Genomic DNA, 72089 nt, shown 5'->3' with positions numbered 1-72089 from the left:
TTCCTTTATGCGTCAGCTATGGGAATCTCATGTATGCACAGGTTTGTACGCGTCCGAATATAGCGTGTATAGTGGAGATGTTAGGTAGGTATTTAAATAACTCATGATCGTCGCACTAGAAAACTATGAAGATAGTGATATAATATCTACAAATGACTAAAAATCACATGCTCACGTTTTGGAGATCTAGTTACCTAGAGGTGATTGGATATTTAGACTCCAATTTTGCTAGATGCTTGAATAACAAAATATCCACTCCGATATAAGATTTTATGCTTGATGGAAGGGTTACATCGTAAAAACATCAAGCAGACACTAGTAGCAATCTCTACTATGGAGGCAAAGCTTATATCTTGTTACAAAACATCCAATCATGGGATTTGACTATAAAATTTCATCACGGCATTGCAAATCATTAATGACATTAATAAGTTATTAAGGATCAATTGCGATAATAAAACAACAAAACTTTATGCCAAGAACAATTACAGTTCATCGAAGTTAAAGCACATTGATATCAAGTTTCTAATGGTTAAAAAAAAGTTTAGAGTCGTTCGGTGATGATAGAGTACATTATTACAGATTCGATGTTAACAGATTCACATACCAAGAACTAGGTGCCTAAGGTGTTTCATGCACATGTTATAAATATGAAAATTCTTCTTATAAAAGAAGTACTCATCTAGTGAGAATCTATATTTATTATGATCCTCTATATTTGTTTCTGAACCCATGCACTTTATTTTGTTTTATTATACACATTTAAATTCAAAAACATTCATATGTATTTTATTTTGACATTCTAAAATAAAAATATTATGATTTACTATTGCTATTTAGCATATAATGTTTGTAAATGTGATATAAATTTTTTTAGAATCACAAAGTTTAGATCATGATTTACTATTGCAGTTTAGTATAAAGTATTTACAAATATGATCAAACCTTTTTGATCACTATTCGGATAATTTGGAAATTGACATGCACATATCACATTTCATATAATTTACATATCTACATCTTTATTTATATCATTAATGACATCAATTTATGATTATTGTTAAGGATTGCTACAATTATATTATAGTAACTATGATTTATTTAGTAGATCAATGAAATTCATGGACTAGATTATTTATAGAGGTATTCTGTACCTTTTGTACCTATAAAACTCGACATTGATATTGACATCAACTAAGATTTAATTGTATGTCATATACGGATCACATATAGTTCAAGTGGGAAATTGTTAGATTTTATCCGGTTTGGAGAGCTCACGTGTGATTTATGACACACAGATCTATGCCATATAGAATCAAACTCATTATGTGATCTAACTTATGTCTATTAAGGATTTGAGTTAATGAATGTAACGTTTATATGTGTAGAACCCGTAATCTTACTGTTATCATGTATGATTATTGTTATCATGTATGGGTTTTGATAACAGATGCGGGGGTCCACCATATATATATGTAGGTTTGTCTTCGTTGGATTATGTATTTTTACTGATCTCTTTAATCTCATTGATAAAGAGACTAAGCATCAACCTAATTCTTTCGAAAGACCAGTACCTTTTCTCTCCTTTTTCTGTAGGATCACTAGATTCGTTGAGACAGTTCATACAAAGATGATAGATCTTCCGTTGCATTCAGGTCCACCGTTGTATTCATTTTTCCTGTTGTATTTTCGATGTTATTAGATCCTTGCTTAGATTAGTTTTCCTCATTAGAGTTGCTGAATTCATGTGGACTAGGAAAACTTATTACCTAACAATACCTTGCATTCTACTTAATTACTGCACACATCTACTTGATCAAGTTGCCTAATATGGGTAGCCATTATTGGACATCGAAGCTGATCCATCATTATATTCATTAGAATGTATCGATTATTAGCTTCAATTTGATATTGATCTGTCAATCTCTCACTCCTGTAGAACTGTAAGTGCCTGTTTCATCAGCAGCGTATACGTAGGTCTCCTTCAAGCCATAGATTGATATATATTATGACATCTACTGGGTCAGCAATACTGGCAACTTCTAGTCTACCTCATTTGTCCCCACTGATCCATTGTGAATGAATTAAGTTTTCTCATTGATGGGAACGAACCATGCCTTATATATCTGATACAAAATATTACTTAATTATTGGGAGTTGCTTTTGTACTCTTGAGCAATTGTTTCTTCAAAATTTTTAAAGGGATTTTTTTTTTTTTTTTTTTTTTTTTTGCGGGTAGTGTTGTGCACTGTAAAGGTAGGTTGTTGCGATATCCTTTTCTGAATAATTTATTTTAGCTTTTCTTCGGCATCACATGAGGCTATTCCATCTGCTAGATTTAGTTCAAGATTCTCATCCCTTGATTTCTCATTTCTTATTGTCCGTGGAGTTAGTGGAAAGGTGTCCTTCGAGGCCGTGGGATGATTGAAACAGGGGGTACTACCATATGATATTTTGAGGTTGAAACTCAACGTATGCATGTCTTCTCTTATACCTCGATCACTTACACTAATGATTAGTAGTTATCCGTGACTTACATCCTCCGTGTTAGTCTAGGGACAGATTGATAGGAACGTTGGACGAGCGAATCACCTTTTACCACGTGGAGTCAGTGGGAAGGCCCCTCGGGATAGATTGTTGACTATTATACAATGGTATTAATTACCATCGTAAGATCTGAGAGTTACATCCTGACTAATAGTCCATCTTTCCCCATATACTATTTAATTGTCTAACATTAATAGGCACTCATGATTTATTGATTTATTTCTATGGTGATTTGGATACGGTCTGATAGAAGCGCCGGGACTAATGAATTATCTTTTATCGCGATGAACTGGGAAGTACTACTACTCACATATATGAATAAAATAACCAGCAAACAGAGTAACCCCATAGACTGATTAAGTTGGATCCAATTGAAAAGTTTGGCATAAGGTAGAGATGCATATATATAAAATTTGACTAGGCGATCTAGGGCCGCATGGATGATTTTCTATAATACTTGAGCAGTCTAACGTGCTTTTCGGTGAAAATTATCTATCTCCTCTTGCAGGTGACTTATTATATGTGTATCATGTATCCATGTTTTACCGGAATCATTTCTCACTTTTTTTATTTAACTTGCGCATACTTAATTAAAGGTGGTCAAAACTTTTCTATGATAATTTTAAGTCTTTTGTTCATTTTAAAAAATCTATTTAGTTTTTCATTCAAATTCAAATTTTAAAATCTAAACAAAAACAAACCAGCCTAAATGATTATTTAACCATAACAAGGTAAAGTACCTTGAAGTTTGAGACCAGAACTAACAGAATGAATTGGAATAAACAAGACCAATAATGAAAATCAATTTGTGACTAATAGGTAGGCCATTCACAGACATTTTTGTGGAGCCAAATTAGGTGTGCAATCATGTTGTCGTCAAAATTATGTAATTTGTAGGGTTATAAGTTCGTTTGGATTCACTTAGACATCCATGTTCACATTATCATGTATCCTGCTCTTTAAGGTTTGGCAGTTTTCGACCAAAAGAAAAAGAGGAAATTGAGCTATCTCTTTCTCATACTCCCAATTCCCATTTGAACATGCAAGGGAAAGTAAATATAGAGGGAAAATAAAAACTATAACAAACCATTTCTCCGTTTAATATATAGCTTGAATTGGGATATATCCCCTCAGCCATTCTGCTGAAGGAAAGTAGTCATTGAAGCTTCCATTACCCTTTAACCAACTTCACTTGGATATTCTTGTTATTCAGTTCAATTTACTATGTAACTGCAACTACCAGCCATTATTGAATCTTCATAGGGAAGATGGCACAAGTTGCCGTATAAATACCAAGAGTACCGCTCATATCATATGCCATTGCCTATTTACTTCTCCATGGCTCTTCTAATTCAATGCCTTGTCCTTCTCATGCTGCAGCAATCCCTTAATGCCCAGCCTTCTCCAGGCTTCTATCCAAGTTCTAGGATAAGGCCATTGCGATTCTCTAGAGCCTACAATAATCTCTGGGGTCCTCAGCATCAAGCAGTCTCCCCGGACCAATCCTCTGCCACAATCTGGCTTGATAGAAGTTCAGGTCTGATGCTTCTGTTCTCTTCTCAATAAAAAAGAAAAACGAAATCAAAACAAGCATGTACAATTTGCTCCTTTCGATTTTAGAAGATAACAGGAATCCAGCTATGGAATTTGTCTCGTCACATTCAATCTATTGACTGAAAGAAACGCAATTATAGGAAGTGGATTCAAGTCGAAGCGACCGTATCGAAACGGCTACTTCGAAGCTTCCATCAAACTGCAATCTGGCTACACTGCCGGCGTCAACACAGCTTTCTACGTAAGTTGTCGCAACAATTAATCAGTACCATTCGCCAAAACAGAGTTGATCCACCATTATTATCTGTACATTTTTCAGCTATCGAACAATGAAGCCCATCCCGGTTTCCATGATGAGGTTGACATAGAGTTTCTCGGCACAACTCCAGGTAAGCCATACACTATGCAGACAAATGTTTACGTTAGAGGCAGTGGTGATGGCCGGATTATTGGGCGTGAAATGAGATTCCACCTCTGGTTCGACCCCACCGCCGACTTCCACCACTATGCCATTCTGTGGAACCCCGATGAGATCATGTAAGTATTCTACTTTCCATTTGAATAATTGCTAGTCACTGTAATCATTATACAGCCGAATCCTACAATTATCATCCTCAATTAGTAACTACATCGACGTCTGCAGATTTTTCGTCGATGATGTCCCGATAAGAAGATATGGAAGGAAGACGGAATCAACGTTTCCGGGAAGGCCAATGTGGATTTATGGCTCCATTTGGGATGCCTCGTCGTGGGCTACAGAGAATGGCAGGTACAAGGCAGATTACAGGTACCAACCCTTTGTTTCGAGGTTCAGCAACTTTAAGATTGCTGGATGCTCCGCTTTTGCGCCGTGGAGTTGCCATCCGACGTCCTCTTCCCCGTCTGGCGACGGCCTCAGCCCTCAGCAGTATGCTGCAATGCAATGGGTTCAGAGGAACCACATGGTTTACTACTACTGTCAGGATTACAGCAGAGATCGTTCCTTGACGCCTGAGTGCTGAATTAAAAAAGCTCATGAGATCGATGGCTATCTTTAGTGTCTGAATGATCCACTGCCACGTTTCATCTTCAATTACTTTCCTGTCAGGAAGCGCTGCCCTGCTACTCTTTTAGTGGTTGAGGCGTTGTGGTCCTAGTGCATTTCATGAACTTGTAGTGTTGTTGGTCCATGTGAAAGTACTGTGTTTGGCATTCAAGACATCTGCAAGTATATATAAAATTTAAAATAAATCGAATATAGTTTGCTCCCAGATTGTTTAATTGCATTCCACCTGACAAACGGATTGCCACATCAAAGAGAAGAGAATATTGATTGACTATGTTAACATAAGCTCTCGACAATCTTTGCTGTCTTTGAAGTGATTGTCTAGCTGCTTCAATTCCATTGTTATACTTGAATTTGGAATGGTCTGTTTGTCTGATCTTGCGTCGGTAGACGTTGCAGATTAGTGAATACGTCTTAACGGGTAAGTGGAGATATGGCTCGACAGAAGGCAATCTTGTGTCTCATTACTTCTTCATATACCCGTTAGACAAATCTTCCACAATGAAGATTACTTGCCGGATATTACATGGATAGTTGTTGAATAAAAATTTATTTCAAAAATCAATTTTAGACTTGTTGCGATAATCTGAGCTAATAATCTCAGGTTGCCATGTCAAGAAGAAAGAGTTGCTTAGGATGACTTGGACCATCTCCAATTCATCACCAAAACATCAAATTTGATGTCAAATTAGCACCAAAAGACTCCAACCCATACACCAAATTCTACACCAAATATGGTATGGTGAATAGTGCAACACCATGTTTGGTGATGCACTATTCACATCACCATATTTGGTGTAGGAGAGAGTTTTTATTTTTTTTAATTTTATTATATAATTAATAAAATTAAATGTAATTAATTTGTAATTATTATTTTCTTTGTCTTTATTTATAGGATATTTAAATGTAATTATTATTTATTATAAATTTAAATTAAGTATATATAAATTTTATTATGTATAATTGCAAATATTTAATTTATTAAAATTATTATTTTAAATTTATTTAATATATTTTAATTATAATTATATTTACAAATTATCACTAATTTCAAAAAAACAATACAATAAAATATTAAAAAAATTTATATGCATAAATATAAAATATATTACCCATTACATTGACATACAAAATAAAGATAGTAATGACATTAAATTAAAATATTACTAATACAAACTTAAAAACATGAATAACTAAGCTTAACAAACAAGTACATGGTAAAAACAATACTAATAAAGCACACATAAATTTAAAATTACTTTTAATAACATTATAATACTAATATTCAGGAAGATCACTCCTTATGCCGCTAAAATAATTATGAAATTATCTGAAAATATTCGTAGGATTATGAGATTCTTAATCTTCACCTTGATATTGATTGAGTTGTGATCCTTCTCCCTGTATTAGAGATGTTTGAGATCCTTTTCCTTAATGTACAACTGATTGAGATCCTTGTACTTGCATTCTCTTTTGCATAATTCTAATTTGCTCATTGTGAATATATTCACGCATCATCGGGTTAGATCGAGTTCAAATCTTTAAATAAAATTTTAGTTTCTTCCTTGTAAAACATAGTATCTGTCGTTTTTGTAATAGCAGCACTACTTGCATTCATTGCCTCAACAAGTTGAGCATTAATATTAATTACCTTTGCAATTTGTTCATCATTCTTTTTCTTCATTTTTACTTTTTTCACCCCTGGAGGTCGTTTATTAGAAGTAGCACCGCTATCTGAATCAGTGATATTAAGATCAAAAGCAGACACGTAAGGAGATGAAGGTGTATGAAATACTTCCTCGGATAATTGTTGTTCAGATGAACCATCATTAGCATTTTGTTGTCGTGATTTCATGCATGCAGTATTCATGGTATCAGTGCCAAATTTTTCAATGTCTTTGAGAATATTCCAAACATGGTCAAATTTAAAACCTTTTGTGTATTTTGGGTCTTCTGCAAATAACATTCTGGCACGAGTTAACTGCAAGAAAATAATTGAACATCAATTATGAAGACAATGATATATATATATATATATTAATAAATTTAGACTTTGATTTTAAAATTTTGATAGTCAGAAATAAATATGAGTATAGTAACTTACAATATCTTATTCGAATGCTCCACTAGGATTCAGATGTTCGATTTGTCGAATGCAACCTTTCATTTTGGATACTACACTTAGCATAAGAAGCATTCTTTTTTGCAAAGATCTTGGCGGTCGGCTATGATGCACAAAATTCGGATATGCATGAAACTCTTTCTCAACTCTTGCCCAGAATTGATCCTTCATTGGTTGATCCCAATGATTTGATTTTGTGAAATATGAAGGTACACATGACATAAGTGTTTATCTTCTTCAAATAAGTATGAAACTTGTCGGGGGGTTGCACTCATTTTAGTAGAAGAGAAACTCTCATAAAAATTGTTGACATAAAATGTATTATAGCAATACTTGGTAAGCCATTATATAGTGAAAAAATGTGAATATAAAATTATGCAAATTTTGATTCAGTGTTAGGTCACGTCGCCTGCTCAACTTGTCCTGATGTTGTCATTATTGTGTCACGTCATCTGTGGATATTTGTCCAAATGTGTTCATTGTTAGGTCATGTCATCTGGACACACAAAAATGTGTGTTCAATGCCCGGTCACGTCGCCAGCTAAACTTGTCCCGATGTTGTCATTGTTGTATCACGTCATCTGTACATATTTGTCCAAATGTGTTCATTGTTAGGTCACGTCATTTGGACACACAAAAATGTGTGTTCAATGCCCAGTCACGTTGCCTGCTCAACTTGTCTCGATGTTGTCATTGTTGTGTCATGTTATTAGTGCAATTTTGTCCAAATGTATTCATTGTTAGGTCATGTCATCTAGACACACAAAAATGTGTGTTCAGTGCTCGGTCATGTCACCTGTTAAACTTGTCCCGATATTGTCATTGTTGTGTTACGTCATCTGTGCAAATTTTTCCAAATGTGTTCATTGTTAGGTCACGTCATCTGGACAAACAAAAATGTGTGTTCAGTGTCTGGTCACGCCGCCTGCTCAATTTGTCTCGATGTTGTCATTGTTGTGTCACGTTATATGTACAATTGTGTCTAAATGTGTTTATAACATACATTATAAATACATACCCCATAAGCAATATGTGCCTCATTCATTCAATTATCTCAGAAAATGGATAACAACATTGAAGGTTCATCAAATTTATCATCTTCAAGCTCTGATGATGATAACTATGCGGAAAGTTTTGGTGCAAGGCAACAACTGATCGCTTGGGTGATTTCTACCAACAATCAAATTATCTTGAATTATCTTAATGAAGAAAGCAACAAAAGCATGCATCGAGGCTCAATTCCTAGTCATAACATGATCAATCGTAATCGTTAAGCTGTTGATCGTAATCTATTCAATGATTATTTCACTGAAATGCATTGTATAACGATGCAATGTTTCGAAGAAGATTCTGAATGAGAAGACATTTATTTATGTGTATCCGTGATGCTGTTAGTAATCATGAAAACTATTTTATACAGAGAAGAGATGAGCTTGGAAGACTTGGTTTGTCAAACTTGCAAAAAATAACAGCTGCATTTCGAATATTAGCGTACGGTATACTAGCAGATGCTACTGATGAGTACATTAAAATAGGGGAATCAACTGCTATTGAAAGTGTGAAACAATTTTGTCATGTTGTTGTTAAAGTTTTTGGAGGGTAGTACCTACGATCTCCAAACGCTCACGATGTTGCTAGGCTACTTCATATTGGTGAGCAACGAGGTTTTCCAGGTATGTTAGGTAGCCTAGATTGCATGCATTGGAGATGAAAAAATTGTCCAACAGCATGCGCAGGACAATATTCTGGTTGTAGTGGAAAGCCAACAATTATTCTAGAAGTTGTAGACGATTATGATCTGTGGATTTGGCATGCGAATTTTGGGTTGCCAGGATCGAACAATGATATTAATATACTTGAGTCTTCTCATCTTTTTGCTAATCTTGCTGCAGGTATTATTGTTCCTGCTCGTTATGTCATTCAAGGAAAAGAGTACAATATGGGTTACTATTTAGCTGATGGTATATATCCAAAATGGTCAACACTTGTTTAAACGATTCATGCTCCACAAGGTCGAAAGAATAAATTATTTGCAATGAAGCAAGAAGCGTGTAGAAAGGATGTTGATCGAGCATTTGGCGTGCTCTAATCATGCTTTGGAATTATTGTAGGACCTTCACATTTTTGGCAAAAAAAAATATTTACATGATATACTGACATCATGTATTATTATGCATAATATGATAATTGAAGATGAACGTGATTTAAATGCACCAATCGTGGAACACTTTGAGGTGTCGACTCCAGATGTTAAGCTCGCAGTAGATGATAGTACTCAATTTGAAGAGTTTCTAGCTCGATACAGACAAATCAAAGACAAAGAAGCTCATATTGCCCTTCGAAATGCATTAATTGAGCATTTATGGGAATAATATAGCAATTCTGAAGGTTAAAGTCTTGTAATATTTTATTTTCAATTAAGTATCATTGTTTGTTTTAAATAAAAAATAGTAAACTATTTTATCCTAATTGTGTGTGATTTTATAATATTTTTAAAATATATTTATGGCTGAGTAATTATATAATAAAATTGAAAATAAAAATTATATATATAGAGAGAGAGAGTTGGATACTAAATTAAAAAAAATTAAAATATCAAATATTAATGAAGTATTAATTTTAAATATAATAATTATCATATAAACAAATTAATAAGAATAATAGAATATTCTAAAGAATATTCCTTTTGGTGTGATATGGTGTGGATGGGTTGGAGTTGAAATAGTATTTGGTGATGGAATTGCACCATTTTAGTGTGAAAATTACACCAAATTTAGTGTTATGGGTTGGAGATTGTCACGCCCCGGAGGAGTCCCTGTCCGAAGAAATTTCGGCAGCATCTCCCCTGTATGGCGGACAATCTGAAACTTTCTACATATCCACATACCTCAGCCACAGGCGGCTGGAATAATAGCAGAAATAAAATACAATACACAGACATTCCACGCAGTTTATATAACAAGTAAACGGAATGAATAATACTCTGACAAGAAATCAACCCTACTCCACTATACTCGTAAAGCTCAAATCCGATTTACTCACCTCTTCTGCCGTCCAGGCAAGCATGTAGTAAAACATATCGAAATAAAATCCATCGACACATAAAATTCACACCAGATCCATATAGTATCAAAAATCCATAGTATCAAAAACAAAATAAGTCTGAACATAGACTAATAAAGAAGAAAACCAAAAGATTACTAAGCCCTCGTGGTCAGCAGGGGACTAGCGACTGGAACTCTCTCCTGACAGCATCAACCTAAAAAATAACAACAATGGAGGCGGGGTGAGTCCAACACTCAGCAGGTACAACTGATATACAAAGTAAGGAAATAACACCTAGCACTAATCATGCGTACAGTCTCCTGATATAAGAAAGATAGAAAATGCATCTGAAGTAAACAGGAGTGAAACTGTACTAACCAGAACCTGGGTATAAGGACAAACAGTCCGAGTGGTATAGAAATCCTTTATGCATATCAAACATAGGTATCCAAACAATATGCAGCATATAAATGCAGCAAACACAAACACAAGCAATAAATGCATCATGCATTTGATGCCAATGATGCGTCCTGGTCACCCCTGACGCCAGTCGATCATCTCACACAATAGTGAGGCCGAGTGGGTAGGGCTGTGACAACCGTGCACTCTGTCGTCACTACTCCTGATGAGTGATCGAGTGAACGGGTTACTGTCGGAGTACATCTATCCTCCTACTCCCAAATCATAAATGGGGGAGCGCAATGCTCTCATCTCCCGGTACACGATGACGGGGAGGAATCCCTGCCGGATAACACGTTGTGTCACACTACCCATGAGCGGACCAACGGTGCCTAACAGAGTCCCTGCTGCAACACACTCTGCCTGAATCGACCACTAACCCATGAGTGGTGGTGTGTGCAGATCCATGTAACCGGCGATGTGCTCAACAATAATGGAGTGAACTATCGCACGACATGCAATCATGCAAATTGTGCATGGCACTAACCACAAAATATCCTGACCTAATCCACATATATATAAACGTGCATCATAGGTCAACGAATCAAATCAAATCAAAGGTTCACAGAAGGTATAAAACCTAGGTCCTGAACATGGTGAAGCATGGTATATCACTACCCCTATAAGCATGTATCAACAGGTAAGGAATACATGAGATGCAAAACAAACAATCAATCAAATATATAACAATTATCAGGTAGTGATTAACCGGAACAAATAAGAACATAATTAATGCAACTTGTTATATTCACTACTATGTATATCAAATGACATAAGTCAAAAGTACCCGCCTCCAATAGGAATGTCCAAATCCGACATCGAGATGCTCGTCTCGCGTCAAAGTCCTGTATCCAATAGATATACGATTATTTAGCTAAATTCCTTTAAATAGATAAATAAATTCCTTAACCTAAATTAGGGCAAAAACCCTAATTTCAAAACACATAAACCTAATTCATCAACATGCATAACCATCTAGAAATCAAATCAAACCATGACCTACGACTAAAAATCAATTTCCCTAATCGAAATATGATCACTAACTAACCAAGTACACAGATTCCAACCTTTAAAGAAACCTGTTACACATCCATATTAACTCAACATCTAGATTAAACTAACCTTAACAGCTTCCTCCTTTAACCCCTCAACTAAACCAAGATTAGCCGCAGCAGATTGAAAACCCTATTCTGCCATATAAACCAAATCCAAACACTTATCAATTCCACCACAACAAAATCTGAGAACAGAACCACAACCTAATTCCAATCAAAGCTAGGGTACAAAGCCTACAATCTGTGATGGATCGAACCTGTGGTCGACGACAGTGCATGGGCACGGCTTCGGCAGGGCTCGGCTAGGGCATAGCGTCGGTAGGGCTCAGCTAGGGCACGACGTCGACACTGGAAAGACGGCCGGCTGTTGGCTGTGGTAGCGGCGGCGCGTCGCTCAGCGAGGAGGAAGAGCACCCGACGATGCTGTCGGGTGGAGAAGGCCGGCGTCGCGAGAGATGAGGGAAGAAGGGTTCGACTCGGGCAGAGGAGAAGAAGAAGAAGTGGAAGGGAGGAAGAAAAACCGTCGTGGCCGCGTGCGGTTAGGGCAAGGAGAGAGGGCGTCGGGCGCGCAGGCGGGGGTGTTGGCACGCAGGTTCGGCAGAGAAAGGGAAAAGAAGAGAAAATAAAGAAAATAAAAGAAAATAAAAGGAAAGGAAATGTAAATATAAACATTTCCTCGCTTAAACGGGGTAGCCTAAACAGGCTTTCCCGGGCCCCGTTTTTATCCCCGTTAACTCGTCCGTACGAGCTCCGAAAAATTTCCGAAAAATTCCCAAAAATTCCGAAAAATTCCCTTATTAATATTCGTCTATTTTCGATATTTTACATTCTCCCCCACTAATAAAAAATTTGGTCCTCAAATTTCGTTATCTACCATCAGCAGTACTAACAACAAATATAAAGTATAAATGCTGAAGGGTAAATTAAATCACATACCTCAAGTGAAAAGATGGGAATATCGAGCTCGGATAGTATCCTCGAGCTCCCATGTAGCCTCCTCATCCGAATAATGCTGCCATCCGACTTTAACCAGCCGGATAGTCTTGTTCCGCAACTGACGCTCTTTCCGGTCGAGAATCCGTACCGGAACCTCCTCATAAGTAATGTCAGGCTGAACTGGAACTGGGACATCTGTCAACACATGCGTCGGGTCATGTACGTTTCTCCTCAGCATCGATACGTGGAATACATCGTGAACGTCTGACAGGGACGGTGGTAGTGCCAGTCGGTAAGCTACCGCTCCGATCCTCTCCAAGATCTCGAAAGGGCCAATGTACCGCGGAGCTAGCTTACCCCTGAGGCCAAATCTCTTCACCCCTTTCGTGGGTGAAACTCGCAGAAATACATGGTCGCCAATAGAGAACTCTAGTGGTCTGCGTCTCCGATCAGCATAACTCTTCTGGCGGTCCTGCGCCTTTGACATCCTCCGTCTGATAGTACGGACCAACTCTGCATCCTGCTGAACTCTATGAGGTCCCAACAATTGGGCCTCTCCAACCTCCTCCTAGAGGGTAGGTGTCCGACAAGGTCTACCATACAACGCCTCAAACGGTGCCATCTGGATAGTCGAATGAAAGCTGTTGTTGTAAGCAAACTCTACTAACGGCAGATGGTCCTCCCAACTGCCTCCAAAATCCATAACACATGACCTCAGCAGATCCTCTAAAGTCTGAATGGTCCGCTCTGACTGTCCATCTGTCTGTGGATGGAAAGCTGTACTGAAATGGAGCTGTGTGCCCAAGGCCTGCTGCAGACTCTGCCAGAAACGAGACGTGAACCATGGATCTCTATCCGAGATGATACTCAATGGAACACCATGTAGTCTGATGATCTCCCGACAATACAGATCTGCCAATCGATCCAGGGGATCAGTCCTCCGTATCGCTAAGAAATGCGCGGATTTGGTTAATCGATCAACGATTACCCAAATCACGTCATGACCTCGTCGTGTCCTCGGCAACCCTACCACAAAGTCCATGGTAATGTGATCCCACTTCCACTCAGGAATAGGAATCCGCTGAAGTAATCCTGCAGGTCTCTGGTGCTCAGCCTTCACCTGTTGACAAACAAGACATCTAGCTACGAAATCCGTGATGTCTTTCTTCATGCTGTTCCACCAATATGAACGCCTCAAGTCTCGATACATACGGGTCCCGCCTGGATGGATCGCAAATCGAGAATGGTGTGCCTCCTGAAGTAGCTCCTGTAAGACCGGATGAGACTGAGGTACATATAATCTACCTCGGAAGTATATAACACCCTCCTCGTCTCGTGCAAACTTGGTCTGCTGCCCGGAAGCTATCTGACTGCTAATGAACTGCAAATGCTGATCACCAGCCTGGGCCTCTCGAATCTTCGTCCTGATCGACGACTGAGCAACCATAGTAACAAGAATACCCTGCTCTGTCGGTCCCTGCTCCTCAAGGTCTAACTCAGAGAAACCCTGAATCAAATCCATAACTGAAACTCGGTGGCAAGCCAAAGTCCCTCTGGACTTCCTGCTGAGTGCATCGACAACCACATTAGCTTTTCCCGGGTGGTAGCTAATGGTACAATCGTAATCCTTCAGGAATTCCATCCATCTCCTCTGTCGGAGATTAAGCTCCTTCTGAGTGAAAATATATTTGAGACTCTTATGATCAGTGAGAATCTCAAATGTGATACCATATAAATGATAACGCCAAAGCTTCAGAGCAAAGATAATGGCAGCTAACTCCAAGTCATGAACTGGGTAGTTCTTCTCATGCTCCTTCAGCTGACGGGAAGCATAAGAGACTACTCTGCCGTGCTGCATCAGAACAACGCCCAAACCCTGAAGAGACGCGTCGGTGTAAAGTACAAATCCGTCCTCTCCTGAAGGTAAAACCAAAACTGGAGCCGACACTAATCTCCGCTTCAGCTCCTGAAAGCTGGTCTCGCAATCCTCGGACCACATGAACTTCACGCCTTTCCTGGTAAGGCGTGTCAGCGGCATAGCAATACGCGAAAAACCCTCGACAAAACGTCGGTAATATCCGGCCAATCCAAGAAAACTGCGGATCTCCTGAACTGACTTCGGCTGCTCCCAACCGATGACAGCCTCGATCTTCTGAGGATCAACTGAAATACCTCTGCTAGAAACCACGTGTCCCAGAAAATCGACTGAAGATAACCAGAATGCACACTTGCTGAACTTTGCGTACAGCTGATGCCGTCTATGAGTCTCCAAGACTATACGAAGATGTTGTGCATGCTCCTCCTCGGAATGCGAGTAGACCAATATGTCATCAATGAAAACGATAACAAACTGATCCAGATACTCCAGAAAAATGCGGTTCATCAAGTCCATAAACACCGCTGGAGCATTGGTAAGCCCAAATGGCATTACCAAAAACTCATAATGACCGTATCTGGTACGGAAAGCTGTCTTCTGGATATCTGAGTCTCTGACCCTCAACTGATGATATCCGGATCGCAGATCAATCTTAGAATACACTGATGTACCTCTGAGCTGATCAAATAAATCCTTGATCCGTGGTAAAGGATATTTATTTCTGACGGTAACTGCATTCAGCTGTTTATAGTCAATACATAGCCTCATAGTGCCGTCCTTTTTCTTGACAAATAATACCGGTGAACCCCATGGAGAAACACTAGGGCGAATGAATCCCCTATCTAAAAGCTCTTGGAGTTGAACCTTCAGCTCGTTCAACTCTTTTGGTGTCATACGATAAGGAGCTTTCGATGCCGGTGCGGTCCCCAGAATAAGCTTAATAGCGAACTCCACTTGCCTTCTGGGAGGCAGACCTGGCAGCTCCTCTGGAAATACATCCGGGTACTCACGGACCACAGGAACGTCGGAGAGATGCGAATTACTGCTGTCTTCAGTACTAATCAGAGATAATAGAAAACCATGACAGCCGTGAGACAGCAGCTTCTGCACCTGAATCACCGAAATAATCGAGATGCCGTCGTCTCTGATGCCAGTGAAACTCCACGAGGGTTGGTTCGGAGGCCAGAAGGTGACTACCCTCGTCTGGCAATCGACGGTAGCATGATATACTAACAGCCAATCCATGCGAAGAATGATATCAAACTCGACCATCTCCATTACTAGAAGATCTATCGTAAGTATCATGTTGCCAAAGTCTAACGGGCAACCTCTGACCTCCTGGGTGATGTCTAAAGTATCATCGGACGGTAGGGAGATGGTCAATCACTGCAGTCTAAAAGTAGGTAATCTACCAATCTCCCGCATAAAGGTACGGGATATAAAAGAGTGCGAGCTACCAGTATCAATCAATATATCAGCGAAAAATGCATAAATGGAAATCGTACCGCGGAAAATGGATCCGTCGGCTCGCTACGCATCCTCTCTTGTAATCGCATGAATACGTCCAGTCTCTGGCGGAGGAGGAGGTGGTAACGCTGCCAGCGGCTGCTGCAGCTTGGCAGAAGCCTGTCACTGAGGCGGTGCTGGATAATGTGCCAGAGAAGACTGAGAGGACGGTGACTGATACTGTGTCGATGACTGGGACTGAGTCTGGTACTGGCTTAGAGGCTGAGGCTACATCTAATACTGCCCCTGCGTCAGATAATAAGGTCCTGGAACAGAACTCTGGGGTGCTATGGAAGCACTGGCGTACTCCTGTCCAAGCATGCCAAATGCTGCTGCTGCAGGTGAAACTGTCCCCTGCTGACGATGTGAAGACTGGGCTTTCTGCCCTCCTCGATATGCTCCTGACTGACTAGACTGTCCCCTCTGACCTGACCCTCCAGAAGCCGTGTGCTGAGCCTTCAGCTGACAATCTCGGCTCTGGTGCCCAGGTAGTTTGCAATAATAGCAAACTGGCTGTCCCAGAGAGCAAGCCGGGGTAAGGTGATCTCTGGATCCACATCAGAAACAGTGAATATCGCTGGAAGGTGGTTGCCGGTTCTACTGAGAAAACCGGGAACGTCCTGAAGAAGACCGCCCTGACTTCTGAGGCCTACAAGATACCCCAGAAGTACCCTGACCTGACCGACTGCGACTACTCTGCTGCTGTCCTGTCGCCGGTGTCTGCTGGATCTGTCCGGACGCCTGACCCGTATGCTTCCTCTTCCTATCCGGAAATGCTCTCTGCTGAGCTAACTCTATCATCAAAGCTCAATCCAGTGAATATATGATCCCTAAACCGGCAAGCCTTACTTGCAGATAACCATCTAGTCCCTATATAAACTGCATCATGCGAGATCTGTCCTCCGCAACTAACTCTGGACAAAACTTAGCCAACCGGTTGAATTCAGTATTATACTCTGTCACCGTGCGATTGTTCTAACGCAGACTCATGAAATCCTGCCGACGAGCCATCTGATATGATAGTGGAAAGAAACGACTCTCAAAAGCCTCTCTGAACCTGGTCCAAGTGACATTCCGCTCGCTGATGATAGAACGCTGAGTAATCCACCAGGCGTTAGCCTCATCCTGTAAATGGAAAGCAGCCAGCTCTGCTTTCTCCCACTCTGAGCAAGCCATATAGAAAAAAGTCTGCTCCATAGTCTCTATCCATGATAGAGCCATACTCGGATCAATGTCTCCTCAGAAGAGTGTGAATCGAGTCTTCATCGACTCTGCTAATACTGGAATCCTAGCTCGTGCCGCGACAATATCAGTGAGCTGTGTCAGGACGACTGTAGGAACTGGAGGAACCACTGGAACTAGTGCTACAAGTGGTACCGCGGAATAAACTGGAGGAGGTACTCCCGGTGCTGCTGAATAAACTGGAGCATAAGCCGTCGGTGGTACTGTCGGGTGAACATAGGTGGCCGCAGCTGGAGGTACAGTAGGTAATGGTGCCGGATGTAGAGCAGTTGCTGCTACTGTAGGCACTGGGGGTACAGATATCACTGGTGTCGGGTACACTATAGGTCCAGGTGGCGGTGGTGCCGAATACGCCGTAGGCTGCTCTGGAGCAGATGTCGAGTACGCCAATGGTACCCCTGATGGTACCGGAACTACAGTAAGGATAGATACACTCGGCATAATCGAGGTAGGTACCTCTATAGGAGTCGTCGAGGTCTGAGAGCCCGACGCGCCCGCAATATGCTGAGTCTGTCCCTGACTGACAGGTTCATCAACAGTAGGCATCTCTAGCATATCCAGAGATCCCGTGGTCCTCGCACGTGGTCGTCCAGCACCACGTCTCGCCGCAATACGCGTAGATCTCCTCATATCTGTTAAGTTATATTATAGATATTACTACCAGTATAACAAAAATAAAATAACATCATACATATTTACCGTTTGGAGATGTTTTTTCGTTGTCCAGTCCCCAATTTGACCTCAAAATTTTGAACGAGAAAATCGTCGGAAATCCATATAAATCCGAAACGAAAATCCGAAACATAACCATAACGAAAATATGAAAATACCCAGTTTGACTCGCAAACTTGGCTCTGATACCAAATAAATTGTCACGCCCCGGAGGAGTCCCTGTCCGAAGAAATTTCGGCAGCATCTCCCCTGTAAGGCGGACAATCTGAAACTTTCTACATATCCACATACCTCAGCCACAGGCGGCTGGAATAATAGCAGAAATAAAATACAATACACAGACATTCCACGCAGTTTATATAACAAGTAAACGGAATGAATAATACTCTGACTCGAAATCAACCCTACTCCACTACACTCGTAAAGCTCAAATCCGATTTACTCACCTCTTCTGCCGTCCAGGCAAGCATATAGTAAAGCATATCGAAATAAAATCCATTGACACATAAAATTCACACCAGATCCATAGTATCAAAAATCCATAGTATCAAAAACAGAATAAGTATGAACATAGACTAATAAAGAAGAAAACCAAAAGATTACTAAGCCCTCGTGGTCAGCAGGGGACTAGCGACTGGAACTCTCTCCTGACAGCATCAACATAAAAAATAACAACAATGGAGGCGGGGTGAGTCCAACACTCAGCAGGTACAACTGATATACAAAGTAAGGAAATAACACCTAGCACTAATCATGCGTACAGTCTCCTGATATAAGAAAGATAAAAAAATGCATCTGAAGTAAACAGGAGTGAAACTGTACTAACCAGAACCTGGGTATAAGGACAAACAGTCCGAGTGGTATAGAAATCCTGTATGCATGTCAAACATAGGTATCCAAACAATATGCCGCATATAAATGCAGCAAACACAAACACAAGCAATAAATACATCATGCATATGATGCCAATGATGCATCCTGGTCACCCTTGACGCCAGTCGATCATCTCACACAATAGTGAGGCCGAGTGGATAGGGCTGTGACAACCGTGCACTCTGTCGTCACTACTCCTGATGAGTGACCGAGTGGACGGGATGTTGTCGGAGTACACCTATCCTCCTACCCCAAATCATAAATGGGGGAGTGCAATGCTCTCATCTCCCGGTACACGATGACGGGGAGGAATCCCTGTCGGATAACACGTTGTGTCACACTACCCATGAGCGGACCAACGGTACCTAACAGAGTCCCTGCTGCAACACACTCTGCCTGAATCGACCACTAACCCATGAGTGGTGGTGTGTGCAGATCCATGTAACTGGCGATGTGCTCAACAATAATGGAGCGAACTATCGCACAGCATGCAATCATGCAAATGGTGCATGACACTAACAACAAAATATCCTGACCTAATCCACATATATATAAACGTGCATCATAGGTCAACGAATCAAATCAAATCAAAGGTACACAGAAGGTATAAAACCTAGGTCCTGAACATGGTGAAGCATGGTATATCACTACCCCTATAAGCATGTATCAATAGGTAAGGAATACATGAGATGCAAAACAAATAATCAATCAATCATGTAACAATTATCGGGTAGTGATTAACCGGAACAAATAAGAATATAATTAATGCAACTTGTTATATTCACTACTATGTATATCAAATGACATAAGTCAAAAGTACCCGCCTCCAATAGGAATGTCCAAATCCGACATCGAGATGCTCGTCTTGCGTCAAAGTCCTGTATCCAATAGATATATGATTATTTAGCTAAATTCCTTTAAATAGCTAAATAAATTCCTTAACCCTAAATTAGGGCAAAAACCCTAATTTCAAAACACATAAACCTAATTCATCAACATGCATAACCATCTAGAAATCAAATCAAACCATGACCTACGACTAAAAATCAATTTCCCTAATCGAAGTATGATCACTAACTAACCAAGTACACAGATTCCAACCTTTAAAGAAACCTGTTACACATCTATATTAACTCAACATCTAGATTAAACTAACCTTAACATCTTCCTCCTTTAACCCCTCAACTGAACCAAGATTAGCCGCAGCAGATTGAAAACCCTATTCTGCCATATAAACCAAATCCAAACACTTATCAATTCCTCCACAACAAAATCTGAGAACAGAACCACAACCTAATTCCAATCAAAGCTAGGGTACAGAGCCTACAATCTGTGATGGATCGAACCTGTGGCCGGTGACAGTGCAAGGGCACGGCTTCGGCAGGGCACAGCGTCGGTAGGGCTCGGCTAGGGCACGGCATCGGCACTGGAAAGACGGCCGGCTGTCGGCTGTGGTAGCGACGGCGCATCGCTCAGTGAGGAGGAAGAGCACCCGGTGATGCTGTCGGGTGGAGAAGGCCAGCGTCGCAAGAGATGAGGGAAGAAGGGTTCAACTCGGGCAGAGGAGAAGAAGAAGAAGTGGAAGGGAGGAAGAAAAACCGCCGTGGCCGCGTGCGGTTAGGGCAAGGAGAGAGGGCGTCGGGCACGCAGGCAGGGGTGTCGGCACGCAGGTTCGGCAGAGAAAGGGAAAAGAAGAGAAAATAAAGAAAATAAAAGAAAAGGAAAAGTAAATATAAACATTTCCTCGCTTCAACGGGGTAGCCTAAACAGGTTTTCCAGGGCCTCGTTTTTATCCCCGTTAACTCGTCCATACGAGCTCCGAAAAATTCTCGAAAAATTCCCTTATTAATATTCGCCTATTTTCGGTATTTTATAGAGATGGTCTTAGCTACTTGACTGAGATGCTTTGATCGAGATGCTAAGGCTGAGATGATTGTCGAGACATGAGGTTGAGATGTCTTGGCCGAGATGCTAAAGTCGATATGTCTTTGCCGAGATGCTGAGGTATAGATGTCTGTCGAGACACGAGTCTGACATGTTGAGACATGAGGCCCAGATGCTGAGACACGAGGCCGAAACATGAGATTCTGATGTCTGCGATGAGTGCAATTTTCTTTAAACAAATTCGCCCTCCTTCGATAGTGCTTTGAGGTTATGATGGACGTCTATTGTCCAAGATATAATAGGAAGACCACATTGACAACCAATTAAGCATGGCGAACTGAGAGAGTGTAGGATCGAGAAAAGTGATAGAAGAGGGTGAATAGCACATGTCGCTGATAATCTCATGCTGTCAAGTAGAGAAGAAAGAGCTGCTTGGGATGGCTGAGTTGCTTGGCCGAGATGTCGAGGCTGAGATGCTTTGGCCAAGATGTCAAGGCTGAGATGACTTTGTTGAGATGTCTGTCGAGACACGAGGTCGAGATGCCGAGGTTGAGATGTCTTGGTCGAGATGCTGAGGCCGAGATGCTAAAGCCAAGATATCTACCGAGACACGAGGCCGAGATGCTAATGCCAAGATGTCTGCCGATACACGAGATCGAGATGTTGGTGCAGGAAGCATCCGACGATTAAACCTTTGTTTGATTATGTCAAATGGTTCAAGTTAAGTCATTTTGTTATCTAATGTGCTTGAATGAGCTTTACAGGAAAGTCCTAACTGCGGTTAGGTAGGTGGAAAATCCTAAGGGGCGGTAACCTTAGGTCCTAGGGGGTGGTAACCCTAGGTGGTGGAAAACCCTAAGGGGCGGTAACCTTAGGTCCTAGGGGTGGTAACCCTAGGTGGAGGAAATCCTAAGGGGGGTAACCTTAGGTCCTAGGGGGAGGTAACCCTAGGTGGTGAAAAACCTTAGGGGGTCGTAACCCTAGGTCCTAGGAGGTGGTAACCCTAGGCGAAAAGTCCAATCAGTCTGGAGGACCAGACTAGCATCAGGTATGCTCTCCTAAGTGGAGTAGGTGAGGACGCATTCCCAGGAAGAGGGAAAAGTTGGCATCGGTTCGACCTAGGGTTTCCGGTCGAAAATTCGAAGTCAGAATCGGACAGTCCGTGACTGTCAAACTTTCACATTATTATGTTTATTGTATGTATTGACTTTGTTTTACAGAATATGTAGTTGGTTTGTGGACTAACATGTTTTGCAAGGACAAAGGAGCAAGATTAGCCTTGGATGAACAATACCCGAGGCGCCCTCATGGAGCTTGAGGCGCCTCGGGTGCAAGGTAGATGCAGTGCACGCAGCAGAGCTGGAGACCCCTCGAACGAAGCTGGAGGCGCCTCAGACAGGCTTGGAGGCGCCTTCTGTTGGAACCCCAAGGTTGTTTTGGTGTGATCAAACAAGTTACGTTAGGTCCTGTGTATTTCTAACCTTGTGTCTAAGTGTGCAGGAGCTTAGGAGCACAGGTAGTCGAGTGGAAGACGCAGCTAGCGAGAAGGACGACACGCGGTGCGTCCGAGGGACGAGGCGCTGCGAAAGAGTACACCGACAGACGAGAAGGAAGCGTGCGGTGGTTCCGAGGGACGAAAGCCAAAGCAGAAGACTGCTCGAGGAGCAAGAGACGCAGCTAGCGAGAAGGACTGCACGCGGTGCGTCCGAGGGACGAAGACTGCGAATGAGTACGCCGGCGGACGAGAAGGAAACACACAGTAATTCAGAGGGACGAGAAGCTGGAGCGAAAGCCCACTCGAGAAGACCGGAAGTTAGGTTCGGGTGAGCCCTTTTTCGGATGTCCGAGATCACCCAAGCGAGTGGATCCGGAGTTGAAGACCCAGACCGAGGTGACCAGAGCCGGAGCAGAGGACCCAGATCGAAAAAGTCAACTGGAGTTGACTTTTAGGTCCGAGGCGCCCGGAACGTACCGGGGCACCCGGAGTTGACTTTTTCATAGATCGAGTCAAAACTCGATCTGAACGTTGGGAGATAAAATTTTATCCCCCTCAGGGCGCTGGGAACCCTCAGGATGCCCCGACCAAGCCTATAAATATAGCCTTGGTCCAGAAGCTTTTAAATGAACTCAGAAATTCACTTCCAACGCTTGTGTGCTGTAATTTAGAGTTAAGCTTCTATTTTCTACTCTTCAATGTTGTAAGAGGCTTCTCCGCCTGAAGGAGTATTTAGTGCTTCAACTTCCTTGGATTAACAACCACATCGGTTGTAACCAAGTAAATACTTGTGCCTCTTCTTTTAATGTTCTATTTACTTTCTACTTATTCTTTATGCAAGTATTAGTTTAAGAGTTCGAGAATGGTTGGTTTTGTTTTTGTTTTACAGGGTTATTCAACCCCCCTTCTAGCTGGTCGCAACGGTCCTACAAGTAGTATCAGAGTCGAGGCGCTTCAAGAGGACTAACCACCGAACGAAGGAACAAGATAGCCGGACCAAGCATCCACCCACCTAAATTCAAAGGGGATTTCGCCACTTGGAAAAAGCTGATGCAGGTATTCTTTACCACCGATTTTGAATTAATGCTTACAATGGAATTTGGTTTTACAGCACAGGAAGGTAAGGAGAAAAATAATTGGATGAAAAAGGAGCGGGCCGACTTCGTGGCGAACGGCAAAGCAGAATACCATCTACTAAGTGTTCTTCCGCCTCAAGAAGTCAACAGGATCGGGAACTACGACTCGGCAAAGGAACTTTGGGTGAAGTTCCTCGAGCTGCACGAATGGACGTCCGAAGCCAAGCTCGTCAGAAGAGATCTACTTCACAATCAGCTCACCAGCCTGCGACTTGGGGAAGACGAGACGGTTTGTGTACTTGCACTCGAAAATCAAGGAGATCATCACCGGACTCTCGAATCTCGAAGAAAAGGTAAGTAACCGAGATTCGCTAAAGTACGCTTTAAATTCATTTCCTAGAAATACCAAATGGGCATCATTAGTAGATGCCTTTTACATTTCTAAAGATTTAGAAAAGATTTCGTTAGAAGAATTTTTCTCGACTTTTGAAGTGCACGAATCAAGATGTGCAGGTTCGAAGGAGCCCAAGAACAACATCGCCCTCAAAGCTTCGAGAGATGAACCTGAGTCGGAATCTTCTCTCGATGACAAGGAAATGGTAATGATGGTAAGAAGATTCAAGAAATTAAACTTTGTAAATCTAGATCTACTAACCATCCACAGGGGAAAAAGAAAAGGACGATCCGCTGCTACCACTGCGATGAAGAAGGGCACATCAAGGACAAATGCCCCAAGCTGAAGAACAAGGACAAGGAGAAGGGTAAGAAGCATATCCAAAAGTGAAAGGCCCTAAAGGCGACGTGGTACGATACGTCGTCGGAGTCGGAAGTCGAGGCATTCTCCGGACTTGCTCTAATGGCAAGTCATCAAGATGACGACTGCGAGTCAAGCTCTTCCGAAATGAGCATCGAGAGCATCGATGAAGGGGGAGCCACGTCAGAAGAAATCAGCAGTTCAGGGGGAGAAACGGATAACGGGATCGACAAGGTAAGTGAGGTACTATCACTTCCTCCCGATAAACTCTTTAAGTTTATTAAACTATTAACAAAAGACTGTTGCAAATTAGAAAAGGAGATTAAAAATTTAAAAATAATTTTGGCTAAATCTTGTCCCTTAAAAGAATTAGACAAATCAAAATTAGAAAATGAGAAATTGAAATCAGAAAATAAAGATCTAAAAATTCAAGTAGATAATTTGAAAAACCATGCATGCCCATCTAATTTTAGAAAATTTAAAAATTTAAATTGGTATTATAGATATCACCAGGGACAACTTAGGAATATTTCAAGAAAATATGTACCTAAGAAATATTTAATTAATCCAGTAGGCTGGAACCTATATTGGGTTCCTAAATCTTACTTAGTCTAAATTTTAAACGAAATTAATATTTTCAGTGAGAAAATTAAATAGTGCATTTCTCAATGAGGCTTTGTCTAAGGAAATGGTTGTTGCCCCAATAACCAAGAAGGCCTAGTGCCTCGCCACGACCTGGAAGCTAAAATATTGAAATAAATGTTTAATTAACTTTCGGTTAAAGCATTAAAATTAGAATTAATTAATGCTTTTAAAGTTTTTCAAATATTTTTTTCAAAATACTTTTATACTTAGAAAAATACGTTTACGTGAAATTTTTACTTAGAAAAATCTTAAGTTAGGATTTTTTTTTCAAAAATAATTTTTGCAAAGACTTAAAAAAAATATTTTTGCAAAGCTGTCTAAGTAAGAATTTTTTTATCATTTCACTTAGAATATTTTCTTCAAATTTTACTTAAATTTTTTTTACAGAGACTGTTTATTGCAAAAATTTTAAGGATCTCAAAATTTTCTGACGTTTTTACCCTTAGATTTTTTCTTAGAACCCCAATTTTTATGTGATCAAAGGGGGAGAAGGTAAAGTATAAGTCTAGGGGGAGGTAGACCAAAATTTAACTTGTTTTATTTTTGCACTTAATTGCAAACTTAGTTAAGTTTATTTTATGTTTATTTTTACCCTAACTTAACTTGGGTTGCTCACACCAAAAAGGGGAGATTGTTGGAACCGCAAGGTTGTTTTGGTGTGATCAAACAAGTTAAGTAAGGTCCTGTGTGTTTCTAACCTTGTGTCTAAGTATGCAGGATCTTAGGAGCACAGGTAGTCGAGTGGAAGACGTAGCTAGTGAGAAGGACGGCACGCGGTGCGCCCGAGGGACGAGGCGCTGCGGAAGAGTACATCGACGGACGAGAAGGAAGCGTGCGGTGGTTCCGAGGGACGAAAGCCGGAGCGAAAAACTGCTCGAGGAGCAAGAGACGCAACTAGCGAGAAGGACGACACGCGGTCCGTCCGAGGGACGAAGACTGCGGATGAGTACGCCGGTGGATGAGAAGGAAACACGCGACAATTCCGAGGGGCGAGAAGCCAGAGCGGAAGCCCACTAGAGAAGACCAGAAGTTGGGTTCGGGTGAGCCCTTTTCTGGATGTCCGAGATCACCCAAGCGAGCGGATCCGGAGTTGAAGACTCGGACAGAGGTGACCAGAGCCGAAGCAGAGGACCCGAACCGAAAAAGTCAACCGAAGTTGACTTTTGGGTCCGGGGCGCCCGGAACTGACCGGGGCGCCCGGAATGTACCGGGGCGCCCGGAACGTACCAAGGCGCCCGGAGTTGACTTTTTCACAGATCGAGTCAAAACTCGATCTGAACGTTGGGGGATAAAATTTTATCCCCCGCAGGGCGCTGGGAACCCTCAGGACGCCCCGACCAAGCCTATAAATATAGCCTTGATCCAGAAGCTTTTAAATGAACTCAGAAATTCACTTCCAACGCTTGTGTGCTGTAATTTAGAGTTAAGCTTCTATTTTCTACTCTTCAACGTTGTAAGAGGTTTCTCCGCCTGAAGGAGTATTTAGTACTTCAACTTCCTTGGATTAACAACCACATCGGTTGTAACCAAGTAAATACTTGTGCCTCTTCTTTTAATGTTCTATTTACTTTTTGCTTATTCTTTATGCAAGTATTAGTTTAAGAGTTCGAGAAGGGTTTGTTTTGTTTTTGTTTTACAGGGCTATTCAACCCCCCTTCTAGCCGGCCGCAATGGTCCTACACCTTCAAGGGTGATGGAGGCGCCTTCAACCAGATAAGCTGCGACCATTTCAATTCTAATCCGCGCGGCTAACTCGACAACCTGAGGGCGCCTCGGACAGGCTTGGAGGCGCCTTCAGCAGGCTACTTAAGGAGTATTCAAGCAGCAGTCTAGAGAATCACATTCTAAGCAACCGTTCTGCAACAAGCTGCTAACAAGACACTCCGATGAAGCTACAACTTGACGCCAACGACCCGGAGCTCTAAATCTGCTATTTCTCTTGGCGTTGGTAAACTTAATAACTACTAATTGTACTTTAACTTGTAACACTTTTTTTGATATTATAGTTGTTGCTCGTAGTAAACATTCAACGAACGTGAGCCTTGGAGTAGGAGTCGCCCAAGGCTCCGAACCAAGTAAATACTTGGGTCTTCTGGTGTGTGATTGTTTTTACTTTATTATTCCGTTGCTTTACTCGTCGAGTTTTTCGAATCTGAAACATGTGAAAGCCACGAGTGCTATTCACCCCCCCCCCCCTCTAGCGCTTCTCGATCCAACAATTGGTATCAGAGCGAGGTAGCTTCGATTTGGTGCAACCACCAATCAAGCACTTTTTCTGTGGTGTCTTTTCAATTTTTCGTAGTCGATCAGAATCGGTATTCTTGCCATCTTTCGATCTTTTTTTTCATAATCGGATTCTTGTCTCGAAGTCGGTGCAACACCACTCGAGATCGTCTTTTACTCTCATCTTAATCCTGCACTACTAATCCAGGATCAAGTCTTGGGATACGTTCGTTGTTTCATTTTCTCGTGCTATATGACTCTCCAAAAAGGTTATAGCACCGCCCGACCACCGCTCTTTGATGCGTGTAAATATTATGATGGTTTATGCATGCTTTTACGCACATTCACTTGCTTTATACGTATGTATTCTTTGTATGATCATCTCTTTTATCGTGTATTCATCATATATACTCTTTTGTACGGATATCTGCTTTTTGTTTGGTTTTATGTTGACAGGGATAACTTTCGGAGCGAAAACGGTGTTTTTCGATGCACCGGAGCAAGCCAGAGAACACGGTCGTGCAAACCTTGCACGATTGTGTGGCCAGACAGAAGGGAAGATGTGCACGGTCGTGCGACCCTTGCACGGCCTTGCGGCTAAACCAGAGGTGGATCAGAACACGGTCGTGCAACCCTGCACGGTTGTGCACCCTGCACGGCCGTGCACCCCATGACCGAGGCCAAACAGCTCACGTTCGTGCAACCCTGCACGACCGTGTCCCCAGGAAGCGAGCCCCAACATCACACGGCCGTGCTAATTGGCACGGTCGTGCCGCCGCACCGTGCCCTAGCTTATAAAAGGGATTTTAACCCCTTTTCCAAGGGAGAGAGCCGGGAGGCAAGCCGTCAAGAGGAGATTCATTCGGGTGCCGCTCCACGCTGTCCAGAACATCGATCCAGTGACCTTCCATCACCACCTAAACTCCAAAAACAAAGGATTGGATCCGGAGATCACTCATCGTCATTGGATAAACATACTTCTTCTTTCTCTCTTCACTTTTGAGGATTGAATGTTTAGATTCACCATGTCTTCGCGTTCTTCTCTAGCGTCTATGGAGTAGAGTCTTTGTTCTAGGTCGGGGGAGTAATTGTGGATTGGTTTGATGTAAAACTCATAACATATTTATATTCATTGAATGATTTCGCTTGCTTTGTTTCGATTCCTCAATATCTTTGTCGTGTTGATTGATTGTGCAGGAATTGTCAACCTCGTAGAGGGATACCTTAGATCGTACATCCGAGGGGCCCTTGTGACAGGGGTAACCCGTTCACGGACATCTAGGTACTTCCTCGAAAGGAGAGGTGACTCCTTCGCAAGGAAATAAGAGACCAAACCTAGCTTCTTAATTCTATCTTTGATGACATCAGTAAGAGTCGTGTCCTGCGATCTACCGAGGCATCCTTGTGACAGGGGTTAACCATGATAGGATTTCGTAGGGATTGTCTTTGTCTGGTGCTCAAAGATAGTTGCTTTAGCTTCCGGCGAATGCATGCCGAAGGATAATGAGTATAGGATAGTATGAGAACATCAGTACCACCACAATGAAACCAAACTCTTAGAACTCTTCATTAACCAGGTTGATTTCCTCTCATTGCTAGTTCTCATTCCTCGCTTCCCGATCTTTTCTCTTAGATTACTTACAACCATCGATAGTGTAGCTAATCCTAAGTGTGCCTTCACTAGTGCTTATAACCAGTCCTTGTGGGTTCGACAATCTTTTATATTACTGACGATGAATCCGTGCACTTGCGGAATTGTAACACTCTTCATTGGAGATGACTTCGATTACTGGAAGGGTCGGATGGAGGCGTATCTCCAGACTCACTTTGAAGTATGGATGATCGTCAAAACCGGGTTTCAACTACCAACTGACGGCGCCGGCAAGCCAATATCATATGAGGACTGGGACATGACTCTTAGCAAAAAGGTAGAAGTGAATGCCAAGGCGACCTGGACCCTCTAGTGCAGCCTTTCGAAGGAGGAGTTGAACCGCGTCGTCCCGTTCTCGAGTGCCAAGGAACTTTGGGAGAAGCTGATCGAGCTTCATGAAGGAACGTCCGATACCAAGGTAAGTAAAAGAGATTTAATACTTAATAAACTATATAATATTAAAATGCAGGAAAATGAGATGGCTAGCCAACTCCATGCCCGGATACAAGACCTACTCAACGGTCTACATGCAATTGGATAGAAGGTAGAAAACAAAGATGTAATCAAGTATTCTCTAAACGCGTTTCCGAGGAATACCTTATGGGCATCTATGGTAGATGCTTACAAGGTTTCTAAGGACATTTCTTCAATAAAATTAGATGAGTTATTTGCGGAATTTGAATTACATGAACATATTAACTCACGTCCGGCCGAGAAAGGTGTAGCTTTGGTTGTAGGTACAGGAAGAACCCGGGAAGCTAAAACAAAGCGCAGAACCGAACCGGAGTCAGAAGAAGAACCAGATTCAAATGACCACAATGACAAGCTCATGGTGGAACTTGTCAGCATGGTGAGGAAGCTCTACAGAAAGAAGAAGGGTATCAACCAGAAGGATGTCAGAAAGGTCATCCAGTCCAAGGAGGCCCAACCAAACTCAAAGGTAAAGTTTGAGATGACGTGCTACGGATGCAACCAAAAGGGGCATATCAAGGCCAACTGCCCGAACCAAAAAGATATAAAGAAACCCAGAAGGAAGAAGGCCCTGAAAGCGACTTGGGACGAATCTTCTTCGGAAGATCAATGACTCCGGAAGCGAGGACGAATCGGAAGCCGATTCTGAGAGAAGCCATGGATCCGTATCCATTTCCGAAGGCCCGAACTCCTCTGTAAGTACATTTCGATTATATAATTTGGTAAATTACTTAATGCACAAACTATCTAAGTCCAATATTCGGATCAAGTCACTTCTAAAGGAAGTAGCATCCCTTAAATAAGTGACTAACTCCGAATCCTTGACTGACCCAGTTCAGACTGGAACCTCAACTCAAGTCCGAAAGCTTGAGGAAGAGAATTCCAGCCTGAAAAGTCAAGGATTTGAAGTTAACATTGGAACGATTTACACTGGGTTCCAAGAATGTTGACTTGATTCTTGGAAATCAGAAAGTCATATACAATCGATTCGGACCAGGATTTAAAGCTAAAAAGAAATATCGATCTTATTTATCGTTTATTAATAGATCGAATAGAAAGATAGTCCAAGCATGGGTACCTAAGTCCAACTTGGTCAATCAAGTTGGACTTGGTCAATATTGGATCCCCAAGGATCAAATCCATTACCTTGATAGACCATATCGAGGCTATGATCCAGGGGGAGCCAATAGAAAAACTATCTCTAGAATTGCTTGATGCTTGTTTATTTTTTTTCTTGTAATGAGCATGTTTAGACTAGGATAGATTAAGAACCTTGGCGTAATTTACACTTGTATAGTTAAACCTAAGAGTTTCAAAAGGGGAATTCAATATATAATTTCTTTGAAAGGCTCTATCTAGAAGTGGTGGATGATCCCATACCCAAGAAGGTCTAGTGCCTCGCCACAGCTTGGGAGCCAATCTTTGAAATGTATATTTAATTAACCAATTGGAAAACCTAAAATTTAACTCAAATGTAAATTAATCCTTAGAAATAATCTAAATCAAAGATAATCATCTCACAAAACTACTTAAGATTCCCTGTTTGATAACCTAGAATCGGGTGAGATGAATCTATGTTGAACTTACTCAAATCTAAATAATTAACCACTTAATTTAAACAATTTAATCAACTAAATGATAATTATTTTCAAAATATATTTAATATTCAAAACTTTAAATGATAATCAATTTTCAAAGTCATATTATCAAAATCTTAATTAAGTCTCAAATCATATCATAATTAAAAATTATATTTTGAAAGTCTTAATGCCAATTAATTTTTAAAATATTAATTAAATCATATCATAATTATATTTTCAAAGTCTTAATGATAATTAATTTTTAAAATCTTAATTAAATCATATCATAATTATATTTTCAAAGTCTTAATGATAATTAATTTTTAAAATCTTAATTAATTCTCAAATCATACTTTCAAATTATGATTGCAAACTCAAGTAATTTTTAATATATTTTCAAAATCTTCAAAATTTTAAATGTTTACTTATTTGGAACTCAAACTTATTTTAAATATCAATATTTTTTATTGTTGATAAAATTAAAGACAACTCTGTCTCACACTCACTCATAAGCTGAACTTGCTTGATAACCTAGAATGGGTGAGATGGAAAATTAAGAAAATAAATAGTAATCTTTAAGTTTTTTATGCTTGGACCCTAGGATTCTCAAAACCTTTAAATCATTAATTAAGGGGGAGTGAAGGGGGTTAAGTTAAATTCCTCTTTAAATATAAAGTTTTTGTTCAAAATATCTTGAAAAGGAAAGTTCATTTTTTGTTAAACTATTTTTGGAATAAAAAATAAATTATTTTTGAAACTAAGTTTTTTTTTTAACTAAGCTTTTTATCATATTTTTTAAGACAAAGTACTTAACTAAGCTTTTCTATAACTCCTTTTCGAAAACAATTTTCAAAAGCTTAGCTAAGTTGACAAAATGTTTTTTTAAACAATTTAGCTAAGTTGACAATTTTCGAAAACAATTTAGCTAAATATTTTTTTAAAATGTTTTAAGTCTTTTCAAAACTAAGTACTTAAGCTAAGCTTTTATGTAAATCCTTTTTAAGTTAAGTACTTAAACTAAAATCAAGAAAATTTTTTAAAAGTCAAGTTTTTATCAATACTTTTAATCATCTTAAGAATTCAGTTTCTCAAACAGCTATTATTTTCAAAAACTAAAGTTTAGTTAAATTTTTGTTGAAATTAAGCTAAGTATTTTCAAAACTATTTTTTCAAAAGCCTTTCAAATTTAGCTAAATATTTTTTCAAAAGCCTTTCGAATTTAGCTAAGTACTTTTCGAAGTATTTTTTAAATTTTAGCTAAGTGTTTCTTAAAGCAATTATTTCCAAATGCTAAATTTTGCTAAGTTTTTGTTGAAAGTGTTAAGTATTTTCCAAAGCATTTTCACAATGTAGCTAAATGTTTATCAAAATCTTTCAAAGGCTTTTCAAATTTAGCTAAGTGTTTTTCAAAACAACTCTTTATTTTTTGATAAAGTGCTACTCTTCAGGGGGAGCTGAGTATTACATAGAGTTTTTTTTTATTTTTTTCTCTCTACTTATTCTTTTTGAGTTATATCAAAGGGGGAGAGAAAAGTCAAAGTTAAAGAAAATTAAGAATTAAAAATTTAAACATAAGGAGGAGCATAAGTTTTACAAATTTTTTTCATGTTCATGTTTAAATTTCTTATTTTCATATTTAAATTTTGTCATATTTTTTACTTAACTTTGAACTGTATTGACATAATAAAAAAGGGGGAGATTGTTGGTGCAGGAAGCATCTGACGATTGAACCTATGTTTTGATTATGTCAAAGGGTTCGAGTTAAGTCGTTTTGTTATCTAATGTGCTTGAATGAGCTTTGCAGGAAAGTCCTAACTGCGGTTAGGTAGGTGGAAAATCCTAAGGGGATGGTAACCTTAGGTCTTAGGAGGTGGTAATCCTAGGTGGTGGAAACCCCTAAGGGGCGGTAACATTAGGTCCTATGGGGTGGTAACCCTAGGTGGAGGAAATCCTAAGAGGGGGGGTAACCTTAGGTCCTAGGAGGAGCGAAAAACCTTAGGGGGTGGTAATCCTAGGTCCTAGGGGGTGGTAACCCTAGGCGAAAAGTCCAGTCGATCTAGAGGACCGGACTAGCATCAGGTATGCTCTCCTGAGTGGAGTAGGTGAGGACGCATTCCCAGGAAGAGGGAACAGTAGGTGTCGGTTCGACCTAGGGTTTTCGGTCAGAAATTCGAAGTCAGAACCGGACAGTCTGTGACTGTCAAACTTTCATATTATTATATTTATTGTGTGTGCTAACTTTGTTTTGCAGAATATGTAGTTGGTTTGTAGACTAACATATTTTTTCGGGACAAAGGAACAAGATTAGCCTCGAATGAATAGTACCCGAGGTGCCCTTATGGAGCTTGAGGCGCCTCGGGTGCAAGGCAGATGCAGCGCACGCAGCAGAGCTGGAGGCACCTCAGACGGAGCTGGAGGCGCCTCAGACAGGCTTGGAGGCGCCTTCAAGGGTGATGGAGGCGCTTTCAACCAGATAAGCTGCGACCATTTCAGTTCTAATCTGCGCGGCTGACTCAGCAACCTGAGGGCGCCTCGAGCAGGCTTAGAGGCGCCTTTAGCAGGCTACTTAAGGAGTATTCGAGCAGCAGTCTAGAGAATCACATTCTAAGCAACCCTTCTGCAACAAGCTGCTAACAAGACACTCCGATGAAGCTGCAACTTGACGCCAACAACTCGGAGCTCTAAATCTTCTATTTCTCTTGGTGTTGGTAAACTTAATAGCTACTAATTGTACTTTAACTTGTAATATTATAGTTGTTGCCCGTAGTAAACGTTCAACGAACGTGGGCCTTGGAGTAGGAGTCGCCCAAGGCTTCGAACCAAGTAAATACTTGGGTCTTCTGGTGTGTGATTGTTTTTACTTTATTATTCCGCTTCTTTACTCGTCGAGTTTTTCGAATCTGAAACGCGTGAAAGCCACGAGCGCTATTCCCCCCCCCCCCCCCTCTAGTGCTTCTCGATCCACACGAGATTTCGAGATATGAGGCTAAGTTTGAGGTCGAGATGACGAGACACGAGGCCGAGACTGGAGGTCGAGACATGAGATTCTGAGGCCTATAATGAGTGCAATTTCCTTGAAATAGATTTGTCCTCCTTTGACAGTGCTTTAAGGTTATGATGGAAGTCTATTTCCAAGGATACAATGGGAAGACCACATTGACAACCAAGCATTGTTGTTCGTGGCAAACTGAGAGAGTATCCAAATGCTAACACTGGTAGAGTTGCAAAGCGAATGTATGGTACAGAAGAAAGATGGGGAATAAAGGTGGTGTTTGTTTAGAGGATTTCATCGTGGATCTGATTATTATTGTTTGTTTAGAGGATTTCCATGAAATGATTGCACTTCCCAATGTGAATATATATCTATACGTAGACTTTGAGTCTCTCATGTTAGATATCCAATTCACATCATTGTATCCTTTGATCACTATAGGTAGTACAATCCATATTCACGAGTATACCTCAAGTACCTTATGTTATCCCTTTCCAGTGCTCAACTCCGAGATTTCTCATGTATCTACTCAGTTTACTTACTGCATAGCCTAAGTCTTGTCGTGTACAATCCATTAGATACATTAGACTTCTAATCACTTGAGAGTACCATATTTGAGAGATACTTTCTCGTTGATTCTTTGATAGATGTTAACTTATATCTATCAACGTTTGCGCCAATGTAGTATCACCCTTGATGAATTTCTCAAAAATTTTATTCATGTAATAAGATTGACCAAGAACAAGTTCGTCTATTGTTCTAAAAATTTTGATTCATAGAATTACATCAGATAGGCTCATGTCTTTCATATCAAATCTTAAGTTCAACATATCTTTAATGAATTTAATTATCTTATCATTACTTTCAATGATAAGTACGTCATCTACATATAGGCACAACATGACATAGTCATTCTCTGTGGCTTTTATGTAGACACATTTATCACATTCATTGATTTTGAATCAACATTCCTTCATTTCATTATCAAATTTTTTTCATGTCATTGCTTTGGTGCTTGTTTCAAGTCGTATAATGATCTCACCAATCTACAATCCTTATTTTTCTACCTTGGTACAGAAAATCTTCAAGTTACTTTATATAGATTTCTTCTTCTAAATTTCCATTTAGAAAAGTCATCTATACATCCATCTAATGTATTTTCATATTCCATAGAGCAATGATAGCCAACAATACTCTAATGAAAGTTATTCTCAATATTAGAGAATATGTATCAAAGTAATCAAGTTCTTCTACTTGTTGGTAACCTTTAATTACTAATTTGACCTTGTACTTATTGACTGTCATCTGATTCCATTTTCTTCTAGAAGATCCACTTGCAACCTAGTGGTTTACTTCTCTGATGAAGATCCATAAGTCCTCAAATGTGATTTTACAAGATAGAGTCTATCTCAGATGTAATTGTCTCTTTCCATTAAAATCCATTAAAAGATTTTACGACTTCTGAGTAACTTTAGGATTCACTTTCCAATATATAAGTGATAAAATCCGTTCCGTAAAATTTTTCCACTCTAGCTCTTTTACTTTATCTGAGCTCAACCTCAGTTGGTTAATCATCTTCTTCTTCCTCTTGTATTTCATATGTCTGTTTTGAGGAACTTACTTCCACTATGGTCTTATACGGAAACGCATGCTCGAAAAATAATGTATTTCCCGATTCTATTATTGAGTTCTTATGTATATTTGATATTTGTAACTCATACATAGAAAACTGATATGCACAGTTGTTATGTGTATATCCAATAAATATATAATCAATAATTTTTGGCCATATCTTAATCTTTTTCAAATTAGACACCAAAACTTTGGCAAGATACTTCCACATTCACAAATATTTATAGGATGGTTGTCTTCAATTTCATAACTCATAAGGGATCTTATCTATTTTCTTTTAGAGCATCTTATTTAAAAGGTAATTAACTGTTAACACAATTTTCCATCATATGAACTCTGGTAGTCCAAAAGCTGAAAAGAAGGGTATTCATCAGATTCTTTCACTCAGCAATTTCATTTTACTGAGAAGTATAAGGAGTTGTTGTTTCATGTTTGATCTCATGTTCAACACACAACTCAAAGAACAGTGATACATATTTACCGTCTCAATCACTTCGAACAACCTTAATCTTTTTATTAAGTAGTTTTCAACCTCATTCTTATACATAATAAATTTTTTTATAACTTCATCCTTACTTTTGAAAAAAAAACATAAAAGTTTTTTGTTTTATCGTTATAAAATTGATGAAGTATTTATTCTCACCACGTGTTAGTGTGTCGTTTAAGTCATACACGTCGATGTGAATTAGGTCAAGTGGTTCATTACTTCTTTTAACATGTTGAAAGGATGATCTTATCATTTTCGCTTTAACACAAATCTCACCCTTGTATTTCGAGTCAAGGTGGAATGTACGTATGCTTCGCATATTAATAAATCTATGCAACACATTGTAGTTAACATTTCTTGGTCACCATATTATAAACATGAAGACCCAACCATATAAACAAAAGAGTTTGTAATTTTATTAACCTTAGAATTAATAGTCATTACACTAAGCTTTAATAGCCCATCGGTTATATAATTATTTCCTAAAAATACTCCATTTTAAAACAGAACAACTCTATCCGACTTAAAAATAATATGGAAGTCATGCTTACTTAACAGTGATCTAGATACTAGATTCTTTCAAACCTCCAGAGCATACAACACATTATTGAGAGTCAACTCCTTACTCGAGGTTTTCTTCAACACCACTTTTCTTTGGCCTATAATATCCGAGATTGCTGAGTTCCTCATGAACAGCTTATCCAGCTTTGATTTCTTTAAAGTTTTGGAGCAACTTCATATTGTAGCATATATGTATGGTGGCATCGGTATCGATTCACCATTATTGTGGATTTAAACCAACCAGATTCAATTTGGAGACCACGACATAGATGTTGTTCATTTCTGGACCCTCCTTCATGTTGACCTCCTATTTCTTCAACTTTCTACACTTTGAAGATTTGTTACAGACTCGATCATAATTGAAGCACTTCCCAGAGAACTTTTTTTTGCTTATGCCTCCTTCCACATCTTGGAAGACTTATACTTCTTCTTCTTTGAGTTTTGACCATACTCAATCATGTTGGCTTTTACAGTAGCCTAAGAGAACAACTTTCTCTCTAAACTCTTGTTGTCTTCCTCAATTCAAAGTCTAGCAACGAGTTTTTCCATATTCATCTCCTTTCACTTATGCTTCAGGTAGTTTTTGAAGTCCTTTTAGTCAAGAGATAGCTTCTTAATGATTGTTGCCACCTGGAAGGTTTCACTCAGCGCCATGCCTTCTAAGTGAATCTCGTGTAGAATCACCTGAAGCTCTTAGATTTGGCTGATCACTATATTAGAGTCAACCATTTTGTAGTTTAGGAATCAGTCTACGATGAACTTCTTAGCCTTTGAATCCTCCATCTTTTACTTCTTATCTAGGGACTCCCACAACTCTTGGCCATTTTCTTTGTACTATACACCGTATACAATGAGTCGACAAGATAGTTGAGGATATAGTTTTGGCATAGGAACCCGAAATAAGTCTATGTATCCACTACACTAATGGTCTGGACATCAATTCCATCCTCAGCATGCTTGGGAGGATCTTTGGTAAAGAACCGAGCCAAATTGAGCGTGGTCAAGTAGAAGAATATCTTCTGTTGTCACATCTTGAAGTTCAACCCAGTGAACTTCTCTAACATTTCCCCATGGTTGATTGGAACATTTCCAATCAAGGCAGAGAGGGTCATCATGTGATGAGTCTTTTGCACCTAAACACTCTTTGTGGTCATCTTAATAGAAATGAGTCAATTTTAAGATTGTTAGATAATCTTTCACAATGAAATTTGCTTGCCAGAGATTACAAGGATAATTACTGAATTGAAATCTACTTCAAAAATTAATTTAGACTTGTTGAGATGATCTAAGATGATAATCTCATACTGCCAACCATAGAAGAAAGAGTTGTTTGGGATGACAGAGCTACCTGACCGAGATGTCGAGGTTAAGATGCTTTGACCGGGATGCCAAGGCTGAGATGTCTGCAAAGACACGAGGCCAAGATGCTAAGGCCAAGATGTCTTGGCCGATATGTTAAGAACAAGACATCTACCGAGACATGAGGCCAAGAACCTATGCTAAGATGCCAAGACACGAGGCCGAAACCAGAGATCAAGACACTAGATTCCGTGGCCTGTGATAAGCATAGTTTCCTAACATATTCGTCCTCCTTTGGAAATACTTTGAGGTTATGATGGGCATCTATTTCTAAAGATACAATGTGAAGACCATGTCAACAACCAAGCATTGGTTGTTCGTGGCGAACTAAGAGAGTATCCAAGTGCTTGGTTGTTCATGGTGAACTGAGAGGGTATCCAAACACTATCACTAGTGGAGTTGCTGAGCGAGTGCATGGCAGAGAAGAAAGATGAGGAACAAAGGTGGAGGATTCTCTTTTTGCTATTGCATCATCTTGCTCTCAATGTCATGTCCTCCTCTTATAGGAGCTCTTGCCTTCACTACATTGAATGGTCGAGTAATGGCCACTCATTGCCTCTAACCACTTGGTCATCAATAGTGGATGTTTCAAATTGGTAGTTATAGATTCTCCATTAATTATTGATTCAATGCATCCATTACATTTTAGCTATAAATAAAAAAAATTAGGTGGTAAAATATTGATTCTTTCACTTGGGAAAATTTTGTCCCGACAAGTCTGACATTCGACGTATGCAGGTTGTGCTTGCACATGAGTCAACTTGGTTTAACATTGTCTTTCTGTATGCCCATATAGTAATTTATACTCATTACCATTTTCTTTGACTCCACTTTAGCAAATAGAGGATATGTCATGTCATCTACCTTCAGGTAGCTCAAAGATCCTGGCTTTTCAGCTCCCCATATCTCATTGCTCCGTGCAGGATTCATGCGCAACTATTAGCACTTCTGAGCGCTCGAATCACTTTTAGGCGCCCCACATGAGCTGTCGCTCTCATTCGGGCACAAGAGGTTAGTACCATATCATTCTTGGGTACATTGCAATATATCTTTTGTTACTTATGTGTTAGCAATATTTGTCTCTATTTTTTTGTTGTATCAGAGTGTCACTAAGGGGTACCCCATCATTGTATGATGATTTATAGCCTAAGGTGTGACACTTAATCTATAGACAAGTTGAGTCATGATGTCTCAATCGTCTACTGCTAAGATAATAGTCAATTATTGTATAGGGAGAGTGACAATCTCATATTCAGGCAAGTCTGGATTTATAGTATGAGATTAGTTGAGTAAGTGATATGATGGAGTCAACTGATCAATACCGTGAATAATTGGAGGTTGTGGTTATGCATACATTCGTCTAATGTGCATGTACTTTCAATTAATAATAAAATTAATATGTTTAAATTCATGATTTTGCACAAGAATAAATAGAATGTTGAATAATCAACTCTAGGAGTCAACTGATACTTTTATGAAATAAATAGGTTTGTAAGTTGATTATCGAAGTTGACTGATAAATTTCAAAAGGGAATGAAAGTTGAATAGTGTAAGTGTGAAGTATATAAGGTTTTTATCATGTTTTCACGCTAGATTCGACCTACCTTTGCATGCATAATTTGTAATATCTTGATTCTATGCCTCATTTTCATATTTTATTACTCCTAGATATTGCTCTCATGTATTTTAGATACAGGAACGAAGGTTGGAGTGAAATGGGTGTTAGGACCTTCGGATGCGGCTAGAGAGGGGGGGTGTAAATAGCCGATCCTAAATTCTCGTTTCTTCCTACAATTTGAGTTAGCGCAGCGGAAATAAAAGATAGAAATGAAACGGGAGAATATCAAACCTCAAACGCGACGATATAACGAGGTTCGGAGATGATACTCCTACTCCTCGACGTGTCCGTAAGGTGGACGAATCCTATCAATCCGTCGGTGGATGAGACCCCGGAAAATCGGCTAATAAAAACTCCTTTTGGGTGGAGAAACCTCGCCACAATCTCTCTTGCAACAGCAAGATCAGAGTACAAGAAATACAGCAAGAAGCCAAGAACAATATGAATGTAAAAACACTAGTTTGCTTGCCTTCTCGTCGACTGTTGATGAAGCAGCAACTTCACGGATGCCAACCACAGCAGCAACTGTTGTTGGAGACCCAGCCGAGGGAAGCTCACACGAAGCTTCAGTAGTAGAGAGCTCAACAAAGCTCATATCGCAAGGAGGAAGAAGAAGAAGAAGAAGTTCTGTAGAGGCCCTCCACCTCGTTATATAACTTGAACCTGCGAAGAAGACAGAAATCTAGCCGTTGTGTCTCAACGGCTAGGCCTGGACTGATCAGGCCATAGCCTGATCGGTCCAGGAAATCCCTGATCGGTCTGTGGACCGATCAGGCCCTAGTCTGATCGGTCCCCAGACCGATCCCAACTCTTCACAGTGAGGTTGTTGCAGAGCCCTGATCGATCTGTGGACCGATCAGGCCATAGGTGGATCGGTCCACAGACCGATCCCCCTATTGATCCCCTATTGTTCTCTTCTTACTGATCGGTCACCAGACCGATCAGACAACCCACAGAGAGCTACTGTGTGGTTACTGATCGGTCACGAGACCGATCAGATAACTAAGATATCACTGGAATGCCTCTGTTGGTTTTAGAGCTTCCCAGCCCTAAACCCTAACGTCTTCCTGGTCCAGAGAACGAGCTACCGAGCCCTCTCTAACCTAGTCCGGAGAATGAGCTACTGAGCCCTCTCCGACTCCATCCAGTCCAGAGAACGAGCTACCGAGCCCTCTCTGACCTCCCATGCCAAGCTTCCATACTTGGACTTTTCCCCGTGCCCAGCTCCCTGCTTGGACTTTTCCCGTGCCAAGCTCCCTGCTTGGACTTTTCCGTGCCAAGTCTCCATACTTGGACTTCTCCCATGCCAAGCTCCCTGCTTGGACTTTTCCGTGCCAAGTCTCCATACTTGGACTTTTCCCGTGCCAAGCTCCCTGCTTGGACTTTTCTAAATCAGGTCAACTCAAGTCGGGTCAACCAGGTCAACCTTGACCAAAGGTTGCACCCACAATCCCCCAAGTTCCTATTCTTGTCAAACATCAAAATATAACTTCTCCATTCTTGTCAAACATCAAAATATACCTCGAGTCAGGTCAACTCGAGTCGGGTCACCCAGGTCAACCTTGACCTAAGGTTGCACCAACAATCTCCCCCTTTTTGATGTTTGACAAAAACCATAGTCAAGTTAGGTTAACCCGATAACCTAACTTAGGTTTTCCAATAGTTCTCCAATGTTCTTCCTTGAACATTCTCTGAACATTCTCCCCAAACTCCAATGTTCTTTCTTGAACATTCTCTGGACATTCTCCCCCTTTTTGACACAGGAGTGAATCAAGGTCAAGAGTTTCTTTCTAATGAAAGTCCCATACCTTTCATTGAAACCCTTAATTTCCCCCTTGATACTAAAATCAACAATCAAGTTAGTGATAATCACATATCACTCATCCTCAGAAATCTTGACGAGTAAAAACTCCCCCTAAAAGTCAACTCCCCATTGACCAATAGGTAAAACTCCCCCTAAAGGTCAACTCCTCCTTGACCATTGCACCAACAATGTCTTGGAGAGTTTCAACCCTTTAGAAAACTAAAACACCAACTTTCATAGCTGAAATTTCAGACAACAGTCGAAAATCAGCATTTTGGCACGCTCTGATCGGTCACCAGACCGATCCACACTGCCCTGGATCGGTCCAGTGACCGATCCAGACTTCCCTGGACCGATCAGGATCTTCTCTGATCGGTCCACAACTCTCTGATAAGGATTTCTGATTTTTCTCCCGAAATTCAGAAACCCCTAAAAAATTACAGAAAATTCCAAAAATTGTAAAATTTTGAGGATACATTCCTCATAACATATATTATCATGGAAAAATAGTTTTCTATGAAAATAACTCCCATTTTTTTATCTTGATACAAAGTTCGAAATACTTTGAAATAACTCAAGGTTAATCCATCTTTGTATCAACTTGCTCAATGATGAATGCTATCACTAGAAAAGCTTCATCAAAGTTTTTCAAATCAATTTTGAAATGATCTTAAACCATTCAATTTATGACCACAATCTTAGGGCTAAATGTACATGACTTGTACACAAGTTTTACCTATGATCCTCAAATTCGAATTAGGCTCATCCAGGTACAAAAACTATGCACCTTGATCTTAACTCATAATCCTAATATCTCACACACATCTAAGGTGTATCAAACACATCCAAGTCAATTTTGATATGAGATATGGGTTTAGGTTATCTTAAGCTAAGTTCTCATGCATTTTCTAAACAACCATTTGATCTCCATATCAAATTATGTTTCTATCCTTAAATCAATTTAATTGATCATAAATGCAAAGATGATGACATGGCATAAAATAATATCATAAGTGGAAATATGTGTCAATGTCATGATGTCATGACATAAAGTATGAAACTTAAATAAGGCATGACATATAACTAACCTAAGCATTATCATGACATTTCAAATGATAATAAATATGATGTCATGACATGGCATATGACAAACAATGTATGGCAAATAACATATAAAGGTATAGAAAATACCTAATTCTAGCCTTAGTTGCCATTTTTGATAATTTTGATCATTTTTTCATAAATTCTATATTCCTAAGTGTAATAGACCTAAAATCATAAACTAGAGATTTTTAGATCACTATGTGCCAATTAGATTGATCATAGGAAACTCCTCAAATGTGGTTGGCACATCCTAATCACCTTAGGAATATTTTTTTAATTTCATTTTCAAGGCTTGATTACACCTTGAAAATTCCTAAAATGTCACCTTTTGCCATGAGTAGGTTAACTACCTATCCAATTAAGGTTGGCACACCCTAAACCATCTAGCGTGAAGGGATCACGCTCCTAGGAACCCAATACCTATTTGAGCTCATTGGGTTCACTAAATATTCACTAGGGATGACTTCCCTAGCAACGCTCCTAGGCTTTAAAGCCTTGGTCATTTGGGACTCATCAAGATCAACTCTAGGGGTGACTCCCCTTGTGACCTTGGTGATGGTCTTCTTAGCCCTAGGTCTTGTTCCATAATCGAATGGAACATTATGGTAAGCGGGCTTGACCACTTGAGACTTAGGTTTGTGACCCAAACCTCTCATGTCCTTGGGCTTTGATTTTTGACCCTTAGACCCTAGAGTTGGCTTCTCCAACTTCTTAAGAGCCTTTTCTAAAGTGTCAAGTCTTAACCTCAAGACTTGATTTTCCTTCTTTAATACCTCAAGCTTTAATTTTCCATTTTTCTTTGAGGTATTCCTAGGCATATGTCTAGTTGTTTTGGGATTCCTATCTAGGTTTTCCTTAACCTTAGATGAGTTAACTCTAAGGTTGGCATTTCTAGCATTGTCCTTATCTAGGCTAACATGTTTGGCACCTAAGGACATGTATCGGTTTCTATAGTTATCATGCTTATCATTATTGACAATTGCAATAAAACTACTAGCATGTGTCTTATTAGAATTGCAAGAATGTGCCTTAAAGGATACCTTAGGGTTTGCCTTAGCTCCCCCTATAGATGTGCTTGGTCTCTTGTCCTTGTGAGGTTGCCTCCCCCTTGAACATTGACTCCTATAATGTCCCCTTTGCTTGCATTGGAAGCACACCACGTGCTCCTTGCCCTTGCGTATCGGGACTCCGGCTTCCTTGACTTTTGGTGCCGGTGGAGTCTTCCTAATCCTCTTTGGACATATTCCCTACACTCAAAGTACATTATATGTAATTTACTTGAAATTAAGTTGCTTGAGATACCTAGGGTTGAGGATGGATATAAGCTCTCTCCTTCATCCCTTCCCGAGGTAGTGGCTTCTTCTTCTTGCTCTAGTCTTGAAGAAGAACTCTCCTCCTCTTCTTCCTTAGATGTTGAGTAGCCCTCAACTTCTAATTCCATACCTCCATGATGTGAGCTACTTGGCTCACTTGACTCCTCTTCATGACTTGAATTGGAGCTCTCCTCATGGAACTTAGCCAAGTTGTTCCACAACTCCTTGGCATTGTTGTATATACCTATCTTACACAAGATATCATTAGGTAATGAAAATTCAAAGATTTTCGTTACCTCGTAGTTGATTATGGATTGGTGGATTTGTTCCTTTGTCCACTTCTTCTTCTCGAGAGGTTCTCCTTCTTTATCCATCGGAGGAATAAAACCTACTTGTACACAATTCCAATTTACTAGGTTAGTCATAAGAAAATACTTCATTCTTACCTTCCAATACGCGAAGTCGTCGCGATCGTAGAAGGGTGGAATTGTGACGTCTTCTCCAAGTTGATCCATACTCTAGCTCGTGCTCCCCCGGGTGTTAATCCGACGAAGAGCGACCTCGCTCTGATACCACTTGTTAGGACCTTCGGATGTAGCTAGAGAGGGGGGGGTGTGAATAGCCGACCCCAAATTCTCGTTTCTTCCTACAATTTGAGTTAGCGCAGCGGAAATAAAAGATAGAAACGAAACAGGAGAATATCAAACCTCAAACGCGACGATATAAAGAGGTTCGGAGATGATACTCCTACTCCTCAGCGTGTCCGTAAGGTGGACGAATCCTATCAATCCGTCGGTGGATGAGACCCCGAAAAACCGGCTAATAAAAACTCCTTCTAGGTGGAGAAACCTCTCCACAATCTCTCTTGCAACAGCAAGATCAGAGTACAAGAAATACAGTAAAAAGCCAAGAATAATATGAATGTAAAAACACTAGTTTGCTTGCCTTCTCGTCGACTGTTGATGAAGCAGCAACTTCACGGATGCCAACCACAGCAGCAACTGTTGTTGGAGACCCAGCCGAGGGAAGCTCACACGAAGCTTCAGCAGTAGAGAGCTCAACAAAGCTCAGATCGCAAGGAGGAAGAAGAAGAAGAAGAATTTCTGTAGAGGCCCTCCACCTCGTTATATAACTTGAACCTGCGAAGAAGACAGAAATCTAGCCGTTGTGTCTCAACGGCTAGGCCTGGACCGATCAGGCCATAGCCTGATCGGTCCAGGAAATCCCTGATCGGTCTGTGGACCGATCAGGCCCTAGTCTGATCGGTCCCCAGACCGATCCCAACTCTTCACAGTGAGGTGGTTGCAGAGCCCTGATCGGTCTATGGACCGATCAGGCCATAGGTGGATCAGTCCACAGACCGATCCCCCTATTGATCCCCTATTGTTCTCTTCTTACTGATCGGTCACCAGACCGATCAGACAACCCACAGAGAGCTACTGTGTGGTTACTGATCGGTCACGAGACCGATCAGATAACTAAGGTATCACTGGATCGGTCGACAGACCGATCCAGACAGCCAAAGTATCAATGGATCGGTCAACAGACCGATCCAATGCCTCTGTTGGTTTAAGAGCTTCCCAGCCCTAAACCCTAACGTCTTCCTGGTCCAGAGAATGAGCTACCGAGCCCTCTCTGACCTAGTCCGGAGAACAAGCTACCGAGCCCTCTCCGACTTCCACGTCCGGTCCAGAGAACGAGCTACCGAGCCCTCTCTGACCTAGTCCAGAGAACGAGCTACCGAGCCCTCTCCAACTTCGTCCGGTCCAGAGACCGAGCTACCGAGCCCTCTCTGACCTAGTCCGGAGAACGAGCTACCAAGCCCTCTCCGACTTCCACGTCCGGTCCAGAGAACGAGCTACCGAGCCCTCTCTGACCTAGTCCGGAGAACGAGCTACCGAGCCCTCTCTGACTCCATCCAGTCCAGAGAACGAGCTACCGAGCTCTCTCTGACCTCCCATGCCAAGCTTCCATACTAGGACTTTTCCCCGTGCCCAGCTCCCTGCTTGGACTTTTCCCATGCCAAGCTCCCTGCTTGGACTTTTCCGTGCCAAGTCTCCATACTTGGACTTCTCCCGTGCCAAGCTCCCTGCTTGGACTTTTTCGTGCCAAGTCCCCATACTTGGACTTTTCCCGTGCCAAGCTCCCTGCATGGACTTTTCCCGTGCCAAGTGTTGGGATCTTAGATGGCTAGAGGGGGGGTGTATAGCCTCTTAAAAACTTAAACACAAATTTCTACAAAGAAACTTGTTAGCACAGCGGAATTAGGAAACTAAAACAAAGAGGAAACAAGCACACTAACACACGGATTTACGAGGTTCGGGGATAACTTGCCCCTACTCCTCGGCGTGTCCGTAAGGTGGACGACCCCTTGATCTTCGGTAGATCGCACCCCGGATAAATTCCGGCTAAAGATCCTCCTTCTCGGTGGAGTAACCTCTCCACAAAGTCTCAAGAAATATATATGTTAAAGCACAAGACTTACAGAGCTCGGTGGCAAAGAAGAATGAACTAACGCTTACAACCACGCGAGGATCAGTGGAAACAGAGAACTCACAGATCGCAGTTTTTCACCCGAGAGCTCAAGAACTTAGCACACCTCAACGATCAACAGAACGTTTTCTTTTTCACTTTTTTTTGCTTTCTTGTTCTTCTTTCCTCTCGCTTTTTACTGCTTCTTAAGCCCCTGTTCTCTGCTGTCATGGATCGTGGTCAAACTGCACAGAATCATCGCTGCAGCCAATCCCTCTTCCTCCTTACTGGTTCTCTGAACTCACACCAATGAAATCACAGTCTTCACTGGTGTCTTCTGAGCTCGAACCAATCACCAGGAGTCAAGCGGATCGCAGCCAGATCACACCAGTAGCCGTTGATGCCTCAAATGCACCATGCGCCGCGAATCACAGCAGAAAGGCCATTTGTCGTATTCCTCTTATGGACTTAATTTGAAATTAGGCTTGGAATGATACCTGTGATCCTGCAAACTCAAAAGCTAACAGCACAGAGGATTATATCACATGAATCAGGCAGATCAAATGCAGTGGAGGAATCGCAGAAACAGCGAACAAATCTGATTGTGTGTGGATCGGTCACCAGACCGATCCATGGACCGATCAGGACATATCCTGATCGGTCCGCAGCTTGTCTGATCGGTCGTGGAGACCGATCGGGCCATCGGTCGGCACACCGATCCCCCCTCTTTCTTCGCAATATCTCCTGATCGGTCTCCAAGACCGATCAGATTGCACTCGATGTGCTCGGGTGTTTCTGATCGGTCTGATGCATCGATCAGATTGCACTCGATGTGCTCAGTGTTTCTGATCGGTCTACGCATCGATCAGATTACTCGATGTGCTCCGGTGATCCATGGAAACTTAGTTTCCGGATCGGTCTGCCGACCGATCAGCGCATATTATGGATCGGTCAGCGACCGATCCAATGTACCATGGAATGTCCACTTAGGTCCCTCTCTGACCTAATCCGGAGAACAAACTACCGAGCCCTCTCCGACTTCGTCCGGTCCAGAGAACGAGCTACCGAGCCCTCTCTGACCTAGTCCGGAGAACGAGCTACCGAGCCCTCTCCGACTTCGTCAGGTCCAGAGAACGAGCTACCGAGCCCTCTCTGACCTAGTCCGGAGAACGAGCTACCGAGCCCTCTCCGACTTCGTCCGGTCCAGAGAACGAGCTACCGAGCCCTCTCCGACCTAGTCCGGAGAATGAGCTACCGAGCCCTCTCCAACTTCGTCAGGTCCAGAGAACGAGCTACCGAGCCCTCTCTGACCTAGTCCTGAGAACGAGCTCTCTCCGACTTCGCGTGCCAAGTTTCCAACTTGGACTTTTCCCTTCCACTTGATCAACCTTGATCATTAATCAAACCGAGTTTAATTAACATCTGATACAAACTTAAATCCGTGTCAACATCAAAACAACAGCCAGGTCAGACTGTATCAACACCAAGCTCCCTGCTTGGACTTTTCCGAATTAGGTCAACTCAAGTCGGGTCAACCAGGTCAACCTTGACCAAAGGTTGCACCCACAATCCCCCAAGTTCCGATTCTTGTCAAACATCAAAATATAACTTCTCCATTCTTGTCAAACATCAAAATATACCTCGAGTCAGGTCAACTCGAGTCGGGTCACCCAGGTCAACCTTGACCTAAGGTTGCACCAACAATGGGGAGCAAAGAGATCAAGATAAAGAAGCCCTAGCCAGACATGGGTGCCCGTACCTGGATATGTTGCTCTGCTATGACCATCTTGTGCTCTGCAGCATGGATCATGTCCTAGTCAGGCACCTTGCCACGACCAGCATGTGCACAGTAGCACGGTTCGTGCCCTAGTCGGGTGCCTTGCCACGACTAGCACATGCCCAGCGGAATGGATCATGACTTGCTCTGTCGATTTTCCACGGCCACCCATGCCTAACAGTATGGGACATGGCCCACAAGATCCAGGGCCTCCACGCCTGACATGGGAACCGTGCCAAGCGGTAGACCTGTGTTGGCGCCCCATCTTTCTGCACTATAAAAGGAGCTCTCTTCATTTGGATTAGGGATCTTGGATGAGAGGACTATTAGGACCTTGATGCCCGACTAGAGGGGGTGAATAGCTAATCACCCATGTGTTCCCTTCCTACACTCGTTAGCATAGCAAAATACAAAAATATGAGTAATACGAAAGCTAACTACTAGAAGACAATAAATAAATACAAGCAAACCGTTAACACATTCATTTACGTGGTTCAGAGATTAGGGCTCCTATTCCATGACTGCCCGTAAGGTGGACGATCCCTCAATCCATCGGTGAATTAATCCCCTGCAAACTCTGGCTACCACAATCCTCTTTCTTGGTGGAGAAACCTCACCATAAACTTGATCACACTTAGATTATACTTGAGGACTCGAGAGACTCTAATTAGGGGTTAACTATCTCTAATTTTATCACCCAAGCCAGCCACCCCGAGTTTCATTATATGGAGCTTGGGGAGAATAGCCAAGTTATTTCTACTATTACCAGTCAACTGATCACACCACCAGTTGATTGGTCCTCTATGGAATTTGACCGTTACAACCCCAATGGCTCGATACCAATTGACTGGTGCCAAGACCAGTCGACTGGTCCACTTCAGATGAGAGAACAGAAGCATTTTATTCTCTCCCAATCCAACCACCAGTTGATTGGTACATACACCAGTCGACTGATAAATCCTAAACCTAAGGTTATACCCTGAGTACAATCTCTCAACAATCGTCATTGCCCGCACAACCTTGACCTTGCCTTCTAGCCTCCTCCATCAGCCTTGCGTCCCTCAGATGCTTCCCCATCCTTTACGTTTTGCCTTCAAGATCTTTCTTCGGCCTTGTCCTTATTGTCGGGTATTCCATTGCCAAGAGCTCCTCACTCCGGGACTTCAACCTTACCAAGTCACACTTAGACTTATGTTGCCAAGACTAAATACTTGGACTTACACCGCCAAGACTCCACTTGAACTTTCACCTTTGCTAAGATCTCACTTGGACTTTCCTTGTTGTATCTATATCCTGCATGCTTACAAGCGCATATCAAATACAACAATAATCCTAACTTAAACCTTTGTCCAAACATCAAAACCTAAGGTCACATAAATTGTTCCAATGAGGACTTTATCCTCTTCCTTGCGAGAGAGTTTCCCCCTCTAGGAAAAACCCTAGAGCAATCATCTTCATCCACTCCAGTGATCCTTCCACCTCCGACGCAAGGGAACCACTCTGAAGACACTAGGAATCTTCTCCCTAATCATATCTCTATCTCTATTCTCTGTTTTGATATGTATGAATGCTTTTATTGGTATCTTTGGTTTGTGATTCCTTTGTTATAGGGTAGTTCTCTTGATTCTAGGATGTAGGGAGTAGCCCTTTTGATATGTGAACATCTTTTCATTTAATCTACTGAATTTGTATGTTTTTTGTTTGACAAAATATGTGTTTATGGTCCGGATCTACCGTATTAACACGACCTTGATGTCAAAAGCATGAGATATGAATCCCACGAGGATTTGGAGGCAGACCGAAGGAGAATCTAATCCTCCGACCCATAGAAAACTGAGACGTGGAAAGTCAAATACAAAAGTGCAACCCAGTATGTCACGAGGAACCCTAGGTCATCAAAGACTTTAATGGATCAAACCTAATTTGTTGTCACGCAGTAGGAAATGTGGTTAATTAATGGTCGAGGGATCTTGTGATAGGGTCCCCCCTAGGTTTCGATCACTAGTTACAATACTTCTGAAAGTAGATAATGATTAGAATTGATACGACGTTATAGATGTAAAAGTTGACATCGGATGTCATAGGATGGTCTACCTACATAAATATCCATTGAGGATAGGAAACCAAACATAGATTAGGTGTTTACAATCAATTGGGTGAAACCGAAGTCCTAGAATCACTTCACTCTTCACTCACACCTTTGACTCAGCTCTCTTCTCTATCTCTCCCTCAAACCTCTCTCGACTCTCTCAACTCTCTCAACTTTCATTCTCTTAAGCTTTCTTGTGATCACACACCACCACTTTTGTTTAGATAACTTGCTTTGTGAACTTAGCTAATACTTAATCAATAGTCCCTGTGGATCGATATTTTATTCTAAATGATAAAATCGTGCACTTACGATTTCCCACATCAAATAGTTAACTCATGGAGTCAATTACATGAATTATAGGTTGAGAATGTTTATAAGGCATTTTTAAAAGTTGACTTTTTAGCATCACAATCAACTGAAGGAATACTCAGTTGAATGGAGACAGAATCAAAAGATAATTGGATGATTCTGAAGATTTTGGCTTAAATGTTCATAGATATGATAAGATCAAGGTGATTAGTCGACTAATGGAGTATGAATAGTCGACTGATAATGAAAGTTATAAAAGTTGTTGTCATGTTCACTCATACAACTTTTTTTTTTACTATTATCCTAGTTGCTCTCTAATCTTTTCTCAATGAGTTTATTCCACTTTTTTAAGATCTAAGTGAGAAGACTTGATCTCTATAGATTTAGATTCCCAACAATCTAAAAGGAGGATCAGCGTTAACAAATCCAAGAAATCTAGAATTCATTGCCATCTTAAATCACTATAATGTATTGCTTATTTATATTTGTAGTGATCTGTATTCTTATAAACCTCTATGCCTTAAATTTGTATTTTTATAAAAAACTATTAAAACTATATTTTAAAAGTTTCTCCAACCTCGATTGAGGGTAGAAAGGACAAAAGTAGTGGATATTTCCATGAGAATTTTAGGATATAGGACTAGCAGCCTAGGGGGCTGTGCAGTGACGGATTTATGTAAGGGCTGGATTGTGCTGTAGTCCAGCCCTTTGATAAAATCATTGAAAAATTTGAATTTCACACCTCTATCTCAAAGTCAACTTTGGTCATCTCACATAAGAAGAAGATCTTTCTACCGTACATAACAATAACTAATAAATTTAATTACATAAATATTTTAGACACATATTAATTCACCCTATCAATAATTCTTTCCTTATAAGAAAATTAAAATATATATAAAAAAAAAATTCCGTCTATTAAAAATCCATAGTTAATTTTAAGATAAAAATATTACATTTCTAGTTGGATTAAAAAATTATTTATATATTTATTTTAAAATTAACCAAATTAAATTAATTTCAAATAGAATTTTTATCTCTAATCTTATTTTAAATATGTTATTAATCTACCTCAAATAATATATCAAATATAATTTTAATTTATTTATAAATTGTTTACCGTTCTATTTATAAATTCGTATATAATTTTGTTTAAAATTTAATAAAATATAGAAAATGCTAAGATGATAATGTGCTCGTGTAAAGTAAACTCGGACCCCTTCTATAATATCCTTGACAAACTCAATCAACTCAGAATCAGCCCAGTCCACTTTTAATTCCTGGATCCGTGCCTGGGGCTGTGAATGATGTTAAAAAAAATGGGGTTCTTGCGTTGTATTCCTGTGATTGTGGTGTGTTTTTAATTTGTAGTGTGTAATTTGAATTTTAGTGGATATTCCTACTGTACATGGTTAACCATTGACATCACACTAACCAATAAATTTTTAGTGGATATTCAGTTGGATGAGGACAGAATCAAATGATAGTTGGATGGGATTATGAAGATTTTGGCTTACCAAATGTTCATAGATACGATAAGTTCCTGGTGATTAGTCAGCTAATGGAGTATGAACAGACGACTGATAATGAAAATAATAAAAGTGGTTGTCATTTCACTCAGACAACTTTTCTGATTAATATCCTAGTTTCTCTCTAAACTTTTTCTCAATGAGTTTATTCCATCTTTTTTAAGATCTAAGTGAGAAGTCTCTACATATTTAGATTCATTTTTCGGTCAACAATCTAAAAGGAGGATCAGCGCAATACAAATCCAAGAAATCTAGATTTCATTGCCATCTTAAATCACTATAATTAATGTATTGCTTATTTGTATTGCAGTGATCTGTATTTTTATAAACCTCTATGCCTTAAATTTGTATTATTATAAAAGACTCACCAAAACCAATTCCTACAAAGATGACTAGACTAAAGAAACATCTTGCAACTAAGGAGGTGTTTGGTTTAGAGGAATAGGAGTGGGGAATGGAAATGGAAATCATTGATTGCCATTGTTAATGTTTGGATTATAGGAATAGGAATACAAATAAGGAAATGAATCTTTGAAATTGGATAATGACTCATTCTCATGTACCTCCCCTTCAATTAGTCATTACCCTATTTTCATCAATCAAAATATTTCCTTATTCCAAAAATACCCTTGACCTAAAACTAAAATTTTCTCCCTTAATATCAAATATCAAAATATATTTATTTATTTTTTCTTTCATATCACTTCTCTCTCCTTGTTCTCTCTCATCATATTTTCTCTCTCATCATTTTATCACACACCTTCTCTCTCCTTAATCTCTCCTATCACACTCTTTCCTCTTTTTTCTCATTACACTTTCTCTCTCATCATACTTCCTCTCTCCTCAATCTCTTCCATCATAATCTCTTCCTTCTTTTTTTTTCTCATCATACTTTCTCTCTCCTCAATTTCTCCCATCACACTTTTTTTTTTCTCATCTCACTTTTGCTCTCATCACACTTTCTCTCTCCTCAATCTCTCTTGTCACACTCCCTCCTTTTTTTCCTCAACATACTTTCTCTTTCATCATACTTTCTCCCTCATCATACTTTTTCTCTCCTCAATCTCTCTCATCACACTCACTGTTCTTTTTTCTCATCACACTTTCTTTCTCATCATACTTTCTCTCTCCTCAATCTCTCTCATCACACTCTCTCTCCTCTTTTTTCTCATTACATTTTCTCTCTCTTCATCATCTCCCATCATACTTTCTCTCACATCATATTTTCTCTCTCATCTTCTCTCATCATGCTCTCTCCTATCACACTCTCTTTTCTCATTTTCTCTCATCACACATTCTCTCTCTTCATTCTTTCTCATCACACTTTCCCTCTCATCATTCTCTTTCATCATATTTTTCTCTCACATTCATCTTTCTCTCATATCTAATTTTTTCTATTATTTTCCTTTAAGGGTAAAAAAAAAATTTTGATTTATTCCGATAGAAAATATGCAAGTAACCAAACATTGCTTTTAAGAGTGATATCCATGCTCATACTCATTCTTATTCTCATTCTCATTCCACAATACAATGATTCTCATTCCAATTCCTATTCCTAGGAAAGAACCAAACGCCCCCTAAGTTTGTATTATTATAAAAGGCTAACTATGATATTTGCTAGGGTTAGAAGTTTCTCCATCATAAAAATACATATTTATATCTCAAAGAAAATATGTTCTTGATTTACTAAAGGAAATGGAATGTTAGGTTGTAAATCTGCTAATCTCCCATTGAAGTCAATCATAGATTAAAAGAAAATGTTAAAGAATTGGTCGATATTGATCGATATCAAAGATTAGTTGCGAGACTCATTTATTTTTCTTATTCACAACTTAACATTACATATACAACAAGTATAGTAAGTCAATTTATGCATAGCTCTAAGCTTACACACTTCATGTTGTTTTTCAGATTCTATGATATCTCAAATCTAGTTTTAGGAAATGATAACTCTTCTCAAACATTGCTCATTTGGGGATAGAAAGATGTCCTAATGACAGAAATCTACTTTGAATAAAGTCCCTTCATTGAAAGAAATTTGGTAACATGGAGAAGTACAAAAAAGAAGATGTGGTTGCTAAATCAAGTGTTGAAGCAGATGGCCCAAGTTTGTCAGCTTAAGAGATTGAAGCATGATATTCATCTTCTCTAAAAGGAGTTTGTGCTACTACTTTGTGACAATAAAGTAGCTATTGGTATCACTCATAATCAAGTCTAGTATGATCATACCCAACATATTAAAATTGATTGATTCTTTATGAAAGAAAAGTAGAGGGCTTCAACCTAAGAATCAACTATACAAATTCATGCCCCTGGGCAATAGTGCAGCGGCAGGGCACCTTTTAAGTTTCTCATGCATTTAAAGATTGAGTCTCAGCTCCAAAGAATTAATGGATGAATTTCTCTTAATGGACGGTTGACCTAAGAACACTTGATTAATGAGCCACCTGCTGCGAGCACTTCCTGATTTATTCTGATGGCTAGTGAGAAACTTTCGTGGGACTGGATTGTGTAAGGATCTAGAGTGCTAAACACGCAGAAAGCAAGCGGAAAAGACTAGCTAGATCCTTTCAGAAGATCCATGCGAAGGAAAACTATATACTAAGTTTGTTAAAAGGAGTTATATCTTTACTACGTAAACATGAACTCTCGACAGCAAGGGTCTCAGCACGATCACGTGTCTGTACCTCTTTCGATATCCACACGAACAATCCTTCAGTCTGTCTTACGAACTCACCAAGTGGAGAAGAAAACCAACCAAAGGTTGTGCTAGCAACCACAAGGAAAGTTCAGCCAAGGTGGAAGAAGAAGAAGAAGAAGAGCAAGAATGCAAAAGTCTTTTTATGAAAATGAATCAAAACCCCTTTTGTACTCATTTAATCAAATACCTTAATATCAATTGTCTTAATTGGCATTAATATTTGTTTTCATGCAATGCATGTTCAATTTAAAATTGACCACTCTTCTTCTAATGCATTATCAATTCTAAATTGAACACTCTTCCTTCATGAATTCAAATTCATTAAATCACTCAATGAGTCTAACTCATTAATCCTAATCAATCCGAATTAACTCAATGAGTCTAATTCAAATTGGACTCAATCCAATAATTGGATCCAATTGAGTCTAACTCAATGAGTCCAATTTGAATTAGACTTAATCCAATGATCCATCATATGAACTCATCTCTAAATCAACTTATTCTTTGTGTGTGACCCAATAGGTTCTCGTAATGTTGGCAATATCTCTAAAACTATTTTAGATACATAAACAATGAGTGACATCTAGCAAGGCATCATTACTATCCAAGTAACGAGAATGTCGAGATCTGACCTAACCTTTCCGTGTCTATTATCATGTATGGCTCAATCCTTCTATCCTTGATATCTAGATTGATCAATGAGGCATAGACCGTGTCGTCCTCTTATCAATCTTTGTATTTTTTTGATCTCTAAGTAGACACACTTAATCAAATAAGTTCAATATCACATATTAACTCATTTAAGCAGGGTCATGCATTCTTATATCCTACTAATCAAGGGGCCCCAGATATCGCTTCCATCATATGGAAGGAATAGATTCCATCTACATCACTCACATCCCTCGACATAACTTATTGCATACCCAGTGATCGACTTTATACTCCACCTTGTTACAGGTAACGTTTGCTGATACCAACATACACAACTCTTTATGTAGGGAACCATAGTGACTTCAGGTCTAAGGATCATTCATACTAATAGTCACTATGAGAATATTTATAACACTCATATAACGATCCATGAAACATCTCATGGAGGGTCATTCAGTACATATTTTTTAATATATACTCATGTGTCAACTTGATATCTCATATCCATGACTTGTGAGATTAAGTCATCTGTTAACCTACATGCTAGTTTAAACGCATTAATATTGTCTTTGTATATTAATGTTTGACTAGGAATAGTTAAGAGCAGCATTATATATCTTACTATTTTATTAAAAATCTCCCCCCTTTACTAACTAATTTTGGTGAAGCCTAAAATAAATTTACGTTAATGTCCTTTTTTCTATTCACACTAAAAATAATTCCAAAGTTTATTAGTAATTCTACAAGTGAAACAATCAATAATCTAAAGTTCGAGACTTAGCAACGACGTAATATTATAAATTTTTTTCATCATTAATTTTCCCTGGTTATTTTATATAAAAAAAATATAGTTCTCTTTAGTCCCACATCTTAGAATTGACAACATTATGATCAAAGAAACTTCTATAAATATTTTAGGTTGACGATGTTAAAAAAATATACTTTTCTTAGTTTTTTTACTAAGATAAGTATAATATTAAATTAAAATATTTTTTTGCATAGGGAAGCCCGTTACAGTAGTTTGTTCACTATTGCATGGGTCGGATAAATCTTACCCAAATAATTAATTCTTGGTTATGAACGTAAGGGTGACACTAGAAAATCTAAACAATTCAGATTTTCAAAGACCCAAATAATTTATATATTATTATATTATTTATATATTATTATATTACACACGCAATGCGTGTGTAGTATTCATAATATCTCACTATCAATTCAACCAATTGATATGTTATAGACTAGAACCTCCTACTCTATGACATTATTATACTTATTCATTTTTCATTGAATTGAAATAAATATAATAATCAACTTTGTCTTTTATTAATAAGTGAAATAATAAAAAGTGTCTTTGTCAATCATTTCATAACTGATACTAGGCTAATACTAATAGATTGGTCATCTCTAAAATTAGTTAACGTAAGTTGGATATCTAATGTCAATTAAAAAAATATACAAATTCATGAAATATATACATTAATTGAGGGATTATATAATAGATTACTTCATTCCTATGCATACAAGATGAGTATGGTAGATATATATACATAATCTTGATGGGACAAGGCTATACATATTTTATCTATTATTTTCTATTTAGTTGTCTAGTAGGAATATTTCTATATTTTTTTTATCTCAAGTTTATTATAAATATGAGTTAACTATTATAGAGATAATAAATGTGCTATTTTTTCTGAACCCGTTTTTGTCTAATTCTATGTATTCATTCGAGATATCCTTCTGGGATGGTACGATCTGGTGGTTGAGATATAAAGTGTTGTCATATGAAATCTTAAGATCAAAACTCGGTATATTTGAGCATGTCTTCCCGCATGTCTTGTCCGTTTGCACTAATAATTAGTAGTCATCTGTAATTTACCTCTTCCGTATTGGTCTAGGAATAGATTGACGGGGGCACCTGAGACGAGCAAATTGCCTATACGACATGTATTCATTCGAGATGTTTAACAAAATAATATCTACTGATAGTTACCCTGTTTGCAAAGTAATACTCATGATTCAAAAATAGTCACGAGCACCACACTTTTGTGCACTAAAACTCATCATCAAACACAAACAGTAAACTCATGATTACCAACCTTAGTTGATCAGGCTAAGTAGTTAGAACAAGTCGGATGATCCAAAGGATTTTAAACTAGCCAAATGGATTTATCAAGTTTGTGTGCCAGTTGGTTTTGTCCTACTAGATGACCAAGCGTGCTGGTTAGGCAAGGCGAGCAAATCAAGTGAAGCAAGTCAATTGAGTTGGGTGGGTTGGGCGGTCCGATTTGGCAGAATGTGTCAATCGGGTCAAGTGAGCAAGTTGATTAGACTGGTTGAACTATTTAAGCTGGATGGGGCAATTAGGCCTGTCGAGCTACTTAAGTTGAATGGGATGATGCCAGACAGACCACGCGTGCGTGCATGATGGTCAAGTCGAGAAGGATAAATCTACATATCATTTTCTTTATCTCTTTATTTTTTTTATCCACTAAATACAAAAATACACAATATCTACCCATTCTTTTTTTTAATATATTAATGCATCCATCTAATTTTCCATTCATTCGGATAAACATATCCAAAAGAAGATAGAAAAACGTAAACTGTTTCCACAGCCAATAAGCCAGTGTAAGAATTATCATTGGATATATAGACATATTTACTACAGATAACTGTGTAGCGTTCACCATTGGCCAAAGAACATGTTAATTGTAATCCAACTCAAGATTATTGTAAATTTCAATTGACGAATAAAATATCATCACTTATGGAATCTGATCCATTGGCTCAGACTCCTGCTGCAGCTGAATATCTCTAAAGATGCTTGTATCATCAAATTCCTGAAAGATTTCATCATAATAAACATTTTCAAATTTTATGAGTCCAGGATTAAGGATCTCACAGTCACGAATTGAGATGGAGTTTTGCAATTGACGATTCTTTTCTCCCTCAGCAGTGTCACTGAATATGGGGAACCAATCTGCAAATAGAACTTTAGGAAAGGATGGCTGATGGCAGGGCAAAAGGTTTGAACCTGCACAGAAGGATTGCAGGGATTTTGTCTCTGATGATCCTGAAAGTGAGATTTGCCTGTTGTTCACTGCTGACAATTGTTCGAGTTTTGGGGTTTTTATATGTGAGATAACAGGTTTGTTTAATAAGGCATGGGAAGTTGATCCATCAACTTTAACATCTTTCCTTTTGAGATAGGTGTTCCAGTGGTTCTTTATTTCATTGTCAGTTCTTCCTGGTAGATTCAGAGCTATCCGAGACCACCTGTTAAACAAATTCCATATGGCACTAAGAATTAATTTGTACAATAATTAAGATCCTTAAATCCTTTGTCTAGTTTGACGATCATTTGTGTAAGTCCAACATATATCTTCATGAATATGAATATGCATACGTAAATTAAGTTATTACATATTCCTTAATGCCCAAGATTTTGAATTAGATGATTTTCACAATACTTAAAAATCATACCTGGCTCGATAACCTTCAAGTATGAAGAAACTAGAACCCCTTATACCATTGTGTTTCTCCCTCTTGACCTTTCTACTTTCATAGCCTCTTTAATGGAGCAAAGGTATATATATAGGGTAGAGGGACTACATAGCCTCTTTTATTACATTCAATTGTCTCTTAATTCCATTCATTCATTCTCATAATGCATGAATATGAGAATGATCTTTCATCTTCCTATGCATTTATTTGCATGAATGCGAAGAGAATTGTCTCTTCATTGACCAATATAAATGTAGTCACTAATCATAATTGTGACTATTTAATCATGCTATTTAATTACAATAAAATCAAAGAACATGAACCATCATACATGTGTGCCATTAATAAGAAATAAAATATTATTTCTAACATTCTCCCACTTGGCACATATGACTTTATACACTTCAATGCATAAAACATAAATTGGTCAATCATAAATCATCATTAAGCAAAAACTAGTAAGGATCATGACGGTTGTACATCATTAATTCAACATACTTCCTTCCATGTATCACAATATTAATTCTATACTTAACATGAACTAAAATAAGACATAACATAGTGGTCCATCCATAATATTCTTATTAGAGAAAAATCCTATTAATAATTGCATAATTCATTCATATATATACACTAACATAAAAAATAGGATGCATTAATGTATCAGAAATAACATTCAAAAAGCTCATAGAGTTAAATACAAAAGAGCATAAACTTAATTATAGAGTCATTAGCAATTTTTCATAATGCCCATTCTTATGGCATGTTCATTAAATGTCTTTGGTAGCAATCCTTTAGTTAATGGACCCGCAATCATAAGGTTGGTGCTAATGTGCTCAATCGACACTCTTTGTTTCTGAACTTCTTCTTTAATGGCAAAGTATTTTATTTCCATGTGTTTAGAACCTTTTGAATACTTGTCGTTCTTAGAAAAGAAGACTGCTACGGCATTATCACAATAATTTTCAACGGCTTGGCAATATTATAGACTATTCCAAGTCCTAAAATAAAGTTCCGCAACCATAATCTATGAATAGTGGCCTTAAAGCATGCGACAAACTCAACTTCCACAATTGAAGCAGCAATGATTGACTGCTCCATGCTCTTCCATGAAATTTCTCCTCTAGCTAATAGGAACAAATAACCAAATGTGGATTTTCTAGAATCCAAGCATCCAGTAAAATCTGAATGTGAGTATCCTATCACTTTAAGATGATCAGAACTCCTATAAGTGAGCATGTATTCTTTTGTCCTTTGTAAATATCACAAAACTTTCTTTATAGCTTTCTAATGATCCAATCCTGGATTATTTTGATACATGCCCAACATTCCAATAGCAAAATTGATGTCTAGTCTGCTACAGGTTTGAGCATACATTAAGCTTCCAACGATAGATGAATAAGAAATTTGTTCCATTTGTTTGCATCCCAATTCATTCTTTGGGCATTACATAAGGTTCAATTTATCACCTTTCTGAATTAGTATAATACTTGAAGAACATTTCTTCATCCTAAATCTCTCTAGAACTTTAGTGATATATGATTTTTGAGACAACCCTAACATTCCTTGTGATCTATCACAGAATATTTCAATTCCTATCACATAGGATGCCTCACCCATATCCTTCAGTTCAAAGTTCTCTGAGAGAAATTTTTTGGTCTCATGTAATAAACCAAGATCATTAACAGCAAACAAGATATCATCAACATATAGAATTAGAAAAATAAACTTACTCCCACTTACCTTTAGATATATACACTGATCTATGGTGTTTTCCTTAAATCCAAAGGAAACTATAGTATCATTGAACTTAAGACACCATTGTCGAGAAGCTTGTTTAAGTTCGTATATTGACTTCTTAAGCTTACACACCATGTGTCCTTTTCTGTCAATTGAAAAATCCTAAGGTTAGTCCATATAAACCACTTCATCTAAATCTCCATTCAAAAAGGCGGTTTTCACATCAATTTGATGTAGCTCTAAATCATAATGAGCTACCATTGCCATAATAATTCTTAGTGAGTCCTTTTTTGAGACAGGAGAAAAAGTCTCTTTATAGTCAACACCATATTTTTGAGTAAAATCTTTGGCAACAAGTCTAGCCTTGTATCACTTGATATTGACATTAGAGTCATGTTTGGTCTTAAAGACCCATTTAAATCCAACTGTCTTTAACCTTTCAGCTAATTCAACAAGATCCCAAATTTTATTGTGATCCATTGATTTAAACTCTTCAATCATGGAGTCAAACCACTTGGAAGAATTGACAATTTCCATAGCTTGTGAAAATAAAACTGGATCTTCATCAATACTTAAGTCAAATTCTGACTCTTGTAGATAAACCATATAATCATGCAGAATAGTTGATCTTCTTTTCCTTGCAGACCTTCTTAATGCTATTGTTTATGGTTCATCAATATTAGGTTCATTGTGAACAACATCATGGAGTATTTGATCATTCATTTGTTGTTCTTGTAGGTGTCAAAATGTTCAACAACCATAGGAACAACAACTTGAGAAGAAGTAATGGGCAAAGGTATTTGTACCTTAACTGTTGGGGTTCAATCAAAGTCTCATATTGGAAAGATTCGGTAAAGATCATGGGTTTAAAAGGATGTAGGATATCTCCATTGGCATGAGGCCTTTCAGAGAGAGCCCAAGAGCAAAGCCATGAGGGTCTAGGCCCAGAGTGGACAATATCATGTCATTGTAGAGATATGTGGATATTCTTTGGACACAACAAATGGTATCAGAGCCAAGTTCTAAACCAGATGTCATGTGGAGCGGCCTTGAACAAAGTTGAGGGTGGGCCCAGAGTAGGTCAAGGTGACCAGATGCTCGCAGGGAGGTCCGGAGTAGGTCAGATGACTGGATGCTTGCGAGGAGGCCTGGAGCAGGTCAGGGTGACCTGATACTTACGGGGTGGCGAGTAGGTCAGGGTGACTGGATATTCGCAGGGAGACCCAAAGCAGGTCAAGGTGACCGAATGCTCGCGGAGAGGCCCAGAGTAGGTCAAGGTGACTGGATACTTACGAGGATGTCCGGAGTAGGTCAGGGTGACTGAATACTCGCGGGGAGTCTCGAAGTAGGTCAGGGTGACTGGATGTTCGTGAGGAACCTGAAGTAGGTCAAGGTGATCAGATGTTTGCGGGGAGGCCTGGAACAGGTCAGGGAGATCGGATACTTGCGGGGAGGCAAGTAGGTCAGGGTGACCGGATGCTCACAGGGAGGCCCGAAGCAGGTCAGGGTGACCGGATGCTCGCGGATAGGCCGGAAGCAGGTCAAGATTGACCGGATCCAACTACTTGCGAGGAGACCCGGAATAGGTCAGGGTGACTGAATGCTCATCGGGGGGGCAGACCATGAGAGTAATGGTGGTCTTTCGTTTGAGCGGAGGATTGTTGGGGTTCAATTAAAGTCCCACATTGAAAAGATTTGATAAAAATCATGGGTTTAAAAGGATGCAGGATATCTCCATTGGTATAAGGCCTTTTGAGGAGAGCCCAAGAGAAAAGTCATGAGGGCCTAGACTCAGAGTGGACAATATCAAATCATTGTAGAGATATGTGGACATCCTTTGAACACAACACTAACTTCTTGATTTTTCATATCACGTGGTTTAACACTCCCACTAGTTTCACCATTCTCAATGAACCTAACATTCCTAGTTTCAATAATTTTCGTAGAATAATTAGGACAATAAAATCTATACCTTTTAGACTTTTCTGGATAACCAATGAAAAATCCACTGATTATTCTTAAGTCCAGTTTCTTTTCATATGGATTATAAATTCTTACTTCCGTCGGGCAACCCCAAATATGCAGGTACCTTAAACTAAGTTTCCTTCCAGTCCACAGTTCAAAAGGAGATTTTGGAACTACCTTACTAGGAACCCTATTTAACAAGTACATAGCGGTTTTCAGAGCATACATCCACAAGGATAAGAGTAAAGGAGAATAACTTAACATACTCTTAACCATATCCATTAGAGTATGATTATGCCTTTCTGTAACACCATTTTGTTGTGGTTTCCCAGGCATTGTGTATTGAGCACAAATGTCATGTTTTTCTAAATATTTAGCGAATGGACTAGTGCACTGTCCGAAGTTATCATACTTACCATAATATTCACCACCCGTATCAAATCTAATAATCTTCACCTTTTTGTCTAATTGTCTCTTAACCTCATTAATAAATACCTCTAAGATATTAGATTTTTCATGCAACAAATAGACATAACCATAACATGAATAATCATCGACAAAGGTCATGAAATATTTGCCTCCACCAAGAGATGGAACATCAAAAGGTCCACATATATCGGTGTGTATAATTTCTAAAAGTTGTGTACTTCTTGTAGCTATTTTCTTAATTGAGTATTTTGTATGTTTCCTCCTAATATAATCCACACAGATATCAAAATCAGTAAAATCTAATTCATGAAGGATTTCATTCTTTACTAATCTTTGTAATCATTCTTTGGATATATGACCCAAATGTTTATGCCACAAGTAAGCTCAGCTTTCATCCACTAGATCATGTTTGTTCCAACATTATGATGCAAGATCAATAGAGTCTCAGCAAACAAATTATTAAGCTTTCATTTGTATAAGCCATCACAAAGAACATCAGAGTCAATAGAGTGATCATTCTTAAACAACCTGAAATACCCATTTTTAAGCTTAAATGAGTGTCCAACTGTATCAAGTTTTGATAAAGAAATTAAATTTCTACTAACAGAAAGAACATAAAGAGTTTAAAAAATATCTAAATGATATCCATCAAAAGATAAGTTCCAACAGCTTTAACCGATGCTTTAACTCGATTTCCCATAAAGACACTTTTCATTTGGCTTTATGGTTTGGATCATAAGGAATCCCTATATCGTATTTAAAACATGAGGAGTATTGCCAGAATCAATCCACCATGTATTATTAGGAACTTCTGCCAAATTTGATTCAAAACATATAAAAGCATTGGGCTTACCTTTCTTTTCGAACCAAGCCTTTTATTTTTGGCAATCTTTTTGAAAGTGTCCAGGCTTGTGACAAAAATGACACTTATCATTCTTTTGTCCCTTCTTTTGATTTTGGACAGATGACACATTTAACTTTAAGTATCCATTATTGTCCTTTGTATTTTTCTTTCCCGACTTCTTTCTGGTATTAGGATGACTCATGAAATTGATTGAGTGAACTCCTTGTTTCTTAATTCTTGCTTCCTTTTGAATAAGCATACTTTGCAATTCTGTCACATTCCATTTATCCTTTATAGTATTATAATTGATTTGGAATAGACCATACTCAGAAGGCAATGAGTTTATAATAAATTGCACAAGGAAACTCTCACTCAATTTCATTCCCGTGGAATTCAGTCTTGCTGCAGTATTCATCATCTGAGTGATATGATCATTCATGGTACGAGAGACATCAAACTCCATGATGGTCAACATACCCATTAATGTCCCACAAAGTGACTTATCAACAAACTCAAATTGAGATAAATTTTCTACAAAGTTCATAAATTACTTAGCATCATCAATTTTAGAGATTGTTGGCTTAATTATGTTTGTTGCAGTCATTCGTATAAACATCAAGCTAAGTCTATTTGATCTTTCCCAAGCTTTATGGAAAGATACTTGTTCAGTGCTGCTAGTATTAGTAAGTGCAACAGGCTTATCTATAAGAAGTGTCAAATCAAGATCCAAAGCACCTAAATGGAACTGGATTTGTTCACTCCATTCAGAAAAATTAAGCCCATTGAACTTCGTAATAGATGAGGCTTGCGAATAAAGAGCAACAGTTGTTGATGCTGCAAAATTATATAAAATGCTCATACTTCAATGCTTTGATTCATAAATCATAATATAAAATTTAGATAATATTTATATGAACTTTAAATGCATATTGAAGTTCTCCTTTGGGTGATACTACAATACACACACATAATTGATGCTTTAATAAAATTTCATATAATAGGTAATTATATATGCTCTAATCAAACATGTTTATTATCTTTGGATATACTAAACATATCTAATAAAACATAGAAATTAACCACAATTATATCCATGATCATAAAATAAAGTAATCAACCTTTAGGTGATTCTTAATTATTTTATAATTATTGAACTTTAAATTATTCATGATAAAAGTTAAGTAATTTCATCATATCATCTTATAGCATCACCTACTCATGAATAATTTAACATTATTTAATTAATGTCTAAAAACCTTTTAATTTGGCCACTTTGGTGACTAACAAATTATGCATAATATAGACATTAAATTAAATAATAATGACAATAATCATTTAAAAGTTCATATTTGTTTAATTTTAACTTTATGATTCATTAAACATAAAACATGAGTAAACATTATAATCATGTGCATAGAGATCTAAATATAATCAAACTCAAAGGAAGAAAACATTCATAACTCACATATTAAATAAATATGTGATGATCATAATCATTTATTTATAATGAATGAATATATTAGAAAGTATATAAAGATCTAATTAAACATAATAAGTGTAACATGCTTAATACATTATGTACATTAGAAAGTTGAGATATCAAAACATACATAACTTTTAATCTCAAATTCTTTTTGCATAATTACTCGACATGTGCTATCATATAAGTTTTCTCAATTAAAGTTATTATACATGTCAAGAACATTCATAATTACATGTTCATATTTGTACATGTAAATCACAGTGGAAGAAAATATAAAATATTTTTCACACAGAATTGATCAAGAGAGAAAAATAATCTTTAATGGAAAATCATAAGTTCTTAACTTGTGCTCTGATACCACATGTAAGCCTAACATATATCTTCATGAATGTGAATCTGCATATGTAAATTAAGTTATTGCATATTCCTTAATGCCCAAGATTTTGAACTAGATAATTTTCACAATACTTAAAAAAACATACCTTGGCTTATGATGACCTTCAAGTATAAAGAAATTAGAATCCCTTAGACAATTGTGTTTCTCCCTCTTGACCTCTCTACTTTCATAGCCTCTTTGATAGAGCAAAGTCTATATATAGGGTAGAGGGATGGACCATTGTGTGACCTTTCATCTACACATTCCATCAATGTGTACATTCAATTGTCTCTTAATTTCATTCATTCATTCTCATAATGCATGAAAATGATAATGATCTTTCATCTTCCTTTACATTTATTTGCATGAATACGAAGAGAATTGTCTCTTCATTGATCAATAGGAATGTAACTACTAATCATAATTGTGGCTATTTAATCATGCTATTTAATTATAATAAAATCAAAGAACATGAATCATCATACATGTGTGTCATTAATAAGAAATAAAATATTCTTTCTAACAATTTGAACATATTCTCATATATTTTCCTTTTTGTTCAAGAACGGAAGCACGCGTGGATTCTAAGATAACGAGAAGAAAAAAAGACAACATCAACCATGAGTGAGATTCTTACTTGTTCCCAAATTTTGCATGGAGCTTCTCAAGAATTGCTTCCTCCTCGAGTGTGAAAGCAGTGTGTTTTAGTCCTGGCCTCAGATAATTGATCCATCTTAATCGACAGCTCTTGCCATTTCGTTTCAAGCCTTGAAAATAAATAGTCATACACATTCAACCAAGTGAATAATGTGTTTCATGATACTTCGCAGTTGCAATTATCAATAAGCAGCATTCTCAATAATTGCTCACCAGCTTTGGCAGGAATAGATCTCCAGCTGCCATGGCTATTATTGAGGATGTAGTTGCTCAGCCTTTTGTCTTCGTCCGGCGACCATAAGCCTCTCTTTTGCTGCCTCAACTTTGGCTTTTCCGACGTCTTGCTCCCCATCATTACAAAAACTTCACAGGCTTCTTCTACCTACCACTTGATTATGCTTCTGTATTCAGAAATTAGAATCTCGATGAGAGAGCACTGCTCTAGCAAATCTGTGGCCAAAATAGCTGACACAAGTCCTAGATTTAAGCTTCTGATCACAACTTAAAACATGTCTAGGAAAATTCATTAAAATAATTAAAAATGAAAAAATCTTGATTCAGAATGGATCAACACTTGGATTTCGTTTGGTCAATGATTTAATGGTTAGAAAAAAGTACCGAGGATATATTCTTAAATCAATACAATACTTAACAAAGCTCATACAAGAAAAAAAAGCAAAAGTTTTGAACCACATATAATAATGCTTATACTAGAAGAATGATAAGAATTCATATTTAAAGCTTGGCGTGCTCTTTTGATAGGGAGATTATATTGATTATCCATTTGGTTCATATTTGTTTTTATTTATCAACATCCTTCTAATACAATTTTTATTATACATGATAAGGACTGAAATTAACCTTGCTAAGTTTATTTATATTTAATATCATAAATAGGAATTCCCATATTAAAATACAACTTCTTTTTGCAATTATGTAGCTTATTTAGTCAGGTATTTCATTATTTTGATTATTTTTTAAACATATCATGTCATGTATACCATATCTGCCATTCATTTCTAATAAATTGAAAATAGATCAAAACAGCTTTAATAATTATGTATATTAAGCAAGGATGATAATGATAATAATAATAATTTTTTTAATACACTTACAAACCCATTTATGTTACTAAAAAATAGCAATATATTTGGTAGCCTCAATTTTTTTACACTAAATATACTTGGATGAGTAACAAGTAACAATAACAACAACAAAGTATTATCCCATTAAATGAGATAGGTTATTGACTTTTAACAACAAACTATATAAAATTGTTTATCATGTTTCTTATAGTTGAATTTGCCCAAGTGTGTAATCTGAGTCTAATCTATAATAGTATCTATACTTTCCTATGACTTGCATAGCAAAAACAAACAACTCATGGCTACCCAACTAAAAAAAAAAATCCCCAAAAAAGGATCAAATGAATTTACCCATTAGAGTACATGTTTTCGAGAGTCAAAGCTTCATCTGTGTGAAGAAAGAAGTTACTATTATAGACAGAGTGATGCTTGGAAGAATCTATAAATTGCATATTAAATTATAAGTGACTCTTCTCAACTTATTCTAATATTTATATAGATTAATTCACAACTTTTTATCGCATTGCATCAATAGGGTTGCACCTGTAAAAATTATCTCAAGCCATTAGTTCGCTTGGATAGTCCGACTTGCACTATGTTTAAAATACTAATTCACCTTGAGAATAGGTTCTTTATTGAGTTCCACCACATGAGCTTAGATTGACTTGTTGGGAGTACAACACGCACACATAGTTTTAGGATGATATGTTGTGATGAAAAGGGGATGAATAAATGCTAACATTAGAAGGGGAGTCTTGGTGCAATGATAAGATCACAGATTCGAGTCATAAAAACAACCTCTTGCAATGTAGGAAAATTCTGTGGATAATATAATTGACCTAATGTGGTCTGACAACCCTTCCTCGAGACCTTACATTGGTAGAAGTTTCATACACTGGGCTACTCTTTTTTTCTTTTTCTTTTGTAAAATCTTAGGATATTCATCTTGCTACAGATTAGTAAGTTATGCCTAAGTGGCTCTTCTATAGTTAACAATCTTACTAGTGGATACCAAAGCATGACTAATAACAACTATTTTGACGTATTATTGTAGCTCTTATACTTGATATTTTAATCTTCTTGTATGCTTAAATATTGATCTATACTATATTTTATGAGCAAATGGTTATTTGGAGCTTCACTGCAATTTATCTATATTTAGAGCATTATTTATTAATATTTTAACTTTATCGGGTAGGGGATCAAAGGAGAGCTAAATCAAAGTCAAAAGAGGAGCCGGAGTTCACCACAGAAGTCAACACAGCCTAGTCATGTCCCATTCTATGCTCCCAAAAACTTGACTGAAAGCTCAACATAGAATCCAACACAGCCTAGTCGTGGTTCCTAGCACAGTCATGCCGCGGAATGGTTCATTGGGACCTATAAAAGCCAATTCCACATCTAGAGCTTGGGGAGTCTTCTTCTTCCTCCTTCTCCACCTCCATTGCCCTCCTTCATCCAAACTCTCATCCCGGTTAGGAGAGGCACTTCCATCCATCTCCAACAGTCATCTCCACATCCATCTCACCCTAATTGGGAAGGGTTTCCTTATAAGGGAACACATAGCTTGAGGAGGAGAAGAGGGTGTGGCGGTTGTCCACCCTCTTAGCTTCCAAGAGTTCATCTCCGATCAAGAAGTAGGCATGAATGTCTCATGCTCTTCTTGTCCACATCAAGCACTCGTTCCAGTTGAAAGAGATTCTCCCATCTTCATCGCCAAAATTTGCCACCGACAAACACTCATCTAGGTTAGGAATGGTGTTTCCATTCCATCTACTAGCTGCAACGTCTTGGGCTTTATCCGCATCCAGCATCATTCGATCGGAGGGAGAGATCTCCATTTCTCTTCATCTTAGCTTAGTTAGAATTTATGCTTGTTATATGTTTGTTTTTCTGCCTCTTACATTTTACATTACTTTCAATTTTGTTAATGCATTTCAATTCTTTTAAATTCTTGCAATGTTTTATTTCATTTAAATGTTAGTATTGGTTGTTCATTGCTTTATGTTTCATTTAATTCAGTTGCAATCATAGTTTAGATTAGATTAGAGTTTTAATTATTCATATTGCTTTTTCTTTCTTAGTCTTATAATTCAACACCAAACCCCCATTTCAACATTGAAAACCAAAACTCAAACCCCAAAACCAATAATAATTTAATCCTAAGACTATCACCCTACTACTACATTCCTTGTGGCAGACGATCCGAGTCATCCTTGTGACAAAGATCAAGTTGGTCTCGAATCAGATTGGGTGTAATGTAATGTCAATAGCTCTGACTTGAGATGTATATGAAAGATCGATGACTCTAGTTATGTTGTTATAGAACTCAAAGAATAAATCAAGATTGATTGTTTGATCGCAATACATGAGTTTGGACAAACCAAAGTGGGTTATGATTTCGAGAATGTCTAGATAATGATCTGAAACAAATTGTTGACTAAGAAATTTAGGAGGCATGAGAATGTAGGTGGTTTGTTCATACCTAAGCCTAAGGCCCTCAGAAGGAAATCTAAAGTCATTGGAAGAATGTGTTGAGGTATTGGTTTGAGTAGATTGACATCTAGATCTAACAAGAGAATTGGTTAGGAAAAAAAATTGCATACAAGAAGGTTAAAAACTTAGCTATGCATGGTGATTGGAGAGAAGAAGAGACTTGAACTTGGTGCACGAGTTGAATTGTGTCTTGGATCCGAGATTAAGAAGAAGGAAACCAAGGTTTGGATGAATATTTTGAGGTTGTACATAATTGTACATATAAGGGTCATACGGTTGACCGTACATGGTCCCGGTCGACTATATTCTAAAATTTATAAAATTTTATGGGTCAAAGTTAATGATATTGATATGGACGGTTGTAGGAAGACGCAGTCAACCAAGAATTAATGATATTAATTCTGTTTGAATCTTTCACGATTTTTAGCACATGGGCTCCTCTATGTTGTACGAGCAACCAAGAAGTCAAAAATAATTTTATCTAAGTTCAATCAATCCCTAAGTCCAAGTAGAATTACTTTGAATATACGTTAACAGGAATAAGATTTTTTTTAAAAATGAGTTTTTATATCAAAATATATTTTTTTAAACTATTTTTGAAATGCCCAACTTGATTTTGAGCTTGACTATCTATAGGATAGAAGTTGATAATTGGTTGGTCAAGTTAAGTAAGAGTTTCCAACTTAATTTTATGAAAAACTAAGTTGTTTAACATGTGGAAATTATTCAACTTCATCCATTTAAAACTTTTTTAGCTCCAATTTATATTGATGCACTGATATAAGCATTTATGATAAAAGACGATAACCTTAAACATCTTACACCTTTCTATGATTTTCAAACACAAGAAAATTATTTCCTAGTGTGTTTGTGAGATGTTAACTGCCTAGATTTATCCATGTTGTCTATGGTAGGACCTAGGTTAAATCCATTTATACATGAACAATTGAATAAAAATAAGATTTTTATGAAGATAAAATATTATAATTTTGAAAACATATTTGAAAATAATAAACATGTGAATATGGTTTGAAATAACCCTAATCTAGCCATTCTAAGAAATTGTCACGCCCCGGGGGAGTCATTATCTGAAGAAATTTTGGCAATATCTCCCCTATACGGCGGACAATCTGAAACTTTCTACATCATCATATACCTCAGCCACATGCAGCTGAAATAATAACAATAATAATAAGCAAACAAGCACAACATCCACGCAGTTTATATCCATTTTCAGTCTCTGGCTGACACAACCACGCAGTTTATTAGTAAACAACCAGAACAGAAATACAGTGACTCGAAAACAACCCTATTCCACTACACCCATAAAGCACAAATCCGACGGAATAAATCCACTCACCTCTTCTGCCGTCTAGGCAGGCATGTAGTAAAACAAATCCGAATGAAAGTCATCGACTAAATAAAGCAATCCATACCGGATCCAAAGTATTCAAAACATAACAAGTTCAAAACATAGTCTAGTACATAAAGCCAAAAGATAAATAAACAGCCTCATGGCTGCAGGGGACTAGCAACTGGAACTCTCTCCTGACAGCATCAACCTGAAATAGCAACGGAGGAGGGTGTGAGTCCAACACTCAGCAGGTACAACTGATGTGCATAATAAAGAACATAACAACTAGCACTAATCATGTGTACAGTCTCTTGACACAAGAAAGGTAAATGCAACTGAGGAATGCAGGAGAAAAGTTGTACTAACCCGGACCAAGGTATAAGGGTAACAGGGTCGTCAGACCGAGGGTGTCATAATCATGTATGCATGTCAATCATATGCATTCATATAAATGCAGCAAGTAAATGCAGCAAACACAAGCAATAAATGCATCATGCACATGATGCCAATGACATGGTCACCCCTGACTCCAGTCAGTCATCTCACACACAATGGTGAGACCGAGTGGGTAGGGCTGTGACAACCGTGCACTCTGACGTCACTGCTCCTGATGAGTGACCGAGTGGGCGGGATGCTGTCGGAGTACACACATACTCCTACCCCAAATTATAAATGGGGGAGCGTAATGCTCTCATCTTCCGGTACACAATGACGGGGAGGAAATCTCTGTCGGCTATCACGCTGCATCACACTACCCATAAGCGGACCAACGGAACCAAACAGAGTCCAACCGCATGCCGGCTACCACGCTGCTACACTAAACCAGTGGAGCCAAACAGAGCAGAACTGTCTGCTGGCTACTACGCTGAGTCACCAAACCAACGGAGCCAAACAATAGAACTGTCACACACCTGTCTGATCTACCACTAACCCATGAGTGGTGGTGTGTACGAATACATGTAACTGGCGATGTGCTCGACAATAATGGAGCAGACTATCGTACAGCATGCAATCATGCAAAATGATGCATAACACTAA

At 38.8% G+C, this 72089-nt stretch overlaps 3 protein-coding genes across 3 annotated transcripts; 1 reads left to right on the top strand and 2 right to left on the bottom strand.

The window, feature by feature from the left end:
• Positions 1 to 3850: 3850 nt before the first annotated feature.
• On the top strand, positions 3851 to 5351 carry LOC121981451 (probable xyloglucan endotransglucosylase/hydrolase protein 32). The gene is made up of 4 exons (XM_042533976.1): positions 3851 to 4084; positions 4242 to 4342; positions 4421 to 4638; positions 4745 to 5351. The coding sequence occupies exons 1-4, from the start codon at positions 3862 to 3864 to the stop codon at positions 5100 to 5102; spliced, it is 900 nt and encodes a 299-aa protein (XP_042389910.1). The 5' UTR covers positions 3851 to 3861; the 3' UTR covers positions 5103 to 5351.
• A 1317-nt stretch (positions 5352 to 6668) lies between these two features.
• Positions 6669 to 8313, bottom strand: LOC121979920. The gene is made up of 2 exons (XM_042531896.1): positions 8287 to 8313; positions 6669 to 7127 (listed from the first exon to the last, which is right to left on the bottom strand). Exons 1-2 carry the CDS (start codon positions 8311 to 8313, stop codon positions 6669 to 6671), a joined length of 486 nt encoding a protein of 161 aa, XP_042387830.1.
• A 49387-nt stretch (positions 8314 to 57700) lies between these two features.
• LOC121981450 (transcription factor LAF1-like) lies at positions 57701 to 66576 on the bottom strand. Its single transcript, XM_042533975.1, has 3 exons — positions 66330 to 66576; positions 66097 to 66226; positions 57701 to 58394 (listed from the first exon to the last, which is right to left on the bottom strand). Exons 1-3 carry the CDS (start codon positions 66469 to 66471, stop codon positions 57884 to 57886), a joined length of 783 nt encoding a protein of 260 aa, XP_042389909.1. The 5' UTR covers positions 66472 to 66576; the 3' UTR covers positions 57701 to 57883.
• Between the last annotated feature and the right edge of the window lie 5513 nt (positions 66577 to 72089).

The sequence above is a fragment of the Zingiber officinale genome, chromosome 5A, assembly GCF_018446385.1.
Source record: "Zingiber officinale cultivar Zhangliang chromosome 5A, Zo_v1.1, whole genome shotgun sequence".
Taxonomy (NCBI): domain Eukaryota; kingdom Viridiplantae; phylum Streptophyta; class Magnoliopsida; order Zingiberales; family Zingiberaceae; genus Zingiber; species Zingiber officinale.
Note: the sequence above shows the minus strand (reverse complement) of the source record. Positions and strands in the feature narration are given on the sequence as shown.

What these genes read in the sequence shown, in the direction of transcription:
- LOC121981451 (XM_042533976.1), top strand. Translation starts at nt 3,862, where the DNA reads ATGCCATTGCCTATTTACTTCTCCATGGCTCTTCTAATTCAATGCCTT. An exon ending in CTGGCTTGATAGAAGTTCAG is followed by an intron (nt 4,085 to 4,241) that starts GTCTGATGCTTC and finishes ACGCAATTATAG; the next exon opens with GAAGTGGATTCAAGTCGAAG. An exon ending in TGGAACCCCGATGAGATCAT is followed by an intron (nt 4,639 to 4,744) that starts GTAAGTATTCTA and finishes CGACGTCTGCAG; the next exon opens with ATTTTTCGTCGATGATGTCC.
- LOC121979920 (XM_042531896.1), bottom strand. Translation starts at nt 8,313, where the DNA reads ATGAATGAGGCACATATTGCTTATGGG. An exon ending in AGGCACATATTGCTTATGGG is followed by an intron (nt 7,128 to 8,286) that starts GTATGTATTTAT and finishes ATTTTCTTGCAG; the next exon opens with TTAACTCGTGCCAGAATGTT.
- LOC121981450 (XM_042533975.1), bottom strand. Translation starts at nt 66,471, where the DNA reads ATGATGGGGAGCAAGACGTCGGAAAAGCCAAAGTTGAGGCAGCAAAAG. An exon ending in ATCTATTCCTGCCAAAGCTG is followed by an intron (nt 66,227 to 66,329) that starts GTGAGCAATTAT and finishes TTTATTTTCAAG; the next exon opens with GCTTGAAACGAAATGGCAAG. An exon ending in CATGCAAAATTTGGGAACAA is followed by an intron (nt 58,395 to 66,096) that starts GTAAGAATCTCA and finishes TTTGTTTAACAG; the next exon opens with GTGGTCTCGGATAGCTCTGA.